This window comes from Camellia sinensis, chromosome 6 (assembly GCF_055761805.1).
Source record: "Camellia sinensis isolate YWXY chromosome 6, ASM5576180v1, whole genome shotgun sequence".
In the NCBI taxonomy this organism is placed as follows: Eukaryota; Viridiplantae; Streptophyta; class Magnoliopsida; order Ericales; family Theaceae; genus Camellia; species Camellia sinensis.
The window spans coordinates 126,656,136-126,728,224 of NC_138966.1; the positions used below are offsets into that span (position 1 = coordinate 126,656,136).

The 72,089-nt window shown below is 37.5% G+C and overlaps 1 protein-coding gene across 1 annotated transcript; it reads right to left on the minus strand.

Moving 5' to 3' along the window:
* Positions 1-30,141: 30,141 nt before the first annotated feature.
* Positions 30,142-34,570, minus strand: LOC114282558 (auxin transporter-like protein 3). The gene is made up of 8 exons (XM_028225269.2): positions 34,172-34,570; positions 33,863-34,048; positions 33,254-33,366; positions 32,963-33,146; positions 32,691-32,788; positions 32,044-32,251; positions 31,232-31,489; positions 30,142-30,515 (listed from the first exon to the last, which is right to left on the minus strand). The coding sequence occupies exons 1-8, from the start codon at positions 34,325-34,327 to the stop codon at positions 30,324-30,326; spliced, it is 1,395 nt and encodes a 464-aa protein (XP_028081070.2). The 5' UTR covers positions 34,328-34,570; the 3' UTR covers positions 30,142-30,323.
* Between the last annotated feature and the right edge of the window lie 37,519 nt (positions 34,571-72,089).

Genomic DNA, 72,089 nt, shown 5'->3' on the forward strand with positions numbered 1-72,089 from the left:
CTCAAACAAAACAAACAAAAAAAAAACCTAAACTCAAAAACACATTGCGCAGCTCTCATCTCACACTCTCTCTCATTTTTCAGTCTCTCACTCTCATCTGATCAGTCTCTCACACTCACTCTCTCACTCTCATCTCATCACTCATTTGGGCCGATCAACCTCGCAAGAGATCGACTCTCACTCAATGCAAGATCGACCGATCGACCTCATTCTCTCATCGCACCGATCGACCTCGCAGGTATGGATCTCTACGCCTCTTCTCTGTCTCTCTTTCCTCCCCGATCTCTGATTTTTTTGTGTTATTCAGATCTATGTCTCGCTGTGTGACTAAGATTGTTTGTCAATGGTGATTTTTTGTTCATTTCTGTGTCAATGGTGATTTTTTTTTTTAGATATGTGACTCTTAGTTTATTTGTTCATTTCTGATTGTGTGTTATGTGTCAATGGTGAGGACTTTGATAGTGGAGTCGATGATATTCATACTCCAAGACAGTACATAGTATGGAATATGAATAAGAATACTCATATTTACCCAGAATATGTTGTTAGCTTCAAGGTCTCTTCTGATGCTGAAGGTAATTTTACCCCTCAAGTTTTTTATTTGTTTTATAGCCATTGCATTTATTCGCCATTGCTACATTGCATAAGACCCAATATGTCGCATAACGTACATGCTATTCTGTTAGTTGATTTGTATTACTAACAAATTTGGATGGTTTTTGGGACCAGTCGATCTCTACTGGCCAATCTTTTTGAAACAATTCTTCAAATGCTGCTAGGATTTAAAGAAGTGTTTCTTCCATCTATGCTTACTCTAGTTGGTTTGGCTAATGGACTTAATTATATTCAAGAGATAGTGCCCTGTGTCTTTGTTGAGGGTGTATCATTTTCTTTTCTTTTTTCTTTTTTCCTGGTTTCATTTTCTCAAACAATTTTAGCACCTAGCACTTGTTCTACTATTTTTCTACAGGGTTTCTGGTTGGAAGTGAGAGCAAGCTTGATATTTCAGGAGTCACTACCTGTTCTCAGGGGCCTCAGGTCTCAACTTGAAATTAGGGTAATTTAATTAAGGTCCTTTTATAAACTAGGTTTTCATGATGGCTTTATGTAATTACCAGGTCAACTATTATGTAATTACCTTTTATGTAATTTCATGATGGCTTTTATGGTGGCTTTATGTAATTATTAATGTTGGAGTATTTTAAAAAATTGGAAGAAAATGACCCAAAATAAATATTTATAAAATGGGAAAAACAATTCAAAAATTAATTTCTAAAGAAAAAAATTCAAACCGTAAACCGCCCGCAACCGCCCGCACATCCGTAAACCCTATCCTCACAAACCGCAAACCGCACTGCGGGCAGTTGTGGTTTGACTTTTTCCCAAACCGCCTAGGTGTGGGCAGGTCAAAACCAAACCGCAAACTGCACAAATCCGATCCGCGAACACCCCTAGACAATATTACTTGTAGTCCCGTCACTGTCAGTCCCCTGACTAATAATTCCCTCAGTAACAATCCCACCCCTTATAGTTACCTGTACTAATATTGCCTTCTCGCTACAACATTTGTTGTCGGTTCAATGTTCTCTCGTTGCCTGCGTCATGACTAAAGTGGAGACTGGCCTCGTTTGGGAATAGGCTGATTTAGAAATTTTTTGGCTATTTGGCTAAAATATGAGCTAGAAAAAACTAGTATGTTTGGGATGACTTTTTGGTTTTTTACGAAAAGATGTGCAAAAAGTAGAGAGAAAAGAAAATCTTTGACTTTTTTGTATGAGTTGTTAGCTTTTAATTTTTTTAGTGAATTTTTGGCTTTTTGACTAAAAATTAAAATAAACAAATACAAATTTTCATTTCCCGCTCTGCTATACAGGTTACACAGAGTGTACACCTCAATCTCACTCTCACTCCCCCTCACTCTCACACTCACTCCTTCTCTACCAAACCCAGCCTGACCGGCGACCACTCCTGACGGCGACCCACTCGTAAACCCAACCTACCGCTGTAGCCCTTATTTTCTCTGCTTCGTGAACCATAGCTCCACCGCGACCACATCGGCTGTAGCAAAGGAATTTGTTGAGGAGAACATGGGCTTTCAGGCCATAGATGAACCAGGTTCGTCCTCCAAACACTGAAATCAAAAAGTTAGGGTTGTGATTGACAAAATAGATTTGAAATTTGGAAATTAGGGCTTCCAAAATTAGGGCTTTCAAAATTACTCATTCAAAATTAGGACTTTGAAAATTAGGGCTTTGAAAATTACTGTTATGCAGATAGATAAATGGTATGATTGACAAATGTGGAACATATTGTGAGGAACATATATGCATTTATCTTTTAGAGTTAAAGTATAAATTTTGCAAAACGTAGTATGATTATGCAGAAAGTGATCGAACATAAAATAAAAAGATCACATCTTTGCAGAACATAGTATGATTATGCAGAGTGATAATTAGTTGAACAAATGCATATAGTTGTGTAATTTTCAATGTGTGATTGATAATTGAATTTTGGTGTATTTGTTGTCAATCACACATGATTTGTTGTAATGAACTGCTATCAACTAATATGTTAGCTGCGTGAATTGAATTAACTATTATCAACATTGATAACTATTATCAAACTGAACTGAAATGTTCATAACTATTACTGATTTGTTGATAAGTATTTCAGTGTGCTTTGTTGAAAATCACATGTGTGATTTGTTGATAACTATTTCAGTTTGATAACTATTACTTGAATCACACTCTCCAACAATCTGCCCATAATCATTTCACTTCAGTATGATTTGTTGATAATAGTTGTGTAACATGTGTGATTGATAATTGAATTGACATTGAACTGATATGTTTGTAAAACTGCCATGTTTGTTCAGTTTGAAAATGCTATGTGTGTAACATGTGTATAATTAATCACAAATGCTATGTTTGAAACTGAAGAAAATGACTGACATTGAACTGCCATGTTTGTTCAAATGCTATTAACAGTTTAGTTTGTATAACCTCTGTTCAAATGCTATTAAATAATGGCAGTTTGAACAAATAGACGTTTTCAGTAAAAACCCACTCTGTCCCTCAAATTCAAATAGAACTATTGTTAACCCCATCAAACACAAGCATAGCAGAGCACTACAAATTTCTCATGTATGCAGATTTAAAAAATGGCTTCTTCTTCTAACAATAGCAACATAAGATTACTACCGAGGCTATGCAATTGTGGAAGAGCTGCTGCCATACATATTGTAAGAACCAATGAGAATGGAAATGAAGGGCGTTTGTTCTTTGTTTGCCTATAAAAATATGTAAGTATGTATTGGAAATTTTAATCCTTTAGTAGTCATATGAATATTTGTCGTATTCAACTAACTGATTGTCATGCACTGTAGAGTACCACTCTCACTCCCCATTACAATTACTTCAAGTTCGTGGATGAAGATGATGAAGACGTTACGTCTAGAACCCGTTTCAACACTAGAGCTTGTAATGCTATAACGGTAGAAGACTTTAACGATGTAAGGACGAGGCTTGATGACTTGGAAAATGACCATGGTCGAAGGCTTGAAAGGATAGAAAATAATATCAAAGCGATGGTGTATTTCATTATATTTTCTATCATTTTGTACTTGATCATGTAACTTTTGTACTTTATTGTATTTTGGGAAATTGAATGGAAATTTGTACCAGTTTTGGTTGTATTGTACTTCATGATGTAACTAATGTTTATGGAATGAATTTTATTATGATGTAACTTATGTAACTTACTTAGTAGCTTTGTGGAATGAATTTTATTATGGAATGAATGTACGGAATGAATTTTATAAGTTATTATGATGTAACTTATAATTTTATTATGGAATGAATTTTGGGAAACATTGGTCTCATTGTTAGAGCTTTGTGGATGCTATTTAGCAGATCTGTGGATAAATTTTGTGGATGCTATGTGGATTCATTTTTGTGGATGCTATGTGGATTCATTTTGTGGATGCTTTGTGGATGACTGAATTTTGTGGGTGCTTTGTCACTTATCTGTGGCCTGTTATCTGTTGCAGGTTCTGTTATCTAGGTGCATGAATTTTGGTTGTAATGAATAACTTCTATTATCTGTTGCAGGTTTGTTTGTAATGAACAGATTTGGCAGATCTGTTATCTGTCAACTAGTATCTGTTTGTCACTTATCTGTGGCCTCAACTATTATCTGTTAGCAAGTTTAAAGCAGATTTGGCAGATCTGGTTTTTGATGTTTTGGTTCTGTAGCTGCTCAAGCCCAAGCCATGCTCGCAGCTACTCAATCAGAATGGGGTCCTCTAGCTTCTAGCCATTCTCTTCCGCATATCTTAAACTAGTGTATTTTGTAATTTTTTTTGTATTGCACAGAATGCGTGGTACATTTCTTCACCATTGAGCTGACTTCTTCATTAATGAATATCAATACTCTGTTTCTGAATGGTCTATTGTATATTTTTTTGTTTGAAGGGGAGTTGATTAGTTCAAAACAATGCACAATGGGAGAAAAATTGCTAATGCACAGGTTGACCCCACGGGGTATGCTTCCATACAACCGTTGTGTTTGAAAAAATAAAACATTTGTGCCCATATTAATGTTAGAGTATATGAGACCATTGGCCGGTCGTGCACAATTTTTTTTTTGCAATTACAGCTTGTGATTCCATTCAATGATTTTGACACTTAAACCTTATTGTCCATATTCAACGATTCACAAAACATAGGTTAATGATAGCTTATGATGTCATTAACAAAAACATAGGTTAATGATAGCTTCTGATATCGGTCTATGACATTACAAAAAAATTATCTTGTCATCGTACCAATAAAAATCATAAGACAGCTTTCAGTCGATGACGGTGACCAAAAAAATACCTTCAACAAAACGAAAATGATGAAGTCATTAACGCATGCACCGTTGAAATGGTTAGCAGAGTTTGACGGTTTGTTAGTTTCTAAGTCGTATTTTTTCGCACCACGATGGCATCTTACAACACTACGCTTACTATGTCATATACATGTCGAGGTCTTCTAATCCTCGCTCAAATCAACAACCTCAGAGTCTGAGTAATCTGAAAGGTCAGGGTCCGACACCAGTGCAGGATCCTCCATTATAGCCTTGATCGCAGATGCCGGGTTCGATCCATGTATCTTCGACTCTGCCTTTGTGTCCTCTATGCGTGAGTGCCTAATGAGTCGACGAGTCATTTGATCAATCTCACTTTGCAAACGATGCCTAACTTGTGACTCGCTGACATGAGGGAATTGTCGTTGCATTTCAACTGATCGGGCTTTAGTAACCTTGACAAAAACACATCGACAGTGGTGTTCACACTAAACTCGTTTGGCAAATAGTGAAACTGGAATTCCAAAATACTTTCCCAGGCTAGCATCTTGTATTGGGGTGCAATTGTAATCCCGCAGAGGTTCAAAACTCCACAGTGGGAACCCTGTTTCAAATAAACGTCGATCACCGAAGTAATCGATATACCCACCTGCATAATCCAATTCTGGTGACTTCGGTCGGGAGCTGTCAGCCCTTGCAAGTGATTTTCCACAACCGCGTTTACCATGGTGTGCATCCATAGGTGTGACGGTTCTTGATTGAGTCCAACTTTGTTTTTGCAGGTTGACGAAGAATATATGGATGCAAAAACAAACCCAAATGAAAAGGAAACAACACCGGTTGCAAAATTTTTTGTGGTTGGTTGTAAATGTTAAATTACCTTAAACTCGTAGTCATTAATACGTTGGTGGTAGGTTTAAAGATGTGAACACAGTTATTGTTGTTTGGTGGCAACACCTACCCAAACTGAGTAAAAGCAAATTAATTATTTTCAATATTTCATTTAATAGGTTTGGTGTAGTTGGAAAGGCATATGTATCTGATAAGAGGAATTTTGCTAAGCTTTATGGATGAGTAGACATGTAATTGGGTTGGGGTAGACCAAAAATTAGGTTGGGGCACAAATACAAATGACGAATATGAATGTATGATAAACTGTGGGTGTGGAAATCAATGACAGTGGGATAGTACTGATGGAAGGTACAATGCATGTGTGTTGAAAATGCCAAATAATGGACGATCAGGGGTACTGAACGGATGACTTGGTGTATGCAAGAAGGAACGAATTTGTGCAAGATGAATTCGGCCAGTTTGAGAAATTAATAGAATGTATGTCACAATGCATGAGGTCTTCTGACAACATACAAGTCATGTACGATATCTTACAAATACTTACAGCATAGTGTTGTGTAATATTATGAATCTGTACATTTCTTTAAAAAAGTACTAAGTAAAATAAACCATACACATATTCCTACAAAATGTCTGATTCGAACAAGATTGAAGCTATTGTTAAAGCTCATGCTGCTCCTGTATTGTAGCAGTTGCAAGATATCTACGAAAGGCTGAATGAAGTGGACACACGATTGTCAAGTTTGGAGCTGCAAGTCGGCGCTATGAAGAAAAACGTTGATTGGCTGACCGATGAGAAATTGGCGGTAGACGAAGCAAAGTCTGATAAGACAATGGACGAGGACAGTCAATCAGATAGTACAGACAACTCTTCAGAAGGCGCTGCTGATGATGTAGCATATATGTAGATTTGTTTTTTTTTTTTTAACCTTTCCTGTAAGACGTTGCATTTTTTGTTTTGGCTGGAGTCATATGTGCTAATGGGCTGATATATAACTTACCTATAAAGAGTTGAGTTTTCATTCATAATGTGGTTGGTTTCATTTCTGAAAATTAATTTTTCCTTTTTTGTAATTAAATTATAAATTCATTTCGGTAACAAATAAAAAATACAACCAAGACAGCAGCCAGTAAAAAAATTTCATTATAAATTCATTTTGTAATTATGTTAGTTTTTATTTATTTTTAAAAATTTCAAATTGTTTTTTTATTACAGTTGCGACATCAAAGTTATGCTGACAAATTGGGCAGGAAGTACATTACTCCAAATATGAGTAAAAAAAATAGCCGTAAATTATATTTGTTTCAGTCACATTCATCCGAACAAGAAACATGCGTAAACAAAATAGTACTAAGACAGCAGCCACATCGACATGTTTGATCCATGTTTACATTTGACTTGCACTTTGCAGTTAGTCCATCTTTACATCGTCCAGCAAAAACAATACTGGGGAGCCATAATTAACATCCATATTGAAATCAAAGAATAAAAAATTAATGAAGTCCTGTTGCCACCCAAATTACTGGCAGCCCATTCCCATCACTGGCCTAGCTTGTGGCATTGCTCATATGAAGGCACTCCCGGTACTCTGCGATCTTTGCATTATTGACATCCATAACGATATCAACCAACAACTTATGGCACACAGAGGGATGGAACTTTGTACAGAAAGACCATAAGACAAATCAGTTAAAATTGCAGGACATACAATGAAGGATTTGATTGACAAATGGAAATGAAGCGGTAGAATGTACCTTGTGTGGACCGGGGCTTAAATCAGGTTGCTGCATGAATTTGATGATGAACATCCCACAGTCAAACGTGCTACAAAAATAATTTCACATTAAATTTGTCATCAATGTCAGTAGGTTCGTTAAGTCAGTCATGCAGCATACACATTAATGTGAGGAAGGGATTGTGGATTACTCGTCCAGTTGTTGTACTGGCCTCTCATCTAACATGCGGAGGTGGAAGCTACGCACGTCTGTAACATAATCATTTCCAAAGTGTAGTTGTAGCAAGTCGTGCATAGTTTGAACCTGTTCCACAGGGTTGAAGCTGGTTTATGTAAAGGATGTTCAAGTTTGTTGTAGTGTTGAGAAATGCACCAGGACATACCAAAATTTTTGTGGCATTTAGCTTCCTTTTGTTCAGTCGGTTGGATGGGAACGAGTCAAATAGGTAGGCTACATGGTCCACCATATCAATTTTAACGCACAACCAATGCACTCCTCTGTAATTGAAAGACATGTAAATCTACACGCAAACACAAGGGCAGACCTTGTTTAGAGGCCATGTAAATATGTAGTGGCTTTCATATTTTCGTTTTAATATAACGGGATGAACATTGATATTACCCTCTGGCATGCATCAATCGTACCAGTGTATCTGTCATGTCCGAAAAATGATGCGACGATATTTTCATGGTGCAGAGGTTGCGTATCTTTATTTAGAATCAAAGTCTACATGTGTAATGCATAAAGGTCATTGACGGAAACATTTGTCAAAATATGTCATACACAAAACACAACCTAGCTTTAAACACTTACTTACCGACAGATATACGGGAAAGAACCAATTAGTATGCCTCTCGTCATTGTATAAATCCCTCTGTCGATTAGTCAATTGCACCACCACCAAGTTGATTGGCTGGAACATTGTATGTAAGACACAAGGCAAGTTGATTAGAAAGGTTTCTGAGTTCAGGGGTACTGAAAAATGCAGATTTATATGTGCGCAGCCAACACTTACAGTGTCGAATAGCCACGACCCTAGTTTGAGCGTGCGTATGTCACGCCGGGTACCAACTTCACATGCCCGTCCATGAAGATTCATGGAAACAACAATGTCCCTACAAGCAATAATGATCCTTAGAACGATAGTTATTTCATAGTGGACTGTCATTTAAAATTTGCAAGTACTAAATGAAACAATACATTTCATTTTTGTTATCGTCAAATACATAGTTGAGAAGTTTTTGTTCCTCCGCCGATAACAACCCTTCACTGTCCAACATCCTCAACGAGTCCTACAAAAATAAACAGCCGACTAACACTACACATTTCATAAAAAAAATTGAAGCTTACGTTACAATGTTGATAGTCATAAAAAAGAACGTGAAATGATGTATAAACTGTGAACCTCAGAGGTTTCCTAACTTGTGATGTTTGGTACGGAGTTTGTTACAAATGTGTACAAACATATGCCAGCAGTCATAACTGCAAACATGCAATTGTTTGACAACTAGTACAATACAACACAAATGATTGTAAAATTAGTGATTCACATTATTGATGTGGGCATGAATTGGGTATTCAGAACTTGTGGGGCATTAAAGGCAGTATTTGTACCTTGTTCACCTTATTCACACCATCAACATCCACAGGTGAACTGATGTCATCAACTCCACTATTTGTTTTGCTATCGATGCACAATTGCATATCCCCGACCTCAGTGGCTTGAACTCCACTTCTGCGTATTTTTCCTTTTCCTTTTCCTTTCCTCTTCCTCTTCCCTTTGCACTTCCTCTAACGATTCCAATTGCTCCCAATGGTTGGCCAAGCTTAGTAGGAGAAATATGCACATCGCACGCCACGTTCTTGATGCCCACTGACTGAAGGTCGGGACTGTATTTATCTTCAATTTCGTATGTTACCCCCAACTAAAGGCCTCCTTTCTTCTGGTTGTCCCCACCTTCTTCGATGTTCAGCTTGTGCCCATCATGGAAATGACTTTTGTCCCTTGCCAAGGTTCCCTTCAAATTCTGTTGTTGATGATCCACCCCCTGTACATCTGAAATATTACACTCCATTGGGTTAACTTCGTCAGATGGTTTGACCACGCCATCATCATGCGCCTCGACTCCAATAGCAGGGTCCATACCCTGTGTCTACGCCTGCTGGTTGTGGTCTAGAGAATATACCTTCGATGAGGTGGTGTAGCATTTGCTTCAGTTCACCTAAATTGGTTTGTTTAGTGAACGATTCGTTGCAGCCCAAACTGAAATGTTAAAGCAGTTGCTTCAGCATTTCCTTCAGTTCAGCAACATTGGAGGAGAGGTTAATAATACACACATCATTGCCTTCCACCTAATCATACATACACATTCGTGAACTTAGTCTTATAAATCATCTTGAAATGATATGGCTCAACTGTGTCAAAATTGCATAATGATTGGATAGATTACCTTGTCATTGTCAACAACTTGCTTGCCTTGGAAATGTCGCAACATCTCCATTAAATCTGTTTGGTTGTGGGTAACTTGCTTCATCATTTCCTTCAGTTCACAAATGTCGGACTCTAAATTGCTCATACGGACGTCATCGTACTGTCCTTTTTGTTGGTTCTCAACATGGCATGCATCCATGTCAGCATCATCGGCGTCGCTTTCATCGTTACTGTAATCAAACTCCACCTAATCATAGAAACGCATAAATGAAGTCTGGCATTGTATGTTGAAGACAAGTGGGCTGATGGTGTGAAATGTGCACAGTGGTTGGAGTGCTTACCGTAATTGTTGGGAAATTTTGCTTCCTTCTGATACGTTGTAGCGTCTCCCGTATTTGGGTATCACCCCAATCATGATGCCGAGGCGTGGACCGCATTGTAGCCGATGTACTTGTCGAGCTCAGACAAACACAATCAAGGTACAATAGCTGTGGACATTAAGGGGCACACCATAATTAATTTATTCTTCGCACAAAAATCAACTATATTCAGTAATAATGACATTCATTCTTCTAAATTTTGCAGCGGAACGTACATAGAATACCGATTTTGTTTACGATGCCGTCAACTTTATAGGCACATATCATGCAATGTTTTTTGGGGAAAAAAATGTACAGCAAACCAAGGACTTTATTGATGAAACCAAGAAAAAAAAGTTATGTACATGTTTGTATATATGAATGGCTGCAACCCAAAAGACCTTTCCCAGAATCAATACGTTTGGTTTGGTAATGGTCTTATCAAGGTTTCTTCTGTATATTCTTCTTCAACTCTGCCTACAAATGTGTATAATATTTCCTGTGTCATTTTGTGTCTGATTGATTATTCCAAATCGATGAAGATCAATCAATTATGTTCCCCTCTTCGCAATGTAGGCAAATTGGTTCCTCCATTGAGGTCCGTCATACTTTTTGCCCCGTACTCTTAGTTCTTAAATTCATGACGGTAGTCGCAAAAAATATATTTCTGCCAGTACCATACTTGGTCAAGAAGAGTGTTATTTGTCGTACTCACAAAGCAGGTAACATTGTATGTCCTAATCAAGGCCAATTTTTTGAACCATGACAGAACAATGCATGAAACATATGAACGGGGGAATGGAAAAAACAATCGAGTTATTGGCGTACCATTAGCAGGAAAACACATCCAGTTGCACCGCGATGACCTTTATACTTGCGAACACCGTTGTGAAGGAATTGCAGTGTCAACTTTGCCCAGTTACAAGCTCGCATACCATTCACGTCCTTCACGGCATGAATGAATGATGGCTTCAAGGCGGTCATTGTGGTAGGACACAACATGGCCCCAAAGACGTACAGTGCAAATTTCCTCTGAAACTCGTCCTCCGCACCATCAGTCTCGGTTAGATAAAGTCTCAACTTGTTCAAAGGAATGACTCCGTTAACGACTCCAACCTCATCGTAGATATTGGTATATGCTTCTAATGACCCAGCCAACTGCACGTCATCGCCTTCACACCGTATTCCTAATAAAACATTAACTGCCTTACAGGTGAGCTTGAGTTGACGACCATGAACATTCAATGAACTACTGTCATGATCGAAGTTATGCACCAACTATACGCACAAGTCGTGATCTATACGTGTACACTTCATCCCCGGGAGGCCAGCAAACCCAATGTCAATGACTACCTGCTTTTGTGCTTCGTTGAACCAGTTAACTAGCTCAACAATTGACTTCAATGATATGCAGAGTTTCCTTTTACCCTGCACATTTTTTACCCTTAAATTAATACGAAAATACAACCAACAATGTCAGCAAAGCAGGACCTAGCCAAATGCATTTGCGAAAACATGAAGTACGTAATGACCTTTTCAGACTTAGGTGCACATGGCACTACTTTGGCGTGTTCCTCGGTACTCGCCTTAGCCATTTCCGTAAACCTCTTTTTCTCATCAGAGGAGAGTGCCTTCCATCTTTCCCCAATCTCTTTTCTACTCTTTAACCACGAAAGTGACAGACGTACAAGACAAGTAACAACTATGAGTCCAAAATAACTGTAACTACAACTTTATGCCAAACGCAATCCGCGTGCATTGTTGGTAATTAAATAAGATAGCAAATACAAATAACAGTTGCAGGAAAAAGTCAGCGACAAAGCGTAGCTGGACTTTTACAACGAATTGAAATTTAAGAAAACAATAGGAAGGTGACATTATTACATGCTACAATCCTACAAACGTGAAACAATCACAAGCCCACTACGACCATTCAATACAACGTGTGGATAGCAACCCAGCCATGTGTTTCCATCATAGTGTATTATAGAGAATACAGATTTCGACACTCACCATTTTTCGTCGAGTGTTATCTGGCCCTTGCATTTCCTTGAATTGTTGCCGGCTGCATGCAAGCATCAGGAAGCTTATCATCACTGAATCTTAAATATGAATACATATATATATATATATATATATATATGCAAGTATTTATGTCAAGCTGGCCCCGAAATCCGCATAAGACACCTTTCGTACATCCGGGACTGAATCGACACCAATTTAAACATTTTCAGGCAGGCGGAACGAAACCAATTTCAAACATCACAAACTGAACTTCGACAAGGCACGTAGTTTCACTACAAAAAATGTAATTCCAGATTGTCAAAATGAACAACTAGTACCTATAACAAATGAATGGTGCAACTGGCCGCTTTCGACAAGAGCCAGTGATAGTATCAGACATTTGGATATGTTGTTCAGCAATTGTCTTCAATCTTTTCCTTCCCCTTTATGAAAGAGAAAATCATACAAATTAGATTGAAGGGAAGATTACAGGGGTGGTGTACACATTTTGTCCGTTGTCTAATTTGAATCGATGCACTTTAAACTCCCTCAATTCTGACACTCCATTTTAAATTTCCTAGACAATTTTAGTCAAATTGGTAATGCCGTTTGTGATTTTTATAACAAATATTTTAATGTCAATTGATTGAGATTATATAAGTTCAATAAAGTTATAAGTTGACTACAACAAAAAGTACAGTTGCCACGTATATGCATATTTTCTGATAGAAAACAGTGAAGAGTTGTAATCAAATGGACGTAATTAAAACAAAAGTTCACAATTGATGATGCAAAGCTAGGCCATTCAAAATTTGTGCAAAACAAATAACACAAACACAAAATTACATGGGCTGCTGTAAGAATTGATCCCAAAAAAAATTCAGCGTATTCCTTGGTGATGGATATCGTTTGTTTACAGACATATGTACGAAACCAACTGGTAGCAAGTCTTGAAGGAGAAAACTAACATTGTTGGTGAGAGGTGACCAATATCCATCAGATGCAATGATGACAATTCCTGCAAAGTATTCCAATCAATATTTACAAGAACACAAACAAACGGCTGCAACATGTGGCTATTAACCTGAAAATTTTGCGTAAACACAGACAATAAAACGCAGAATTTCCCAACACATATACAGATTTTGAAACGGACAAAAGAAAGGACACACATCAAAATTTTGTATTTAGTTCACACAGCTTACAATTGAAATAATTATGTGTACAAGCGATAAATGCATAATTTCCCAAAAATTGAAGAGGAATAACTACATTTTGTTTTTCATTTAGGGTTGAAGGACTACACGCACATACTTTTATGAAGGCCCGACTACAAAGGACAAAGAAGCAACTGAACTATTTCATGATAGGGTTAAACAATCTAGACAGGATTCTACTGTCACTAAAATTGGTGTTCATCCCAGGCACAAAAACCAGATGAAACCCCATCAAGTTGAGGGCTTCAATTTCCTATTGAGCAACTTGGTTGCAGAGAATCGAGGTGGCTTCATCCTAGCCCACGCTCCATTACCTTCAAGTGCTCAGACAGTGGGCAGATCAGAGAAAAATACTTTTCCGGGCGTACCAGCAAGTTTCTTCAATTGTATGTGACAATGAAACAAGCAAGACTGCCGCTGCCTGCCAACAAATATTACTAACATACCCATCCATTCTCATTCTAGACGAAGGTCATACTCCCACAAATGAAAGTATGCATTTCATGAACTTGCTCAATAAAGTCCAGACAGCCCGCAACTCCTGAATGACAGCTACCTTTATCTTTAAATGTAACTGTTATTCAACAAAAAGATGATAATTTCAAGAGAAAGGTAACCGTCATTCAAGAGTTGCATGCAATGACAGGCAAGGCTGTCCATTTCTACGAATGAGATTTTCTTCATGAATTGCCTGGGCTTGTTGACTTTTCTGCATTTATTCACCTCAGCCCTACAACAGTTCGTGAAGTTGAAGAACTGAACAACTTAGTTAAGAAGTTCAACATCACCTAGGATGGGAGCACACTCTATGTGGACGCACAGTTGAGATCTCTCCTAAAGAGTTCACCTACAGACACGTCAACCACAGAAACAGAGGGCATTGACGATGCCCGAATGGACCACATCTTAGAAAAGTTGGATATTAGAGAAGGACTGAAGGCAAACTTCTTCCTTAATCTGTTAGGCTTGTCCGAATCAGGTGGGGAGAAGGTAATGGTTTTCAGCCATCGTCTCCAGTCGCTTAAGTTGTTGGTAAAGCTAGCCATGAAAGTGAAAGGTTCGACTCTGGGAAAAGAATTTGGTGTGGGAAACGAATAGCTCTCTACAAAATTTGAAAATCGTCATCCTCATTTCAACTCTTTTAATTGGCTTTCTTGTGTTTTAAGTTCAATACCATCAACTATGCATGAACTTCAGCACTGAAACAAATAGTTGTTTCCTGTGTTACACGGACTCGGGTACAAGCGCCGGGTGCAGGTATGTATGTACAGGTCTGACTCATTAAATCTTACATTCAACGGTACGCAGTCTAGGGAAAAAATATTATATTTTTAATCTAATATGTGGTGTAAAATGGTACTAGATGTAACTTACAGTGTCAAAATGACATTTATAGTAATTTGACAATAATTTGCACATATAATAATTGTGTTATATACAATTATATAAGAAGTGTCTGTTGAAAAGTATCCGACACATATTCCATACCCTTGTCCGACTCTCAGGTGTCCGACATGGGTATTTGATATATTTTGAAGAGTCCGTGTAACATAGATTGTTTCTAAACATAAGTTCCAGCAATAAAAAATCACCGAGTACTACAAAATTGAAAGCAGAATTCAACCGAGTGTGCTAGCCGTTGCGGAATCAAGATTAGTCATTGTTTGTTTATCGAGTTTCTTAGTTTTGCTTTTTTGGGTACTCTAAAAAAAATTTATTTTTCCCGTGCCAACATTACACAAATTTTTTTTTCTTTGGTTATATATAACCTAACCTAACAAGTTGGCCATGTAAATGCAGAACACCTTTTATGCTTGTTGCTAACTACTATGATACCTATGTTCAATTTGCAGCACTGATAGCAGAGGTAAGACTTCCTATTCGAAATGGAGAAAATACAAAAATCGAGTACAGAAAAGTTCCTATTGGGTCGATTTCGGGCAGCAGAGGGAAGAGTTCCTATTCGAATAGCACAAAATACCAAAATGGAGTACAGAACAGTTCCTATTGGGTCGATTTCGGGTTGGGTGTGAAGGTATATGCGAATGAAAGAAGACATACAAGGAGACAGAGACAGAGAAAGAGAGAGCACGAAATAAAGGAAATACTAACCGGAGCAGACAAACCGACGGTGGTGCTCGATTAACCCTTGCAGTTGTGCTCCAGCGACAAAAATCCACTTCAAAAAAGAATTTATGCATCCACTTCCATGGCTAGCCTTCCCAAGAACTTAAATGATTGATGTTCGCCAAACTCAAGTAAATAAGCTTTGTTCTTTCAATATGATTTTTGCCCTCAAATATTTTTCTTTGTAAAACCCTACAGCTATGGGGAAATTGAACAACGGAGAGACAGGGAGAGAGAAAGACAAACAGAAAGAGAGGGTCCGAGATGGAAGAGAGACGGACGAGCTGAGGGAACTTACACCTTTTCTAAACACTACGGCATTTTTGAAAATTTTATACTTCTTCTGACAACTTACATCTTTTTATGAAAAGTTACGTCATTTATAAATTAATTTTGTTCATAAAAGTTATACCTTGGAACTTAAACTTTTTGTAAAAACAAAACTTACACATTTTCTGATGTCCCTTAAAGCTTTTATGGAAAAACATACGCCTTTCGTGAAAACTTGAATTACACGTTTTGTGAAGTGACTTATACCTTTTGTGAAAAAACATACACCTTTTCAGAAAATTTACACCTTTTGTGAAAGAAATTTTTTCATACAATTTACACATTTTTAAAACATTCACCTTTTTTTGAAAACTTATATGTTGTAGTGAAATTACTTACACCATTCCGCAAAAGTTATACCTTCTGTAAAATATTTTTATTCCAAAAATTTACACCTTTTGTTCGAACTTACACATTTTCTGAAAACGAACTTTACAACTTTTGCCAATTTACTTACATCTTTTGTGGAAAAACTTACACCATTTCTCAAAAATTATATCTTCTGTGAAATACTTTCTTTCCAAAAATATACATCTTTTGTTCAAACTTACACCTTTTCTTTAATCTTACACCTTTTGTTGAAAATAGTTACACCTTCTCTGAAAAGTTACTTCTTTTGTGAAATAAACTTTGCATAAAATTTACACATTTTGTGAATCGAAGACTTAGACTATTTTTGAAATCATTTACACCTTTTGTGAAATAAATTTTTTCATAAAATTTACACCTTTTGCTAAAAGCATACACCTTTTCTAAAAATTTACAACTTTTCGTGCAAATACTTACACCTTTTTCTGAAAAGTTACTTCATTTGTGAGTTAATATTTTCCATAAAATTTACACCTTCTATTGGAAGTCACACATTTTTTGAAAACAAAATTTACACCTTCTGTGACATTACTTGCATATTTTGTGAAAACATTTTCACGTCATTTGAAAATTTGCACCTTTTATGGAAAATTTCGTTTCATAAAATTTGTACCTTTTGTGAATCCTTACACCTTGTCTGAAAGTTTAACCTTTGAGGGGAAGTACTTACACCATTTCTGAAAAGGTGCAAATATTTTCCCCAAAAGGTGTACACTTTCAGAAAAAAAATGTAAGTTTTTTACAAAAGGTGTAAACTTTATGAAAACATATTTTCATAAAAAAGTGTAAATATTCAAAAACCGTGTAACTGTTTTCACAAAAGATTTAAGATATATCACAAAATGTGTAACTTTTGTTTTAAGAAAAGGTATAAGTCATAATAAAAGGTATTTCACAACAGGAGTAACTTCTTAGAATGGGTGTAAGTTTTTAACAAAAGGTGAAAATTTTCAAAAAAGATGTAATTGTTTTCACAAAGGATGTAAGTTATGTCACAGAAGGTGTAACTTTTATTTTCAGAAAAGGTGTAAATTCTAAAAAGGGGAGTAAATTTTATGGAAAAAATTATTTCACAAATGGAGTAACTTTTCAGATAATGTGTAAGTATTTCCCTCAAAAGGTGTAAAATTTAAGAAAATGTGTAAGTTTTTTAACAAAATGTGTATATTTTATGAAATGTAGTTTTCCATAAAAGGTGTAAATTTTTGTACTGAAATTTTTTTACAAAAGAGGTAACTTTTCCGAAAAGGTGTAAGTATTTAAACGAAAATGTGTAAACTTCCAAAATAAATTATTCCACAAAAAACTGTAACGTTCCAGAAATACTGTAAGTGTTTTCACAAAAGATGAAATTAACTTCACATAACGTGTAAGTTCCGTTTTTTCGCAGAACGAGTAAGTTGCTAGAACCCAATCAAACTGTATTTGTGTTGTTCATGGTTCGATATCGAGATAGATAGACAGAGACGAAGGGAGGGAGAGAGACGGACCGATATCGACAGACAGAGACCGAGATAGACATGGTTCGACGGAGAGAGACGGACCCAGATCGATACAGACAAACCAAGATCGATACAGACAGAGAGAGAGAGACCGACATGGTTCGACAGAGAGAGACAGACCCAGATCGACACAGACAAACCAAGGTCGATACAAACAGAGATCGGCAGACAAAGAGAGAGAGACCGACATCGACAGAAAAGAGCCCGAGATGGACAAAGAGAGACAAGATCGATAGAGACAGAAAAATCCTTTGATTTGCACCAGCGGCGGTGGCGGTGGCGGTGGCAATGTAAGTCGGCGGTGGGCAACGGTGGCCCGCGACGGTTGCGTGGTCGGTGGTGATAAAATTTTCAACGTATAAGTCGTCGATAAAAGTTAAAGCTTCTTTGGGAACTTATATCTTTTGTAAAAACGAAATATTCAGCTTGATTGTCTTACAAAGTTTACACCTATTCCTAAATTTTACACATTTTCTAAAAATTTACACCTTTTCGTGGAAATATTTACAACTTCTTTGAAAAATTACACATTTTGTGGAAAAACCTTTTTTATAAAATTTAAACCTATTATTTGAAGTTACACCTTTAGTAAAAAACAAAACTTACATCTTTTCTAAGGTCATTTACGCCTTCTTCGGAAAAACATACACCATATTTGAAAAAATAATTTCTTTTAACAAACTTTATCAAAGCATATTTTCCATCAAACGTGTAAACTTTCAAAAAATGTATAATTGTTTTCACCAAAGATGTAACTCCTATTAAAAGGGGTAAATGGTTTAAAAAAATTTATTTCACAAAAGGAGTGAGTACCTTTTCAGAAGAGGTGTAAGTTTTTAAAATAAGGTATAAACTTGATGAAAACATATTTTCCATAGAACGTGTAAATTTTTAAAAAGGGTGTAAGTTTTGCTGGCAGAAAATGTGTAATATCCCATAAAAAGTGTAAATTTTATGGAAAAAGTTATTCACAAAAACAGTAACTATTCAGAAAATGTGTAAGTATTCCCACAAAAATGTGTAAGCATTCAGAAAAGGTTTATGTTTTTAACAAAAGATATAAATTTTATGCAAATATTTTTTTCATGAAAGGTGTAAATTTTTTTAATAATATTCTTTATAAAAGTAGTAACTTCTCACAAAGTGTGTAAGTATTTCAACGAAAAGGTGTAAATTTTACAAAATAAATTATCCAACAAATGTGTAACCTTCCACAAATAGTGTAAGTGTCTTCACAAAAAGGTGTAAGCATTCAGAAAAGGTTTATGTTTTTAACAAAATGTATAAATTTTATGCAAATATTTTTTCCATGAAAGGTGTAAATTTTTTTAATAACATTCTTTACAAAAGTAGTAACTTCTCACAAAGGGTGTAAGTATTTCAACGAAAATATGTAAATTTTACAAAATAAATTATTTCACAAATGTGTAACCTTCCACAAATAGTGTAAGTGTTTTCATAAGAGATGTAAGTAACTTCGCAAAACGTGTAAGTTCCGTTTTTTCACAAAACGTGTAAGTTCCTAAAATCCAATCAAACTGTATTTGTCTTGTTCAAATAATGGCAATGTGAGAGAGAAGGGCGTTTTGGAGGGCTTGGTCTTTCTCTCAATACAAGTCCGTTTCAGAGAAGACGAGTTTGGGAGGACATGGAATAGCGACTCCAAGTCCAAATCCAACCAAGTATGTCAATGTAAAAGAGAACCGTTTTTAATATAGAGTAAGGGACAGACAGAGAGAGAGAGAGAGATAGTTGAGATCGACAGACATAGAGACCTAGATGGACAGTGATCGACAGAGACAGCCAGACCGAGATCGACAGAGAGGGACCGAAATCGATAGAGATCGACAGAGAAGAGACCGACATGGACACAGACAGACCAAGATCGCTGGAGACTGACCGAGATAGACAGGGATCGACAAAGAGAGATCGACATCGACGGAGAATAGGCCGACATCGACAGAGAGAGACCAAGATCGATAGCGAGAGAGAAAAAAACCTTTGATTTGTAGTAGCGGCGGTGGCCGTGGCCGTAGCGGTCGCCGTGGAGGTGGCGATGTCAGACGGCAGTGAGCACCGGAGGCCACCGACGCTTGGGTGGTCAGCGGGGGTCAGGATTGGTGGTGACTATTATGTGTGTGTGTGAGAGAGAACAGAGAAAGTGTCGGTGGAAAACAGAGAAGAGGGGGGCGATGGTAATAAAATTTCAAACTTTTAGCGACTATACTGTTATTTGTCGATAAATTTTACACTAAACTAAATTTTACACTTTTTCTGAAACATTACACATTTTCTGAAAATTTTTCTAAACTTATACCTTTTCGTCAAAATTTTTACACCATTTTCTGAAAGTTTACACCAATTTCTGAAAGTTAAACCTTTTCATCAAAACCCTTGCACCATTTTCTGAAGGTTTACACATTTTCCTGACAGTTTATATCTTACACTATTTTGTGAAAATTTACACCCATTTCTGAAAGTTTATACATTATTGTCAAAACCCTTGCACCATTTTTTGAAGGTTTACACATTTTCTTGAAAGTTTACACCTTACACCATTTAGTGAAAGTTTACACCCATTTCTGAATGTTTATACCTTTTCGTCAAAACGCTTGCACCATTTTTGTGAAAGTTTACACCATTTTGTGAAACTATTAATATATTATATTATTTAATTAATTTACCTGCAAAGAACCCGTTTAGCAGGTCACTAATGTGTAAACTTTCAAAAAAATGACGTCTAACCCAATACATAAAAAGTGTAAATGCAAAATAGAAAAAGGGTAAATGCCTTGCATACCATATGCAAGGCACACCTAAGAAAAGTCCTAAAAAAATTCAAAAAATAAATAAAGTTAAAAAATTAACTTTTAACTATTTTTTCAAAACGTTCTTAATTAACTACTACCCATATTATCTAATAATCTCTTAGATGAAAGTGAAGTTTATTGATTACATGATTAGTGTCATTTCATAATGACCTGACCAATAATTAGAGATGAGAAACCCAATTTTATAATACCAAAATAGTTGAGTGTAAAATTAAAAATCCGTGCACAAAATTCTGAAAAATTCGACCGTGGTCATCCTAACCAATAATATTGTCATGCTTTTATAGCTATGCATGGGCAAATAATAGGCACTTTGAAATAAACCATTACACAATAAGTCAAAAAGTTATAAATATGTGAATTAAACTAGTATTTTTAGCATTATAGTTTTTATAAAATTATTTTTAATCAATAAATTAATTTTTTAGCTCTCTCCCAAAGAAACCCAGGTAATAAAACTTTTTTTGGGTGAATAACCCTTGTTAAAACTTTACCTCTAAAGGCCCAGTTTTCAACTTGGCTGGGTTGGTAAGTCCATTTAAACTCGTTTTGGAATCTCACTAGGCACTACCGCTAGTCCTTTTACTTTACCTTTAATGGCCCAATTTCAACTTCATTGGGTTGATAAATCTATCTAAATTGGTTTCAGGCAATCGCTGGGTTTGGCTGGCAGTAGCACACTGGACGGGATAATTTTTAGGGCTGAGCAAGGAATCCGTGAAATCTGTAATCCGATCCAGTCCAGTCCAATCCGATAGGTTTGGATTGGTTTTTTGAATCCGTGGTTCGGTTCCGGATTGAATAATTAAAAATCTGTAGTTCACGGATTGGTTCCTGATTGAATCCCACGGTTCCGGATTGGAACCGATCCGGACCGTATACAAATAGTCTATATTTTTATTATACATCCTCCCACATAGTATCTTTTCTTATTCTATGTAAAATCTAAACTCAAACTTAAAATCGTATAATATCTTCTTTTATTACTTTTGTTTGTTAGTTTTAAGTTTTAATTTGCAATGGTCTAAATACTTATAGTGAAACCAGTTTTCTTATGGTTGTTTAAATTCTAGAACAGTATGTCGTTATTATAGAAAAACATGTTGCTATTATGGAACTAATATAGCGCTATGTTTATATTTTTATGAAATTCAAGTGTTATATATATATTTTTGTTATTTAATTATGTGAATCCGTGGTCCTAAACCGATCCAATCCGTATTTAAATGGATTGGTTCGGATTGGTTCCATGATTTAAACGGATTGGATTGGTTCCAATTTTTTAGGAACCGTAAATAACGGATTGGTCCTGATTTTATCCCAATCCGATCCAATCCGGACCATGCTCACCCCTAATAATTTTATACGGGGTCATGCCATGTCACAATATACACCTTAAAAAATAATGTATTATAATATGTAAGTTATGATATTTTTCTTTGTGAGTAATGCTACCTTCCTTAAGTTTTTCTCCCTGAACTCCTCTTAATGATGTAGCAAATAATATTACTAACTAAAATAACAATCACAATACATCATAAATGAGGCAAAGCTAACACCTCAATATGTGTACCAATAATAACAATAATCAAATATTACTTTGGTCATAACTAATATAATAATCCCAAGATGTTATAATTGAATCACAACTAAGATTACAATAAATTATAATTTTTTATTTATTTATAAAAATCGAAAACGAACATACAACACTCACCTTTTTAAAATGTGTTTTATAATTTTTTTTCATATGTATGTGTGTACATATATTTATGGTACAAATTGAATTCGGGTTATTCGTGTCATCTGATGTCTATGTTTGGTCCAAACTTAAGCTCGATTTACTTGGATTAATCCACCAAAACTGCTATATATTAGGATTTTTATATTTTGAAATGAGACTGGCTTCACTCCAATAGAATATTGGAAAGGTATTGTTGGGTTCGGCGGGTTTATTTTTGGGCTCTGTTTTAATAATCTGAACCGTTCACATTTTAAAATTCATCCAGTACATTATTCCTGCAAAACTTCAAATCAATCGGATAATGAAAATCATATTTTCGGACCAATTTTCGTATGAAAAAAGTAGACGGTGAGAAAATAAACAACTCATACAAAATTGATCCGAACATGTAATTTCCATTATACGATCGACTTGATTGTTTGCAGGAATGAACTCGATAAATCTTAAAATGTGAATGATTTCAATTATCGAATAGAGACCCAAAAACTAGTCCACTGGACCAAACTAGATGGTCCAATCCAATCAAGGACCACACACAATCCAAACCCTATTGAAATGTTAACTACTCTTAAATCACCATTACAACATTATTGCACTAAAAATTATGGTATAAAATCTTAGCTTAATTTGGTTTTGAGTTTTCAAAATAATTTTTGATTTTTTGTATTTAGTTGTTTTAATGAATTTTTTTTATTATATTTTAGTTATTTTTTTTAGGTATACCTGATCTAAATGTATATAAAAATATAATACGTGTAAAAAAAATCTAAAAAGAATTTAATAAATAAAAAAATATGAAAATATATTGAATTTTTATATATCTTTTATTTAGTGCATTTAATTTTTCTTATTATAAATTTCATACATTTTAAATATATCTAAATTAAATAAATTAAAACATACAAATTAAAAATTTATTTTAATAAAATCTTAATTTGGAAACAACTTATTTTAGCTCAGATGTAAAAATTTCACTATTAAAAAGTTAATTCTCTTTATTTTTTTCATACTTTGTTATAAAAAAATTAAGAAAATGTTATAAACTCCAAATAAATTACTAAATTTTCTATCAAATTTTTCACATGTATATGAGTCTCACATCCATATGAAAAGTTTCATAAAAAATTTAATAATTTATTTAAAATTTTTAACATAACTCAAAAAATTAATTAAAATAATTAGTTCGAAAACAATAAAAAACCACATCCCTCCAAGCAATGCAATCTAAAGCCAAAAGTGTAATCCCCATTTGTTTTTTTGGTCGGATTTCTCCCTATTTCGTGATCACATTGGAGGATATTGTTAGGTTTATGGAGATTCATTATGAGTCTCGTTTTAATAATTCAAACTATTCAATGTGTAGAACTCGTCGAGTATTATATGCATGTAAAAAAATTACATTGATCGGATACTGATAGTTTGTGATCAAATCAGTTTTGTATAAAAAAAAATGAACGGTAAAAAAATAAACGGTTGACAAAAATCTGATCTGATGAGATAGTTATCGATATCCGATCAACTTAATTTCTTACAAGCATATAAATTTGATGAATTCTACACATTAAACAATTTAAATTATTAAAACGAAATTCATAATAGGCCTCTATAGACTCAATAGTACGTATCGGATTAGAGGGAAGCCAAAACTTTTCTATTTTTTATTTATTTATTTATTTATAATTCCATATAGATTGCCAAGATGTAGGAGAAAGAAGCCAACTACGTGACGACACATGTTGCTCCAATCACATGACGTGTGCCGGTCAGACTGTCCTGGCTTCATGATCAAGTGTAGGGTCCAAGCCCACGTGTCCCTTTTTATCGACATTGTTCAAGAAAGCTTTGCACCACTCTCTGTGATCAAAGATTTGATTCTTTCCTTCACAACCTTACAACATGAATGCCGACATAGGTTTTTTTTTTTTTTTTTTTTTTTGATGAAATATGATTACACAATTTACTTGTATATGTATAACACTGGAATCGTTTAGGAATTTAACTATTTTAATTTAATTTAAAAATTTATATTTATAATATTAATTAATTATTTTTGTAATTAATTTAATCTTTATTAGAAAAAAAAATTAATAATTATAATTTTAATATGATATTTTATTTTATGAATTATTTTAATTTATTTTACCCGATTTTGGCATTTAGATTAAAAATTAATTTTTTAAATTTTTTAAATCATATCACTTCTCTATTTTTTTTTACATATTTTTTTTAAAAAAATTAACTTATAATTTACTTTCTAAAACAAAAATTTATTTTTATTAACTATTTTAACCAAAAATCATCTTCCTTAACACCCGTACTATGTGATTGGAGTACCCTTCACTTGAAGCAATGAAAAACTAATATCACATGGTGATTAATGTGAGTGGGACCCACCTAAAACTAATCACCCCTAGGTGCATGCATGTGTCTGAGTGTCTCCATCCAAAAAAAATTTATATTTTGCATTTTTGTTTCCCGCTCGAAAGATTAATGGTGAAAATAAGAATAATGTTTGAGAGTTTGAAATTCTTCCTCTCTAATCTCTTTAATGTCTAAAATGACGTCATTTTAGGTATTTTTTTTTTTTCCTTTTTCCTTCGTCTTCTTCATGCAGCTCTGAGACCGGGAGAGGGAGAGAAAGAGAGAGAGGCAGGTCGTAGCTCGTCGCTATCGCAGGGAAGAGCTCGTCGCCGGGATGTCGCAGCTCGTCGTCCCCGTCGTCGTCTACCCCAGCCTGATCGCCGCCCAGACCAGCCCCGCCTCTGCCCAGTCCCGCCTCCGCCTCCTCCTCCCCTATGATTATGGCCCCTCCAGTTCCTCTCCTCCTCCTCCTCCTCCTCCTTCCTCCTTCCTTCTCTTCTCCTTCTTCCTTCTGATTTTCTACTTCTGAAACAAAAAAAAAAAAAAAAAAAAAAATTAAGGGGATTCGGGGAGCTCATTTTCGAGCTCCCTAGCACGATCGGTGAAAATAATTTTGTTGAATCAACCATTATCATGATAAAATATTATTCATTTTTTATTAGTTTATATTTTAAATGTTTTTATGAGGGTTCACTGTTTTAATTGGGTCTAAATTAGTTAACTCCAAAAATTTTTAAAAATTAAACTTCTTTTCACTTGAGAGAAAAGATTGAATTGTCTTGTTAAACTATTGTGAGCCATCATAAAGTTCATTTTGATAATTAATTTTATTCATTTTTTTTTAATTTCTTATATGTAGATCGCTTTTCTTTTCTTTTTTTCAATAGTTGTAGTACATTTGTCTCAAAATAATAATAATAATAACAATGTATATTTTAAATCATATTATTATCTATTTTTTAAAAATAAATGTGAAAAAATTGTATGACAACGATTATTAGACCAGTCTGATTTTTTTTATTTTATTTTTTTATAAACAATCTATATAGAGGGATTTAAAATATAAACATAAAAGATCATCAATATACGTCTATCGAGTGGTAAACTTACAAAGGCCCAACCAATGTTTTAAAAATCGGACTGGTGAGCGAACTGGAAAAGGAATCTGGTAGACGGGTCACCAGTTCAACCGTCAGGTTGAACCGGAATCGAACCGTGACGTAATAAATATATTAAAATTATATTTAAATAAAAATATAAGTAATAAAATTATAAATTAAAAATATTAAATTATCTTAAATATTGGCCCTAATATTTTTTTACTGAAAAATGTAATAATATATTTTAAAATATTATTAATTTCAATTTTGGAAGATGAAATCAAATATTTAATATTCCCTCCATATGATTTTAATTCAAATAATTTGATTGAAAAGAGAGCAAAAGTTTTGGAGGGATATCAAAATTTCAATATTCTCTCCAATGCATTTGATTGTATCCCATATGGATTTCTTGAGTTTTTTTGAAAGAATTTTTTTCTTATAAATAGGTGAAGATTTTCACAATAATTTCATCAAGCTCTTAATGAGATTCCTCACAAGAGACCCTTGAAAAAAAGTTTCAAATTAAAATTTTCTTATATTCTTATATTATATATATATATATATATATATATAAAATAAGAAAGAAAGAAAGAAAATAAAAAAAAATAAAACTAAAAAAAAAAATCCTGGTTTTCAATTTTGGCCGGTTTAGAGGGTATGTCCGGACCAGAACTCCGACCAGTTCACGATTCAACCAGTCAAATCGGCCGGTCCGATCCGATTTTCAAAACCTTGGGCCCAACAATAAGATACATCTTTCCCAACTAGAGAGATAAAGAAGAAGAGTAATGTTACCTCACCAGAAAAGTGGGAGATCAAAATCAAACCTTTCAATTTGATAAAAATAAAAGATAAAAGATCGAACTTTTCAATGACTGGTCAAAAGCAATTTCTTTTGATGGAGGTTGGGAGGCCCATTGATCATATGGAGAAAGCAAAGATTATATTGAAAACATGCCATCATGGTGACCACTAACCAAACAAGCCCTTATCTTGGAAAGTTCTATAGAGTGATATGGTGGTGCCCATTTGGGGGCACTCATAATGTGCGATGTCACACCACTACTTGGCTTGATATGTATATCTTGTCCATTCATGGTCAAAGTAGACACAGGAAGAAAAAGAACTTGTTATCACACTTTGTTTCTGTGCTACTGTTTCACACTCAATCCCTATCTCTTGAGCTGGCTTGTTATCTCCTTTTTTGTGTTAGGTTTGGAAAGTGGACATAGCTTTTGAGCTGCACAAGCTTGGGGACAGTCCTATAGCTAGGGCAACATGGCAATAGGTCATCCAAAACTTTTACATGTGGAGTGGGAATCAAAATTTGGTTATTTTTGTAAAGAAAAATCTTCCATCCCCCAATTTCTTTCCCATTCACACTCTCTTTTAATAATGGGACAAATAATATCAATCAATTAATTCTTTTTAAATTCTTCTTTCTTCTTTTGAAATTGTTTGTCATATTATTAGACGAGAGTGTGAGGAAAAATTAGTGGGATGTAACATATCCCTTCTGTAAATTTTCTCCTTTATATTTTAGTTTTGATTAGAGAGGAGATTTTGGGACTCGAACTTAAATGTTAAGCTTAGTTGGATGTCATTTAATAACATTTTCAGTTTTTTATTTTTTATTTACCCAAAACAAAAGCCAAGTTAAATTGAAAAAATAAAAAACTTATTTGGTATAAACAAAAGTTTTTTTTTTGATGACTGAGTGTTTGTATCAGTTTACGTGCACCTCGACTAATCCTGAGACCTACACAAAGCACCCCCTCCACATGGATCGCCAAATCTCAGACAGAGCCTATGGGTGTGATCCCAAGAAACGGATTGCCCCTCATGAGAGTTAAACCTAAAACCTAGAGGGAACACATCCACTAAGCCTTAGGTGTCCCAAGTTGTATAAACAAAAGTTCTGAAAACAAAAATAAAGAAACATATTTGGTGAATTCCTAGAGGTGGTGATTGACAGTGGAGGGTAGACGGATGTGGCCACCAAAGTTGGTTTCCAGAGTGTTGCCAGTGATCACAGGTGGTGATCATTCGATTGCCAAATTTCCTACAGAAGGTGACCAGTGGGTGATAGCCGGTGGTGATTGGTAGGGAAAGAGGGAGTGAACATACTTTCTTTTTTCTTTTGTTTTCGAAATTTTTGAAATTTTAAAAATCAAATTTATTTTTATCAAAACAAAAAATAAAAGTAATATACCTAACAAGTTTCTATTTTTTATTTTCAAAAAAAAAATGAAAATAAAAACAGAAAACTCAAACGGCAAACATTACCAACCAAGGAGTCAGTCTGATTTTTCTTTTTCTTTTTTTTCTCACCATGCCATTGACCTTTCTACTGCACCACTAACCCTTGTTTTTCCTCTCATCTTTTGACTATGTTTCTTTCAATAATGTTATACAAATCTTAAGGTGATACAAGCCCATGGAGCCCTGCTCTTGTTAACATAACCACACATGGGGTCCCCTAAACAACTGAACTTGATCCATCACTTGATTGCTTACTTCATAAGTTCAAGCCCTACATACTCAAAAGATTTTTTATTTCTTTTTTTTTTTAAAAAAAAAAGGGTTCTTGAAGCCTAGCTAATTATGTATAACTAATACCAGTTCTATGATCACGATAATATTAAACTGGTTGGTTGTTGAGAGATGTTCTTCATAATGACCCTCATGGCCCACTAAACCAAACTACCTTTCTCTCTATATACACATAATGATGATCAGTGATTAAAGATATGAAGCATTGGAAAGAGAGTAAATTATATTTTTACCCCTAAAGATCATTTCTCACTTGCCTTTGAATTGATGTGAAAAGTAAAAATAATAATAATAAAAATTCATGAGGTGATATATAGCAATTCTCAAAATATAATCATTTGTGCCAATCTCTCTCTCTCTCTCTCATGTGCATAGATAACACCAATAATTTATGATTTATTAATATATCAAATGAACTCTAATCATCAAATGAACTGCAAATAACTCGTGTTCTTCTCTTTAATAACAAATTCACTAACAAAATTGTCAAGTATTTACGGTTTAGGAAGTGCAAAAAAAAAAAAAAAAACAAAAAAAAAAAAAAACAGCAAATCAAATTTAGAGTTCCTATATACCACTTAAATATTTTACTAAAACTTTTAACTGCCTATGTCACTTCTCATATAGCATCATGCGTTTCACAATATTTAAAAATATAATGAATCTCAGATGTTCACATACATTTATTACATAAATACACATAAGAAAGGAAGTAATGAAATAACGAATAACATTTCTCAATCAGATTGGGCAAACACACAATTATGTGATAACAATCTAAAAATACCTCAAGAAGTGAATTAGGCACTTCAAAATCAATTGCCTCTTATCATACATTCACATTTACACACCTTACAAGCTCCACCATTTCTTCATTGTCAATTCCTTTAAGTAGTTCTTTTTCCACAAACAACTCTTTGGTACCCTCACAACATGGGATGTGGGGATAACCTTGGTGTGCCAAGTGATAAGGACTTCACCAGTGCATATGAAAAGTTGGTCCATTGAGACCATTTGGACCTATGTCACTTTTTGGCTTTGCCCATTTGGACCACCCTTAACTCCCTCAATCATGCTTAGACATCTTGTCTTGACAATGGTTTTGGATGGTCTAAGTTAGATACAAATCCATAAAGAACATCCAAAGATTTTCCATGACGTTTCAATGTAAATGACATAAATGTGACAGCAATTCAAAATCTGGACTCAATTTGCAGCTTCTTTCACTTCATAGGGTGGCCTAATTCCCACAGACTGTGTTTGTGATCTTCTTGTTGGCACAGACAAGGAAGGTGGTCCTCAAGTTTTTCTTGCTACTTGACAAAATAATAGAAAACAAAAAGAGTTGCATCCCTAGAAAAAGAAAAGTTGCGAAATTCATTTAACCTCTCTGTTTTTGTCCTGTAATAATTAATTTCTCTTTACGTGATTTTGAACTAATGTGTTAGTATTTCAAATTCCATCAAATTGTCTGGAATAGTCATACACACCTAATTAATGAGGTGACATAAAAATAAAAATATAAGGTTTAAGTCAAAGTTCAACCTCACTAGATAGGGTGGCCTAAATTTGCAGATTATGTTTGTGATCAGTTGATTGGCATAGATAATGGGTTATGGATTTTCCGTTCCCAAATTCTTCTGTCCCATGTCCCAAAACTATCTCGATGCATGAAAATCTTGAGACATAATCTAACTCTGGAAACAAAAAAACAGAAAACTTTGAGGACATAATAGAAATTAGTCAATTCCTTCCTCCTAATTGACAACATAATAGAAAACATTTCTCTTGCTTGATTAGAAATTAAAATCATATAGGGAAAAAAGAACATTGACACACAACTTTCAAGGGAAAAAAAGAAAAAGGTTACAAAAGGCAATCTCTTTACACACTTCCATACGTATTACAAATTCTTGAATTTGATGTTGGTAATGGTAGATAGGGAGGAAGACTTGTCAAGGCTTACGAGGGCACTGATAGCACTTAGTGAAGAGGCCAAAAGTGTCAATTTGACGAATGAAGTTGAGCATGCTTGCCCATCCTCCAAACCCAAATCCTACAATCAAAACCCAAACAACCACAAAGACGTTCACACAGTATGAGCCTGCCCAACCTCCTAGGAATGATGGTGGTCTCTCTACTGCATTCTGTGAAACACCAAATTTAAACAAATATATAAATAAATTATAGAATCAAATTGTAATAAATGAAATAAACAAATAAAATAATAAATAATTGATGGAGTTCTTTAGCAAACAAATCCATAAATATGCAATGCAACAGAGCTACTAATACAAAAAGAAACCACAAAATGAGATACAAATACTCACGTGCCTCTAGGTCTCATACTGTGCGAGACATATAGGCATGTGAGTGTCTGTGTTCTATTTTGTGATTTATTTGTTTGTTAGTAGCATTTTACATATAACTATTGGTTAATTATTTTTCAATAAGCTACTTTTTCACTAGTGTGAAAAACAACTCAAATAAGCCTCAAGATAATCACATGGGGTGATTCTTTTGAAGGCAAAATACTATTCCTTTTATACATAATTTGTTATCAGAATAATATAACAGTAATATTTTTGTAATTAAATATTATTTAGCGGGCACTTTATTTGTTTTCTAAATATGTATTCTTTAAAATAAAAATAAAAAAATCGAAAACTAGTTTGGTGAAAAAATGAAAAACACTTGTCAATTTCCATATGATTTCCTCTTTTCTGAAGCGAAATATTTTTTTTAAATTTGAAAAAAATATATTTTTGCTACTTATTTTCATCTAGTTTCTAAATTTTAAAAATAAATTATGAAAACGAATCAAAGAAACAGGGAGAATAAGATAGATTATGAAACTGAGTACCTCTCTAGCAGAAGGAGAAGCAAAGGTGATCATGTGAGCCAAAGCAGGAATGATGTAGACAGTGAAGCTGACGAGAAGAGATCCAACAGTGGAGTTGATAGGACCAAAGAAAGGGAAGATTATAGCAAGGAACCAAATAGGGATGACCACAGGAAGCCTAGAAAGAGCCCTCTTGCACATACTCTTGCACTCATGCATTCCTATGAACTTCTCCCACACAAAATACAGTGGTGTGCATGCAAATCCAAATGTTATGAACTGCACCAACCCAATACAAAATGTTTCATTTAATTAGTTCATTTAAATTGCAGTTAGAACCCTTGTACTTTGCATGCACAATAATGCTGGAGCAGTTTTACAAATTCAGAAAAACAAACCGAGAAAAATGTTCAAAATTTACAATAAAAGGTCAAGATTCATTTATACGGTGTGTTTGGTCCCACAATAATAAGATTAAATGTATACCATTGATTTGAATTGGACACATTTATTTATTTATTTTATTATTATTATTTTTTTGGTGGACAAACTTTCACATAATACCACGCGCCCACAAAAGAATATTTAAAAATTTATTCCAAAATTAAAATGATTAGATCAAATTTATTTTACATCACAAAAAATTTAAATTTATATCCTACACTATATTTTCAGGGTATACAATTTTGTTCCTCAAAAAAATTCAATTTGAACCTCTATTTTGATTGTAATAGTCAACATTTTAATTTGACCAAAAATGTTAAAGCAAACTCATGAATTGAATGTTATATAATGAAAATAATATATATAACTAAATTGGAAGGTAAATTGACCTGATGAATGAGCATGAGGATGACAGCAGTGTCTCTGAAACCAGTCCTTGGGAGCAAAGACAAAGCATTGGAATGGTTAAGCAATAAGTCCCCAAAAGCCCAGTAAACAGCACTTGCTGATGGTAGGGTTAGTGTGAGCACATAGAGTGTTGCTATCAAGTATATTAGCTTGAACTTCTGTGGCTTCCACATTGCATGCATTATCTCCCTAAAAAATTCAAACCATCCCCAAACAGAGTTAATTTGATATGCAAATCATGAGTTTTGCATCAACACAATCTGATTATATAACAAACCCAACTTTCTCACATAGGTGGAATTCACCTAATATAAATGAGTTGTGACTAATTCTGTGATCAATTTCTATGCACATAGAATTTTTTAAACATGCGATTTTGAAATTAAAAGAGATAAAGTAATATTTAGTGATGGTTAAGATAATGTTATCATAATTAAACCTATACAAAGTTTATAAAAAGAAGTGGGGCACCAGTTTTCAGGAAACATGTTCCCATCTCTGAGAAAGGGGTTTCCATCCAGTGATATATGTCTCCATCCAAACATGCAATAAAGCATCTAGATTGCATGAATATATACATATATATATAATATGAATCAACTTGACTAATTAATGATTAAATTCTCACACTGTCACAGCATGGCCCCCAAAGGTGTAAAGAATGTTTGTAGCCCCAGTGAAGTAGAGAACCATTGTGGTTGGTCCTGAGTGCTTCACTCCCTCAACCTTAGCATACCAAAACAAACAAAGTTATATAGTAATGCAATATTAAAACCTAATCAAACCAAAATTTTACTTTTATTGTGCAAGTTTATATTAATTAAATCATGCTTAAAGACCGGAAAAAAAAGGATTAATGATCCAGATTGAGAAATTATTAAAAAAAATAAATATCTATACCTGTCCATGGAGAAAGGAAGCAATGGTTAAGTACCATGCAGTGTAAGTTGTCATCAAAAGGCCAAGAAATGACCAAATTCTGTAGTTATGAAATGAAGGAATGAAAACAGTAGTCGCACAACACGCGCCAAAGATGTAAGTCCAAGTTCTCTTGTCAAGATTGTCATTGATGTAGTAGATGTTACTAAAACAACAATGGAAATTAATTAAATTTCGTATATATTAATTCAAGAATTAAAAGAAAAAGAAATTTTTGATGAATTGAAAAGAAAATAAAAAATAAAATTATACCTTGCACAAGCTATTAGCTGAATTACAGATCCAAATAGAAGAAAAGTGCAGTTGAAAAACAGCCCAATGTTCCTCCAGTGCTTCCCCAAGAGCCCATCAAGAACTTCAAACCACTGCATACAATTAAGTACTTTCTTAATACTGTTTGGTTGTCAAGAAAATGAAGGAAAGGGTTTCATATTTCCCTGGCATAAATATTAAAATAGCCCATAAAATGATCTTCAAGTATCCAATATCCAAAGTGTCAAGACATAGAGCCGAGCCGAGTAGTTAGTTCCTTAAATTTGACATAATAAAAATTTAATAAGTTTCAAAATATGCTTAAATTTGATTTTTCTAAGTAACGAGTCAATTTTAAGTGAGTTTTTAAAGAGCGAACACAAGTTAAACTTTAGTATTTTAATTTTTATAGTGAAAATAAATTTATTTTAACTTAAAACTTAATGAGATTTAAAATATGTATAAGTTTGGCTTGTTATTACATAATCTCCCAATCAAACACAAGTCCAAGTAGTTTGATTTGTTTTAGGGCTCTATCAAGATATTCCAAGTAATCATCAGATTGGAGACGAGTTAGAAAAGAAGGAGAAAAGAGAAGGGAAAAAGTACCTGAATCACATGATTCCTAAAATCAACCTTTTCTCTCTCCTTTCTAGTTCTGTACTCAACATACAGAATACTAATAAGGTAAGCAGTCCAGCTTCCCATCAACCCATAGAACAGTAGGAAAAGAATTCCAGACAACATCCCCAGTTGTGAAAATGAGTATGGCAGTGTGAGAAGCACTTGTGCAACCTACATTCAAAAACAAAAACAAAAATAAAAATAAAAATTATAAAAATGATTCTGAAAACGAAACCAAACAGAGGAACGACTTCTAAGAAAGATGATATGAGGTTATGATGAACAAGTGCGTGCCTGGTTAGAAGCACAGCTAAACCATGCATCATAGACTGAGCCACCATGCCAAAACAGCCTTGATAGCTTGCTCTTTGCAGACTTGGATTCTCCTTCTTCTCTCTCCATCTCGAGGTAGTTTCCGGCGACGACGGTCTCAACCTTCTCTGAAGCCATTGTTGATGGTGATGATGAGGCTGAGGAGGCAATGGATATGGAGGTGTGTTTAGTTTTTATAAATAGATATATAGCAAGTGATTGCTCCTTTTGCTTGTGATGGCATTGTTCTCCTACTTTCTTCTTTTACATTTTCTTTTTTTCTTTTTCTAATTTTTTGGGAGCAAAATGATTGAATAACTTGTGGGGGGACCTAGCTAGGTCACCACCTATACATATCATATTAGATCACCCCCTTGAATGTGATTGGACAATAGTACCATTTCCATGCATAGAGACATTCAAGGTTATGTTTCATTTGACTGGATGTTTTGAATAAGTGATAATAATGGACAATAAAATTTAAGAAAAATGATAATAAAAGAACCCTGATGAATTCTAATGGGAGTAGATCTCACTAAGATGTGATGTTTTGGCATTGATTTTATTTTATTTTATTTTGTGCCATATCATTAGAGTTCAATTAGAGTTCCAAAATTAAAAAGATGTATCATTGCTCAAAATTTAATTAATTATCAAAAAAAAAATTTGTTTGAGTCAAATATTATAAGCTGGATAAAATATTTTGAAATGTCAACATTTTACTAATTCATCCATTAAAGAGTTATTTTTGAATTAGATGTCACATTCTTATAACAGAATAATTACTTATGCATGACAGAAAAATGATTAATAAAATTAATTACTATATCAACTTAAATCATTTATTCCGATATCATCTAATTCCAATTTCTTCCTTCTTTTCAACAAATCAAATGAAGCCCAAGTTGAAGAAAGGAACATGGATTAACCAATGAGTCCCATTGTGTAGCAAAAATTTCTTAACTACTAAATTTCATGTTTTACAATTATCTCATTGACAATAACTATTTCATTAAGGTATTTTCTCTTAATTAGTGAAATTGTTTAACAATGTCCCTGTAACTTAGGGTTATTTTGAAAAGATGATTAAAAATTGACTTTTTTTTTAGTCTTTTGTAAAAAAAATAGAGAGATGATATAACTCAGACTAAAAACTAGAAGATGACTTTTAATCATTTTTTTCAAAATAACCCTTACACATTCAGCATCCACATTCTTAACAAGAGATCGTAAGTTTGACCCTTACCTCACTATGCTCTTCCTATCTCTAATAAATAAAAAAAAAAACCCAAATGATTTATATTAATTGTTCACTAAATAAAACTCACCGTATCATAAAAATTCAATATGTTGTTACTTTATTAAAATCTAACAAAACTTGTAATATGAAATGTATTTGCATATACACCCACATGTATTTTTGTACCTTGACATTGCATCTATCAAAAGAGAACACTTTAGTGATGGGATGAGAAATGTGGCAAAGCAACCGCCCAAACACTACACTCGACAAGCCATCCATATCTTTATTTTTTTATTAAAAAAAAAAAAAAATCTATTTTGTTGGGACCGCCAGTTTCTTGATGGGCCTGACCTCGCATGATCGCACGAGCGGGCTGGCCCACCATCATCAATTTTACATTTCTAACAAATATCCATACTTAATACACAATGATCTTCAATATTTGAATGTTGTATGTGATTATACATATATATTGTTATTGATATACTATTACCTAAAGTACTTAAAATTCTTATAAAGTTTTGTCACAGTTTTTCTTTTTTGCAAAATTATTCTCGTGTAATTATCCTTGTGTAATGGCTAATTTTAATTTTTATAACTTGTTCAGTTTTTAGCAAGATCCCATATGGTGTACATTTTTCTTTCCCCCTTCTAAAATGCCCATAAAATTGTAACTATTTTTCCTTTTTCTATATATATATTTTTAAACTATAATTCGGTTACATTCGATAAATACATTACAGGAAAATACCCCTTCGGCTATCAAAAGATTAGTCGCCAAAGCCTCATTTTTAGTTACCGAAAGTCAATGACAACTAAAATTTTTAATAGCTAGAGTGTGTATATTTGGCGACTGAATTTTTTTAGTCAGCATTTTTAATCGTCGAATATTTTTTTTCTCATAGTGATATAACTTCTAAATAATTTTCAAATTCAACTCTTTTTCCTTACTCATTAAATTATCCGAAAGTTTAGATGTAAAATTACAAATTCATCAACTTTACATATATGAAAATTTTTGTGGTGCACATCCTTTGTAGTATTTTTTTTTTTTTTTTTTTTTTTTTGAACTAACCTTTTATAGTTTTTGGTTATGACCTATTGAAGTATTAGTTATGACTTGGATATACATATTGTGGTATTAGTTATTACTCATTATGATATTATTTTGGTTATGATCTAAGAGTTCTTTAGTTATTATACCTTATGTGGTGTTTGGTTATAATTTTTTTTTTTTTTTAATTATGATTCTCATAAGATTGAATTATGAGATTTGTGATAATCAACCCCACAAATGACGTAATTTACATATGATGTATACAATAGCATTACCCTCTCTCTCTCTCTATATATATATAAGTGAAAATAAAAGAAAAGGTTGCTTTGTACCAATTTGATTAAAAAAAGATTGGTTTGCTAGGGGTGAGTGGGATGAAGGGTAGGGGAAGGAACAAAAGCTAAAGATGGAGAGGGAGGAGGAGATGGAGTGAATGATTGCTTTAGGGTTGGAGGAGGTGGGAGTGGGCTTGGTGCTTAACATGATTAGTGCCACACGTGTGACAACTGGCTTTGTAAGGAGAGATCCAAACTAAACCCCTTTACAAAAACTCAAAATTAATGCTAATATTATTAATATATGGGCCACCATTTGGCATCCCAAAATGAAGTTTTTCTAATCATCTTAAAAGGGGGCCAATCCCGGGTTATTTCCTATTCAGAAATGCAGAGAATCTATTGAACCATTAACACATATAATGGGTTGGGCCCGAAAAAATTGGGCTATGGCCTTTCATGAGTTCATTTTGATAATTTAATTCGTTGATTTTATAGGTCTCATATCATTTATAAATAAAAAATGAATTGATGATTATAATCATGTTATTTTTATTATAAACGTACTAAAAAAATAAATTGCAATATAATTTTAAAAATAGATTGTTTATCTTTTGAAATAAAAAATTATTTTGAAAACAAATGGAAACACATTTTCTATTCCTAAAATTTTGAAAATCTTGCCACATTTTTAAAAACCATAGAAATTTACCAAATATGTTTTTATTTTTATTTTGAACAATTAAAAAAAAAAAGAAATGAAAAACGTTACCAAACGGGAACATTAATATTAGGGTAAATTACACTAACCACTCTTAAAGTTTGGGGGAAACAAAGTTTGATATAATTACACTAATCTTTATTTTAGAAAGGTTAAAATAATAAAAAATAATAGTTTGTAAACATATATATATATATATATATTTCAGGAGAACATTTGCCTAAACGGTTGAGCAAATCTAAAGTAGCTACCACCTTCAATTATGCTAAGAAATTAATTATGGTTTGGTCTTCTTACTACTGGTCCATTGCTAAATTTATAAATGGTTTGATTGTTTATGCATTTATACTGTGCTTGAATCTTAAATTGTTGAATGACTTTGTGTAGAGAACAAAAAACTAAACGAATTTGTAAGAAAAGAAAAGAAAAAAAAGAAGGTTCCATTTCATTCACAAATTCATAAAAAGAAACCAAAGGATTGAATTGGGTCTAGAAAGGTTGGTTTCGTGAACATGGAAGTGTTGCTTTCTCTTGAATTTAAGACAGTTTCAATTCATTGATGAGCATTTTCAAGGGCAAAGGCAATCGATGGAAAATGATAGATGCATTGGATTTTAATTGTCGCAATGGTGCAAAAACCTACTTTTGATTTAGATGATAACCCAATTCTTACCTGTAAAAATAGTCAATATGTCCCACCTTGCATGTGCAAGTATGAGCACACTGACCATTCCTTGTAGCTAACATCAATGGGTGATCCGTGCCATGCCCACTCATATGGATCAAAAGTGTACTATTGAAACTCACCCCCACCCCCACTTTGACTTGGTGTATTTGATAGCAACAATCATTTTCCCAAGTTCCCATATGATCACTTTAGCTTTTTAGGTTGTTTGGATGCAAGAGTAAAGCTAGTTTGATAAGGGTATTCACAAGGTTGGAGTGAGGGACATATGAGCCAATATAGACCTCCTTAGTGATATTAGGTGAATGCAAAACAATGGGCAAGTTTCATAAATGAGTTATTCATATTTAATCGCATGAGATTATCAGTGTCTAAATAATTTTTTTTTTTTTTTTATTTCAAAACACTCATAGTTATTGAATATAGAATAATGCTTGGGACCCCTTTTGGGATTCACCCCCTCACCCCCCTTTGCCACGCGGCAGGTGGTGATTGGAGGAGCAAGAAAAAAAAGAAAAAGAAAAAGAAAATGTAACCAATGAGAGAGAGGGGGGGTCAAAGGGGGTGGGGGGAAAAAGGGGGATGAATCATTGTTGATATAGAATATATATATTGAGATTTTCAAATTTCAAAATTCCCACATAATTATAATTATGAATATTTTGGAACTGGGAATAAATAAATTTTAAGACAGACTTTTTAGTTAAGTACAATCTCATTTATGATGTCATGCCAAGTCAATAGTAGCATCCTATTACTTAGGCCAATCACTACATTATTTTTATGTACCTTGTTACTCAACCAAAATATACTGAGTTGGGTTTTAAAGTTTATGTTATTGTAAAGTACACCCAGTTCAGTCATCAGTTAATGGAGGACTTGCGAGGGTATATTAGGTACATAATTTTAACATTATTTGTCCAAAGTGATTACCTCAAATTTAAACTCACAACCTCAATGTTAATAGATTGAGTTTAACCAATAGCCTCCTATTAAGTTTCATTATTAAAAAAAATTAAAAATAATATAAATTTCTTCTTGAAAATAAACATAAACATCGATTCCATAAAACATATGTATATATATATATAAAATATATTTTGATATTATTCTTAAATGAATTTGGGACCATTAAGCAATTTCAGCCCAGACATAGGGCAGGTCAGCCAAGCCCAATTAAATATCTGGCTTCATGGCATCTCATTTGGACTTCTTTTAAAATAAAATTAAAAAAAAAAAAAAAAACTTGTGGCATGTGTTTGGTTCTAAATCTAATGATTTTTATTTATTAAGCTTACAATTTTATGCTATATATTATTTTCAATGCTGAAAATTTAGATTAGGGTAATACAATAAACCAACACTGTAACGTATTAAAACAAATCAAACCAAACTAATCCTTTGTCCCAATCACACATTGATTTTGCATATATGTTCTTCACTATATGTATTATACATTCATAAATTTGAGGTAATGATAGGGATAGTTGGAATTCTTTTTCTTCTTTATTTTTTTGTGAGGCAAGAGATGAATCTTCGGTCTCTTGAATATTCGAGTCTTGTGCAACTGGACTAACCCTAGATTGCTAGAATCCAAATTTTGACCATTAAAATGTTGGGCCAGACTTCATTCGGGCTAAAATACTTGGGCCAAGAGGGTGGGTTAAGCTTGTTAAACTAAGTTGTCATACCCATTTACAAAGCCAATATAATTTTAATGTGGCCAAGATTGCAACCAGAAAATTGTTTGAAAAATAGGGGTTGAGTGGAAATTTAGACTCTATGTTTTTACGTATTTTTTCATAAAAATATAAAAAGTCCATTAAAATAGTAAATTCTCAAAATAATCTTCAATATTTATTAGGATTCTTATAATTTAGTATTTTTCTTTTTTTTATTTTTATTTATAACAATGCTATATCTCACCAATATAACACTCTTAATTTACCCCTAACAACGTGGCCGCGAGAGAATAGAGAGATAGAGAACCTAAGTTAAAAAAGCTATATGTGACAACAGTTAAGAAGGTCATTTTTTTTATACGTTTTAAAAAATATGATTTTATGTAACAACCTGAGTTTTATAAATTAAACTTAAAATAAAATTTTTATTTAGAACAACCTATATTTGTTTTAAAAAAAAAGGATAAATTACAATTTTTTGAAATTCTTTAAAATGAGAGTCCAAGATAAGTATTGGGTCAGAGTCCATTGAAGTTAGGCTTCTACAGCGATAAGCTGAGTGCTAGCTATAAAAGTAAGGCATCCTCATGGGTCTAAAGTACTCTTTTTGTATTCTGGCTTAGTGAGCTAATCACTGTTTGCTATCTTTACAAATTATAAATACTTCTTTCTAAGAACTTTTTATTTAATAGAATTAACAGATGAAAAAAAATTCGTAACTACTCTATATAATAATAAAATTATCAGAATTATTAATTAAAATATATTTATGATGTCATTAAAAACTTTTAATTGACTTAATAATTTATTAATAAAAAAATCATTTATTATGCAATTAGAAATTTAAAGAGACAATATGCAATTTTTAAAATTATAAAAAATAATTTATATTTTAAATAAATCTCAAATGATATATTTATAATAAGTTATGCTAAGGACTCCAAATAATCCACTAAATTTTCTACCAAACCTTTTATATGGGTGTAGAACCACACGTGAGTTTGTGTAGAACCCATATCCACATAAGAAATTTGATAAAAAAATTTAATAAATTATTTGAAATTCATAACATTTTCCATTTATAATTGCCTCTTCAAAAACAGACAAGGGATCCTGCTGTGTCTAAAGGCACAACACGCTGTTGTGCTTTCATGTGGAGTATCGTATCGAACCTCTTTCGATAATTTGAACCGTTCATATTGTAGGGTTCGTTCAGTAGATCATCCATAAAAAAAAAAAAAATCAAGTTGATTAGATATCTGCAACCCTATAACTAAAGAACATTTATTTTTATAAAAAATTAACGGTTAACATAAATTTCATAAAATTTAAAAACAATTAATATCTAATCATGGGATTATGAATATCCGATTAACTTGATTTTTTTATAGAAAATATTCTTAATAAATTCTATAATATTAACGGTTCAAATTATAAAAAATAAATTTTAAAAAAAAAAAAATGTTCGGACAAACTCCCCTAAAGAGGCACGAAAGAGCTGGCTGTGGCATAGCAGCAATCCCAAGTCCTGGTAGGTACTTGGTCGTAGAATCCTGGTTTTCAGGCACGAAACCAGCAAGGGGAGCTTGGGGACAGTGTTGAATCGCAAAGTCAATTTTTGGGGTTAGATGCGAACCTAAAATGCAGCTTTGTCATTTTATCTTTCCTGTAGCCCTACCCTACACCCCAACAAACATGTTTGCAATGGAGTTATGGTGGTTGTACATGGTGGACCTCCTCCTCATTACACTGGCTACCTATCTGACCAAAAATAAAAAAGCATATCTTATAATTCCATTTGGGCCCTTGCAGGTTAATTCCATTATCTTCGCCATGGTTAAAATATAACAGATTTTTTTTTTTCTTGAGAGGAGGTTAAAATATAACAGATGAAGGGCGGTTAGTTGAAAGTCAATTTCACTTTTAAATTAGGGGTTATTTGGGGTGTCTTAAATAAATATAATTTTTGTCTTTCTAGACTAAAAAATTGAGGAAAAAAATATAGATGTTTGGGTTAATTTTTTGACTTTTTATAAAAAAATATGTATTAAAAAATTGTATAAATTAGTGTGTAGAGGAAAATTAGGATTAGGAGTTGTGCAGCCGTAATTTTTGACTTTTGGTAAATAGTGATAACTTTTTAACTTTTTGAGTAATTTTTTTATTTTTTGACTTTTTTCTAACTTGCCAAACTTGACCTTATTTTAAAGCACATTATCTTTTTTTTAATATATATATTGTTTTTTAAAAAATTAAAAAAAATTAAAAAATTAATTTTTAATCAATTTTTCAAGACAATCCAAGAACGCTTTTGGGGACACAAAAAATAAATTGCTTATTGGCTTATTGTCACATCTTTTAAAAAAAAAACATTTTTTGTAATAAATAAAAAATAAATTTATAAGTTATATCTAAAATAATTCTAAGACCGAGTCAATTCGTGAATTATTTTTTTTTTCTCATAATTTTCTTAAAATCTTTAATTCAAGAACGGCTTAATGTACTCTATGATAATTGATCTACTATTTTTCAGTTGGCATTTTGTTTGTGGGTCATGCTAATGGACGGTCATTAAGGCCTCGTTTGGCAAGAGGCTATTTTAGTCAATTAGTCAAAAAGTTACTAAATTAGTCAAAAAGTCAACAACTCATACCAAAAAGTCAAAGATTCTCTTTTCTCTCTACATTTTGCACATCTTTTCGTAATTAGCCAAAAAGTTATCCCAAACATATAAGTTTTTTTTACCTACCTTTTAGCCAAATAGCCAAAAAATTACTAAATTAGCCTGTTCCCAAACGAGGCCTAAGTGAAAAAAAAAATATTGATAATTATGCGCTTGCTTGGCATGTGGGTTGGAATTTTTTTTTTAAATAGTCACAAAAAGATAAAATAAATTAAAATTAATAACATTCAAATCATAATCATTTCATTTTTTTCTCACAGAAATTTAAAAAAAAAAAAAAAAAAACCCCAACACAAGCAAGTTTTTTAGCCTCAGACTAATAGTCGAAAAGTTAACAAACCAGCCCACTTCCCAAATGAACCTATATTTCAGTGGAATTTTAAAAAGCAATTACATATTAATGAAAAAAAATATAATTATAATTATAGTTATTTATAAATTTTATCATTAATTTATAATTACTTTTGATTTGATATTATCTCAAAAAAAATGCCAAAAATTAATTTAATTAAAAATTAATGGGTAAATTACAATGATCACCCTTATGGTATAGGGAAAATATAATAAATTTGATAAGTCTAACATAGCCTCCGTTTGGGAAGTGGGTTGGTTTTTTGATTTTTTGACTTTTTTTACTATTTGAGCCTGGGCTCAAAAACTTGATTTGGGAAGGGTTTTTTGACTTTTTGGTTTTTTTGATTTTTTTTGTGAGAGAAGAGTGTATTGATTATGTGTTGGATGTGATATTTTGTCTATTGTTGCTCAAATAGCCTATTCTGTCTTTTGTGGCTCAAAGAGCCAAAAGAGTCCAAATGTGCTCTTTCCAAACGACACCATAATTATATCAATCTTCTTTTTAGTAAGGCTAAAAGGGTTGGATGTAATGCAGATATTATGTACACACAAGCATAAATAATAGTAAAATATGTATTGTAATGTAATTATTAATGAAAATGTTATTAAGGCCAAGTTTGGCTACAAAGGAAAAAGTGCACTTATTTCATCTTTTTATCTTTTTTGGGTCACATCAATCAACATCTCCTCTCTACTTTTTCTACACATAATACAAAAAAAGTCAAAAAATTCACTTATTTAGTCTTTCCAAACTAGACCTAAGTGTTACGTAAATTAAACTAGTATAGTGTAATTATGTTAAACTTGTGAGTTTGATGTATTATTGCCAAATCTCAATAAAGTCATCGTAATTAGGAAAATTCTATGGTACACACTCCTCATATTGTGGTGTTAGTTATGACTTGTTTATACACATTGTGATATTAGTTATGACTTATTATAATATTAATTATAATATTATTTTTATTATAATTCATATTGTGTTTAGTTATACCTCATATTATATTTAGTTATAACTTACAATTTTTTGTAGTTATGAAATAACATCTAATTATAACATTTGCCATAAATAACACTATAAATATCATAATTTATTTATAATTTATATAACATAACCCTTGTAATTTATCCAAAATCAATTAAATCAAACCAATAGTGTCAGTGGTGACGAGAAGTACATTAGGGCAGTTTGGGAAGTTAGTTTTTGACTTTTAACTTATTTTAAGTCATATTATTTCTCATATATTTTTACTTATAAAAAGACAAAAAAGACAAAACAAGTTAAAAAATCAACTTTTAACCAACTTCTTAAAACACCCCTTTATGTTTTCAAAAATTGTATAAACTGATTTTTGTTTATTTTTAAAAAATATGAACTCTAAAAAACATGTTTGTTAATGTCTAAAATATTTATATTTATTTTTTATTATTTATGACAAAAGAAGAAAGCAGAAAGCAGACTCAGATTTATATTTTATTTATATTTTTTTTGTTAAGGATTCAAGTCTTTCATCAACCCCTCTCTCTCTCTCTCTCTCTCTCTCTCTCTCTTTCTCATACTCTTCTTCCTCTCTCTTTTCTTCCCTCAATCCAAGCCCCTCAAATCCATCATCTTCTGGTTCGCCTTCTCTCTCTTGCTCGGCTCTCTCGCCCCCTCCTCCATTACCAGCGGTGACATTCGCGTCGACTTTGGAAAACTCCTCGATCCACCCTCTCCTCAAACCGACCACCTAGATCCGATGACGACGACAACGATGAAGAGGTATCCGGCGTCAATCAATTTTCCTCCAGCGTCAATCCTCCTTCTCCGGCCTTGATCTGGCGTCGATACTTCTCATCCAACATCGATTCTTCTCCTCCAGCCTCGATCGCAGATTCTTTGAACAACAAAGTAAAAGAAGAAGATGAGTAGAGTTAGAAATAACGTATATATTATTGTTGTAGTTGGGAAATTGAAAAATGCTCATCCGCAGATTCGAACCATGGTCTGTGTTACTGTAGCTCTGCGTTAACTGTAGTTCTGCATTTTTGGGTTTTTGTTTTCTGTTTAAAAACCAACGTAAACTCATTTTTTGGGTTTACAATTTTTTCTCAAATTTACAAATTGAGACAATCATTTATATATTAAAATATATATATCAAACAAGTTTTTATAATAATTTTTAAAAATATTGTAAATATAAATGAAAAATTAAAAATAAAAACGTTACCAAACAGCCCTTGAGTAACTTGTTTTTTGATTCACAAATAGTGAGTAACGGAATACTCAGAATAATGAGAAATATATAATCTTGAAGTCAATAAGGTTGAGAAAACAATTAATATTATTAATAAAATTTGTTCTCACCTACAAATTAAGAGCAAGCAATCAAAAATTAAAAAAACAATTTAAATGTCACTAATCAAAAACGACAAATAAAGAATGTCATATTAAGAATTTTACCCAAATCTTATTACCAAATTTCGACCATATATCAGAATTTCATGTTGCTAAATTTTGAAACCATGTCTTCAGCCTAAAGTATAATTTTTTTTTTTGCCCTTTTGCGGTTGTTTGTTTTGGAAGGATTGGGCATGAGATTGGACTATTAGTCCGGATGGGTTAATACTCTATTATTTGTTTCAAAAGTTTTATTCCGGACTATTGGTCCCATATTTGTCGGACTATGGTATTCCATGGAGGGGTAGGATAGAAACCATAGGATAACTCATCCCATGGGATTAACTAATAAAATTACATTTTTGCCCTCTGATATTTAATTATGTATTATATTTAGTAAAATTCAATAAAATTTAAATGTCTTAATTTAAAAATAAAATAATTTTATTTAATTTTTATTTTTGTTTTATTTATTTAATTTTTTTAAATTTTTTTATAGATACTTTATTGATGTTTTATTTTAAAATTTTGTTCATATTTTATTTAATTTCATTATTTAAATTTTAATAGATGTTTTATTTTATTTCATTATTTAATTATTATTATTATTTAAAATTTTAATTAAAAAAATAACATATATTTTTATTGATATTTAATTTATTTAATTTTTTAAAAATAAATTTATTTAATTGTGTAAAAAAATAAAATAAAATAAATTTTTATTTAATCTAGCTAAAAATAATTAAAATATTAAAGCTATGTTTAATATTGTTATTACTTAGTGAGAGGGTGATTTATGCTCCGGTGTTGGGCCGAGGTATAGACCGAGCAAGTTGAGGGCCCAGCAGAGCATTGGGCCGAGATGATCGACTGTTCACCCGGAGATGGGCTACCCGAACTTGGGCCGGGCAGAGTTTGGACTGTGTGCTGCCCCGGACCGTGCAGAAGCTGCTCGGCCAGGAAGTGACCGGTCAGACCAGGATGCTCGGTCCGAGGATTGTCGAGACCAGACAGACCGAGAGACCGGCGCTCGGAAAGGCGCGGTCAGCCGAGGTAGTTGACAGACCGGCGAGAAGGCCGACCAAAGGAGGAGCCCGGGCTAAGCTTTGCCGAGATGCCGCCTAGCCCGGTCCTTCATTTGGTTATCCGGTTAGGCGCTTAAGGTATGAAGCATGGTATGACCGAGGTAGGGCAGCTCGGCTGCCGAGCTCCAGCTATGCTGACAGGCAGTTGAGAGCAGGTGATGAACGGCATGGTTTATGCTGACAGATGGGATAGCAGAGCCACGTGTCAGGAGATGACAGGGAGTGGATATGGGGCTCAGAAGGTATATAAGCATGTCTGCGCCCCCCATACGCGATATACGAACATCTCTGTAAGAAAATCCTTACACTCAAACACTCTCTCCCTTCTCTCTATTCCCTCTAAGATGTGTGCTAATTTGACCGTCGGAGGGTGTTTCCGGCCACACACCGCCGGGTAGCTCACCGTTATTTGCTCGCAGGTGATCAGATATCGACGGAACTCGGAAGAAAGGAATACGGGCACGCCGGAATATTTGCTCCCCGTACAATTGGCGCCGTCTGTGGGAACTTGACAGACAAAACCTTGTCTTCCAGGTTCATCTGATCGCCGTCCATGGCGAACAACGACGAGTTCCCGTCGTCCGCCATCGACGGAGCCACCCCGGAGTATACCCGAAGGAGAGAGGGACCTCCTGCCGTCCATCCAATGGCTGACTTGGGGACGCCCACTGGAGGACAGTCAAGAGACGCGCGGGATAAGCGCGGAAGGAGTCATGGGCGTTCACGCAGTCCAGACAGTCGCCGGCGGAGAGACTCACACGCCCGGCGACTGGAAAGCAAGTTAAAGGACCAAGACGCTGTCATCAGGCGGATGGCGGCGGAGATGGAGGATCTTAAGCGGCATGTCAAAGGGAAAGGTGTAGCTGGAGTGGGAGATCACAGTGAGCGCACCCCGTCCCGCCGGTCAGGCGATCAGAGTCAGCGACGTACTCAGTCCATTTCCATCACCAGGAGTTACCAGGTTGGTGATTCCGACATGCGTGCAGAAAAGTCTAGCGCGCAAGACAGCACCTACAAACCCTCACGTCCGGCGACGACGTCGAGGTACTCTTTTTCTGCTCAGTCAGAGGACCTACGGGCAGTGTTAAGGGAGCGGGCCCGCCGGCGCGAAGCTCAGAGAATACCTGCTTTCCAGCGGCTCTCCTACGGGGTTCACGGCAGCGAGGAGGTCGGAATGCCTCCACCCCGCCAAGCAATGCCAATATTCGAAGATACAGACTTGGCAAGGCTGAGTGCCACTCCTTTTTCCCTGGAAATAGAAACAACGCCGCTTCCAGCAGGCTTCCATCAGCCTAAGTTTACACTTTACGACGGAAAAACCGATCCGTACATGCATGTGAGCCACTTCCGACAGGTTATGGCCGGACATCGGCGCAATGACGGACTTATGTGCCTAATCTTCCCGTCAAGTTTAGGCGAGCTGGGCCTAAAGTGGTTCGAGAGGTTGCCGGAAGGGAGCATACAAAGGTGGCATCAGTTGGCCGAGGCGTTTGTTACGCGCTTCAAAACCAACACAAAAACACCAAAGGAAGTCGATCACTTGCTAAGTGTCAAGATGGAACCGTGTGACACACTGAAGGCGTACAATTCAAGGTATTGGGAAACCTTCAACGAGATCTTAGACTGCCCGGTCAACCTTGCTATCACACAATATAAGCGCGGTCTCCCGGTCGGACATAGGCTGCGGGACTCGCTTACCATGCACCAACCGACCTCCATGGGCCAGCTCATGCAGCGCATCAATGAGCACATCCGAGTAGAGGATGATGCGTCGGCTTCCACCGTGAAGACCACTCAGGTCGGAACAGACAAGAAGACAGCAGGCAAGGTGCACGCAGTTGGGCAAGAGTCCAACCGCTCAAATGACCGAGCAGAGGAATCAGACCGAGGTTCAAATCGAAAAAACCGGGGTAGAGGACGTCGGAATGACCGGGATGATTACCCCCGAGATGACGTCAAGGACGCAAACAGAAGAATAAAGGCAAGGACTGGCATAACCATGGTCTTCAAGATTCCAATCTATCGCATACTTAGCGAAATCCGAGACGAGGAGTATGTCCGGTTTCCTGCTAAGTTGGGCGATGGACAAAAGGGGTACAATCCGCGGTATCGTTGTACGTTTCACCGGGAGAGGGGCCACCGGACTGAGGATTGTTTGCCTTTGCGACAACATTTGGAAGAATTGGTTGCGGCCGGGCATCTGGACCTTTACATTGATGGCGGCGTGAAACCAAATCAGGCTCCGGTCGATCCCAGGGGACAGGATGACCGAGATGCACCACCACAAGGAGTTATTAATGTCATCCACGGCATCGTGGAACCGGAGCGCGTTTGCGAACTCCGGGGCATGATCAAGAAGGCAGAGCATATGAGGGAGGTTTTGTCAGTACAGCCTGCCATCAAAAGGGGGAAGACAGAGGAGAAAGATGTGATTAGTTTCACCTCAAGGGATTTAGAGCGTATTCAGACGCCGCACAACGATGCTCTTGTAGTAACATTACGCGTCAAAGAATTTGATGTTAGACGGATCTTGATCGATCAGGGAAGCTCGGTCGAGATCATGTATTATGATGCGTTCAAACAGCTCAAACTCCGTGAGACAGACTTGGCTCCGGCCACTTCGCCACTGGTTGGATTTAACTCGCAGCCGGAGTGGCCATTGGGAAAGATTATCCTGCCGGTCAAAGCGGGATCCGTGGTCAAGCAAGTGGGGTTTTGGGTGCTACAAGTGCCTTCAACGTACAACCTTATCCTTGGAAGAGGATGGCTTCACGCCATGCAAGCCGTAGCATCGACCTACCACCAGGTGATGAGATTCCCCTCGGCTATGGGGGCAATCGAGGAGATTTGGGGTGATCGGGTCATGTCCAAGCAGTGCTTCGTGGCGGTCAACGGGAGCCGGGCAGCCAAAGGATTCGTTCAAATGATCGAGGGACCGGAGGACCGGAGTGTCTTGGATGATGTTGGCACCAAAGCAGAAGACAAGGCTGTTGAAGAATTGGTTGAGGTGCGGATTGATGCCGAGCAGCCGGACAGATTCTTCTTGCTCGGCTCAAGTCTCTCGGCCATGGAGAGAACCGAGATGATTGAGTTTTTGATGGCGAACATCGAAGTCTTTGCATGGTCGCCCTACGACATGCCTGGTCTTGACCCAAGCTTTATCTGCCATCACCTCAATGTCTTCCCTGGAGCAAAGCCAGTCATCCAGCGAACAAGGAGATCGGCGCTGCATCACGCCGAGGTAGTAGCAGAGGAGGTAAAGAACTTGCTTGAGGCACGAGCAATACAGGAAGTGCACTACCCTCGGTGGATTTCCAACACGGTAGTGGTGCCCAAGAAAAATGGAAAGTGGCGAGTTTGTGTCGATTACAAGACAGTCAACCGAGCTTGTCCGAAAGACAGCTTCCCTTTGCCGCGCATTGACCAGCTAGTGGATTTGACGGCTGGACACAATCGGCTCAGTTTCTTGGATGCGTACCGCGGCTATCACCAGATTGCCATGCATGGGCCTGACCAAGAGATCACCTCTTTCACGACTCCAAGGGGACTCTTCTGCTATCGAGTTATGCCCTTTGGTTTGAAAAACGCCGGGGCAACCTTTCAGAGGATGGTGACCAAAATGTTCGCTCCTTTGCTCGGCCGGACAATGGAGGCTTACATCGATGATATGGTGGTAAAGAGCCGACATGAGGCACACCATTTGTCCGACTTAGCCGAGATGTTCGCCATTCTGAAGAAGCACAAGCTGCGCTTGAACGCCTCGAAGTGTGCCTTTGGCATGGGATCCGGGAAATTTTTGGGATTCTTAGTCACGAACCGAGGCATCGAAGCAGACCCTACTCAGGTCAGAGCCGTGCAAGAATTGAAACAACCCAGCTCGGCTAAGGACGTGCAGCATCTGGCCGGGATGGCCGCCGCGCTTAATCGATTTATAAGCCGGTCATCAGATCGCTGCCGCCCTTTCTTTCAAGCATTGAAGTCAAAGTTCTCATGGGATGACGAGTGTGACCAAGCTTTGGCTGAGCTCAAAGATTATTTGTCTTCTCCGCCGATGTTGGTTACACCAGCGCCCGGTGAGGAACTCTACCTTTACCTTGCCGTCTCCCAGCACGCAGTAAGTGCGGTGTTAGTCCGGGCTGAAGGAATCAAGCACCTCCCAATTTTTTACGTAAGTAAGACCTTGCTGCCGGCTGAGACGAGGTACTTGCCGCTGGAAAAGCTTGCGTTGGCACTGATGATGGCTTCGAGGAAATTGGCACATTATTTTCACGCCCATACCATCGTCGTACTGACCGAGTTTCCCCTCAAGGCCTTGTTTGAGCGCGCAGACTTTTCAGGTCGAATTTTAAAATGGGCGGTCGAATTGGGACAGTTCGATGTGAAGTTCCAGCCGCGCACCGCAATCAAAGCCCAAACCCTTGCCGATTTTGTTGCCGAGTTCTCACCTGGCACTCATCCGGTATGCCCGGTCAACATTGCCGAGGCAGATGATGAGACGCACACAATGCCAACCGAGGAACAACCAGCTGCAGAAGGTCGCGCCGCGGAGTTAGCGCGCACTATCGAAGTTCCCTCAGTTTGCACGGTAATACCTCCCGGTGCTGCGATGACGGAGTTGTGTATCACCAACCCATCCACTCTGTCCGGTACCGCATCACCAAGGGGGGAAGGAATGGTTCCACACAGCTCAGAACTTGATGATTCGCCTACGGACTTGGGCATTCTGAACCAACTTGCTGAGTCCGGTGTCGAATCATCAAGGGGGGGCGGAATGGTTCCAGACAGCTCAGAACCTGCGGCCGGCTTCACACCGCAACCTGGTGATTCGCCTACGGACTTGAGCATTACGGACCAACTTGCTGAGTCCGGTGTCGAATCACCAAGGGGCACTGAATTTGAACCGGTCAACACCAAACTTGGCACCGCACAGCCGAGCAGTTGTGATCCCATTGCCCTTCGCAACTCTCAGGACCCATCTGACTGCTGGAAGCTTTTTGTAGGGGACATGTGGAAGCTTTTTGTTGATGGAGCGTCCAACCGTCATGGTGCCGGCCTAGGTATTGTTCTTATATCCCCGGACGGCCTAACCATTGAGCATTCTATCACACTCGGCTTCCCGGCGTCTAATAACGAGGCTGAGTACGAGGCGCTTCTTGCTGGGCTCAAGAGCGCCATTCAAATGAAGGCTGCCGAGCTTCTGGTATATAGTGATTCCCAGCTTGTAGTTAACCAAGTTTCAGGGATTTATGAAGCGAAGGACGACAGGATGGCGAAGTACCAAGCTCTGGTCAGGGACCATATCAAGCAGTTTGAGGCAATCAGAGTCCAACGGATTGGCCGGGAAGAAAACAGCCGGGCTGATGAACTCGCCGGCCTCGCTTCCATGGTAGATGGTACGTCTCCAAACCCCCTGTTGATTGACTTTCTTCCGCGGCCAAGCATTGAAAACGCCGGGCAGACGGATGTACTCTGCGCCGAGCTAGGTCCTTCATGGATGGACCCCTTGATCTTGTTCCTCAGAGACCGGACTCTTCCAGCGGACAAGAAAGAAGCACACAAAATCCGGGTGAAGTCAGAGCGGTTTTGGCTCTCTCCATCAGGCGCGTTGTATAAGAAGTCCTTCACCGGTCCGTATCTCAAGTGCGTGCACCCAAACAGTGTGGAGGCCTTCTTGTTTGAAATTCATGAAGGCATTTGCGGCAGCCACATCGGGGGCAGGTCCTTGGCCTACCGAGCTATTTCGCAGGGGTACTGGTGGCTGTGCATGCAGGCCGACGCACAAAAATATGTCCGCAGGTGCGAGAAATGCCAGAAATTCGCCCATCAGATCCATCAGCCTGCCAGGGAACTTCTTCCCCTCACCAGTCCTTGGCCTTTCGCCATGTGGGGGCTAGATATAGTGGGACCATTGCCAACAGCACCGGGCAACCGGAAATTCTTCATCGCGGCCACAGATTACTTCACAAAGTGGGTTGAAGCTGAGCCCTTGGCAACCATCAAAGAGAAAGACGTGAAGCGATTTGTCTGGCAGAACGTTGTCACACGGTTTGGTGTCCCCAAGATTTTGATCTCTGACAACGGCACCCAGTTTGACGGTCGCCTATTCAGAGGATTTTGTGAAGATCTGAAGATAGAATTCTACAACTCCACCCCGGCCTACCCGCAGTCCAATGGTCAAGCCGAAGCATCAAACAAGACTATACTGGATGGGTTGAAGAAACGGTTGGAAAAGGCTAAGGGCAAGTGGGCTGAAGAATTACCGAGCGTCCTTTGGGCATACCGAACAACCCCGCGACGTTCGACCGGGGAAACTCCTTTTGCTTTGGCTTATGGCATGGAGGCGGTCATACCCTTGGAAGTTGAAATGCCCACCCTCAGAACTGAGAGTTTTGAGCCCGAACTAAATGCCGAGGCTATTGCCTTGGAGTTGGACCTAGCGGAAGAGCGCCGGGAGAAAGCCCTCATCCATGTGGCCGCCTACCAACAAGAGCTCTCCAAGAAGTATAACAAGACAGTGCACCCCAGACCGTTCAAAGTTGGGGATTGGGTTTTGAGGAAGGTTATGGGTAACACCCTGGTGCCAGGAGAAGGCAAACTAGGGGCAAATTGGGAAGGACCCTACAAGATCACTGGTCTGGCTGGCAAGGGGGCTTACCACTTGGAGGATCTAGAGGGAAGAGCCATACCCCGGCCATGGAATGCGGCCAACTTGAAATTGTATTATTTTTAAGCTTTTTACTTTCCTCTTTTTGTAAAGCAATTTTTTGGCTTGCAAAGCAGAATGTAATTCTTTTTGTCAAAATTATAGAAGTCATTTTGCATTAGCACTTGGATTATTGTTTTAATGTTACGAACCGAGATGGTGTACTCCGATTGGAAGAGTTGGTGTCTTGTCCAACTTTGGATTCCCAACCGAGATGGTGTATTCCGGTTGGAAGAGTTGGTGTCTTGTCCAACTTAGGACTCCCAACCGAGATGGTGTACTCCGGCTGGAAGAGTTGGTGTTTTGTCCAACTTTGGATTCCCAACCGAGATGGTGTATTCTGATTGGAAGAGTTGGTGTCTTGTCCAACTTTGGATTCCCAACCGAGATGGTGTATTCCGGTTGGAAGAGTTGGTGTTTTGTCCAACTTTGGATTCCCAACCGAGATGGTGTATTCCGGTTGGAAGAGTTGGTGTTTTGTCCAACTTAGGATTCCCAACCGAGATGGTGTACTCCGGTTGGAAGAGTTGGTGTCTTGTCCAACTTTGGATTCCCAACCGAGATGATCTACTCCGGTTGGAAGTGTTGATTTGTTCAACTTAGTTACAGCCGAAGTGGCTACTTCGGTTCATGAATTTGTCTTGTTCTGTTGAAGTGCTTAGACCGTGTTATGTATTTCGGTTCGATGAGTTATACTGAGATGTTTTGCTGAAGACAGAACTGATTACAACCGTGCATACACTTGCAAAAATTTGAATTTTCATTGATAAGAAATTCATTACAAAACGGAGGGGACAGAGCCCGGTTACATCAAAAGAGTTGATAGCAAAAATACAAAAACAAGGTAAAAGCAACCTAAACTAAGGGGGAAAGATTGGTGAACGCATCCTCGGCAGCATCAGCATCAAGGTCAATAGCTTGGCTTGCTTCTTGGGCGCCGGGCTCATCGTTGCCGGGCTGCTCGGGCACCTCGGCCTCTTCTTCCTCAGAATCTGTCTCCCCGTCCCCGTCCTCAAGTCCCTCCTCGGCCTCAGCCTGTAAAGCGCTGAAAACATCATTTGCATATGGCACAAGGTAGACCGGTAGAGAAGTTGGAGGAGGGTTGGCAAATACGTCGGTGTCAGAACTTTGGCCGAGCTGTTCGCAAGCGGATTTCCAGCCAGCCTTGAAGTATATGTCTTGTGTTGCAAAGACTTGCTTCTGGTAATTCTTCTCGGCCTCGTTGAAACCCGCGTTGTTGGCAGCCCGGCAGGCCTTCCTCTTCTCCTTCTTCAGAGTGTCAACCTCGGCCTGGAGCTCGCTATGTTTTTTCTCGGCTGCATTCAGTTGACCGAGCAGCCTGTTATTATCATTGTTGGCCATCTCGAGAGAAGCTTTAGCCCGGCCGAGCTCGGCTTGAAGGCTTTCAACCTGGCTGGCAGTGTCATTGGCTTTCTGCCTAAGCCGATGGATGCGCTCCAAGACCAAATGTTGTTTCTGAATGGCCTGCATAAAGAAGCAAAGTACATCAGAAAGGGGACCGAGCAAGAAGGACCGAGCAAACACTTGTGAAATATTAAAAAGAACGCCGACTTACCCTGGCCATGGACTTGACTGAGGATTTCACCAGCCGGGTGTCAGGGACGTGGTCGCTGCCGACCACGTCGCCCGGTAGGAGAAATGCTTTGGAGATATCGAAGGCGAGCAAATGTTCTTTGTCAGCCTTGATTGAAGCCGTCGCCGGGATGTCCTGTCCCCGGTGCTTCAGCTGAGGACGCCAAGCGGGCACGGGAGCAGGAGTTTCAGCTGGATGTTCGGTTGTCAGCTCGGCGACGAGCTCGGCGGAGGGATCTGCCCTTGGTCTCTTTCCAACCCGGCGCGCTTCTCTGGCAGATTGCCCGGCAGCTGGAGCCGGGGACGCAAGGGCGACCACAGCGCTGCTGGATTGGCCGGCGGCTGGCGACCGGGTTATAACGCTCGGTATCTCGGCTGAGGTCGCGGTTAGAAGGTTTTTGATCCGAGATCTTTTGGCCATCTCTTGCTCGTCGGTTAACCGGATTAATGGGACATCTGGTAGGGTTGGATCTGGAGGTGGCGAAGGAGCTCTGAGGAAGTCAGTTACTCTACTCCGGCGCGGAGCAGAATATCTGTAAGTCGGTGTGTAGCCGAGCAATTCGTTGCAGTCTCGGTGACGGTACCTAAGCACGGCCCGAATTGCCTCGACGTTGGGGAATTGGTAGTTGGCTTGCAAGGCTTGGATAGCTGCAAAAGAAACAGGGAAACCGGTTAGTTAAACTAAAGAATAAAGTTCACCGAGCAAGTTTGAGTGGCTTACATGAAGAACCGAAGTCCTTGCTTATGAACCAGCCCGGCACCTCGGCTGTTTCGTAATTGCCGGACACCCAGAAGAAATCATCGTCGTGCATATCTTTATCCGGGGTGCCGGTTACGATTTTTTCCTTGCCCGGTCTTATTTTCAAGTAGTAAGCTAGGCCGTCACCGGTGTGGCCCATTGTGTATTGTCTCAATATCTCGGCTAGGCCTAAGTTGGTGCCTAGCCGTTGGTTCAATTCGTGCACGCCGTTGATTATTCTATAAGTGTTGGTGGACACCTGTGTGGGTGCTAGCCCGGTGCGGCGGAGGAACTCGGTTATAAGAGGGTTGAGCGGGAAACGAAGACCCCCTTCCACGATGGATAGCACGGTGAAGGGGCACTCCTCCCTACCCCAAGGTGTGGTCTCCTCTTCTGCGAGCTGCAGGTGGACATCGGCCGGGATGCCGTAGTCCTCCCTGAACGTAGCCAGCGCAGCCGGAGTATCCACTAGGAAGCGGAACTTCCCCATTTTTGGCCGGCTTAGTATATCCCGGCTGAGGGGTTTGGCTCTGGGTATTGGATGTTGCCCGGTCCTGAGAGCCTCAGGAATGACAGTGGTCCCCTTGGACTCTGCAGGAAAAGGATGGCAAGTGTTAAGTGTTAGCGCGGTCGCGCGAAAGGTGCTGAATTTTAGCTCGGTCATTAAGGGTGCCAAACCACCTCGGTTGTCTACTCTATCTAAGGAGCCCGGTCGCCCAAGCGGACCAGATGTTAGCCCGGTTGAACGGCCAAGCCCTTTTGTTAACTCGGTTTTCGCTGGGGTTGAAACAAACATGTTGTTTGCCCGGTTTGGTTGGTTTTTTGGATCAAAAGAAGGCCCAGAGCCCGGTTCACCCCAGTTCATCAGTGTTCTTTAGAAATATGAAGAACACCAAGAACAGAGAAAGGTTTTAATACAGATTCTACGACCTATGCCCTAATATCTATGTTTTTGTACCCTAATGTGTGTAATATGAAGGAACATAGCAACAAAATGAGGATGGATTGACTTACCAGTGAGGAGTAGGACCTAATCCTTCGAGCACGAAGAATGGCAGCGAGTCTGGATGAGGATGCAAGAGCTCTGGGATAGAATGTCGAAATGGCAGTAGGAGGATTTGGAGTTCGAGCAGGGCATGTATGTATAAGCAAAGAAAACCGCCCAAATTCAAATTCTGGCAAAAACGGCGGGTTGGCTGCCCGATGACCAATGGCAGACCGCCACGTGTCCCCATTTATGGCTTTGACAGGACTGAAGCAACGGGTTGAAAAGACGAAGAGCCAACCGAGCTACTTTCAACGAGAATAGGTCAGCCGAGGAATATAACCGGTCAAATCTGCGGACAATTACGTCAACTAGCTCGGTCGAGGCTTGGCATCTTGACGACCGGAGAAACGTTATCTCGGTCGAGGTGAGTAATCCCAGTCACGCTTTCGCGGACGGAATTAAGGGGCAATTGAGAGGGTGATTTATGCTCCGGTGTTGGGCCGAGGTATAGACCGAGCAAGTTGAGGGCCCAGCAGAGCATTGGGCCGAGATGATCGACTGTTCACCCGGAGATGGGCTACCCAAACTTGGGCCGGGCAGAGTTTGGACTGTGTGCTGCCCCGGACCGTGCAGAAGCTGCTCGGCCAGGAAGTGACCGGTCAGACCAGGATGCTCGGTCCGAGGATTGTCGAGACCAGACAGACCGAGAGACCGACGCTCGGAAAGGCGCGGTCAGCCGAGGTAGTTGACAGACCGGCGAGAAGGCCGACCAAAGGAGGAGCCCGGGCTAAGCTTTGCCGAGATGCCGCCTAGCCCGGTCCTTCATTTGGTTATCCGGTTAGGCGCTTAAGGTATGAAGCATGGTATGACCGAGGTAGGGCAGCTCGGCTGCCGAGCTCCAGCTATGCTGACAGGCAGTTGAGAGCAGGTGATGAACGGCATGGTTTATGCTGACAGATGGGATAGCAGAGCCACGTGTCAGGAGATGACAGGGAGTGGATATGGGGCTCAGAAGGTATATAAGCATGTCTGCGCCCCCCATACGCGATATACGAACATCTCTGTAAGAAAATCCTTACACTCAAACACTCTCTCCCTTCTCTCTATTCCCTCTAAGGTGTGTGCTAATTTGACCGTCGGAGGGTGTTTCCGGCCACACACCGCCGGGTAGCTCACCGTTATTTGCTCGCAGGTGATCAGATATCGACGGAACTCGGAAGAAAGGAATACGTGCACGCCGGAATATTTGCTCCCCGTACACTTAGTAAATAATTGAAAATGATAAAATAGTTATTTGAGTATTTATTCTTCTCCATAATATCCCAAACAAACATTGGATTCACTAAAACTAGTACAATCCAGACATCTAATCTCATGACTAAACAAACATAGGATACAAATCCAATCCAACCAAATAGTCCAGGGATGATGTATCCCAGGGCTAATAGTTTGATAGATTATAATCTCCTCTTATCCAGTCTGTCCAAACAAACACACCCTTTGAGTTTAAAAATAGTATTCTAGTGGCACACGAAAAATATTTTTTTTAAAAAAACACTATACGTTTTTTTATTAAATTCAATTCACTATGTTTGGTTTGAGTTTTCTGGATTAAGTTTTTTGAAAATTGAGTTTTTTGATTTTCGTATTTTTGTGTTTTTAGTGAATATTTTTAAAATTTTAAACATTTTTTTTACTTTTTTAGATGCACCTTACTTAGATGTGTCTAAAAAGTAAAAAAATTATGAAAAAATATTTTAAAAAATTAAGAAATACATAAAAATATAAAAAATGTACTAAATTCTTGTATTTTTTTTGTATTTTTGGTATTTAGTGAATTTTTAAAAGATTTTTTTTACAATTTTTTTACTTTTTAGGTGTATTTATGTTAAGTGTGTCTAAAAAATAAAAAATTTGCATAAAATATTAAAAAAATTCAGTAAAAACAAAAAAACACAGAAAATAAGAGTGTAAAATTTTCTGAAAACTGTTTTTAAAAAATGAGAACCAAGCAAAGTGATTGTTTTTATTGAAATGAATACAGTTTTTAACTTTTTTTTACTTATTTTTAAGATATTGTAAATATATTTTGCTTCGGAACATATTTTGAAAAAGTAAATATATTAAAAATATATTTTGTTTCGAAAAAGTAAAAATATTGATCCACAATTTTTAAAGGTTATAAAATTACAATCCGCCAAAAGCCAGGGGTAACGTCGTAATTTAATGGTCTCAGATGATTGCCGGACATTCCGTGGAGATGGACAAACGCATGTTACGGTGCGGGAAATTTTCCATGTGCTGACATCATCTTGTCTCTTCTCAACGCACTTTTTTGACGATTTTGCCCTTTTGTCCACTTTGAAGATCTTCCAAAACTAAAACGGTGCATAGAAAAAAGTGTAATATTAGAAATTTTAAATATTTTATCAAATGTTAGAAATTTTAAGATTTAATTAAAATATAAATTATTTTTTGTGATTTTTGAAATTATATTTTACTCTTTGAATTTTTTAATTTCATAACAAATCGTTCATTTTGTTAATAAATTATTAAGTCAATTAATAATTTTTAATAATGTTAGAAATATGTTTCAATTGATAATTTAAGTAATTTTATTATTGTATAGGGAAGTAATTATAAATTTAATTTTTTTAGTTAATTCTGTTAAATAAAAAATACTAACATAATTTTTTAAACCATAGGGAACAATCTGTAATTTAAACAAATTTTAGGAAATATATTTATAATTTACCCTTATATAAAATATTTTATAGATTATTTAATAAAATATTTAAAATCCCCAACATTTTTCTATAAAAATCCTCACTTTGTGTCATCTCCAAATAAAAATTACTTCAAATGGTAACCGGGACATATCATAGATAAGTAATGATTTAGAGCTTTAAATATTGAGTTTTAAATCCATCGCTAGTGAGGTAGAAATAAAAAAAAAATAAAACAAAACAAAACACAAGACACACTGTAGCAATGGGTCCCACTGCCACAACACTAGTGATACCTCTAATTAGAGGTCTCAAGTTTTATTCATCATAAATACATGTAATCCTTATAAATACGGCTTTGTTTGAGAGACTTTTGAGGCTGTTTATTATAAGCTTAGTTCAAACTATTTAATGTAATTATGATGGTGTATAAGATAGAAATAATTTAAATAAATTAAAAAATTAATTGTTTAGAGCTCCCATAAAAAAAATTCATAAAAAATGGACATTTGTTTTTTCAGAATTAGATTCTTTCAAGTTGGTAATTTAACTAGAGAGAGCACTAAGGCTTGGTGAGCTATTTTGGGATCAATTTCGATAATTTAAATTGTTCACATTTTAAAATTTGTTAAATAGAACATTCATAAAAAATTAAGATGATTAAATATTGATAGTTATATGTTTGAATCATATTTATTTTTTTTTAAAAAGACGAGAATTATAATTTCAAAAGTAATTATTCAGTTTTTTTATAATAAAAATCAGTGTATTTGATTTCAATTTTCTAGATTTAATTTTCTGAAAATTGAATTTTTTATTTTTCGTATTTTTTATTTTTAGTGAATATTTTTAAAATTTTAAGTATACGAGTACGAAATAATTCTTCTCGTATAATCCTGTTGACCAAGTATGCGCTCCTCCACATGTTGTCGCTTTACTCCCTGAAAACACAAACGTGAGTAGAGATGGCAATCTGAAACCGGCCCGACGGTGACCCGACCCCCGTCCCCGAATTTAATGGTTATTCACCGAAAAATATCCCCTACGGGCCGGGGACGGTATTTAAAATTTCATCCCCGATGATATCCGGGCCGGGGACGGGGATATATGTTTCATACCCGGCCCCGGCCCGGCCCCGGCCCCGCTCCCCGGCCCCGGCCCCGCCCCGCTAATTCCCCGAGACGAAATTACCATTTTGTCCTTGCATATATATATATATATATCATATATGCTTGTATTAGGGTTCCTTTCATTCAGACACCACCACACCAAACTCCCTCTCACAGTCACACACGGCGCTCCTCTCCCTCTCTTCGCAGCTCGCCACTGGGCTCTCCCTCCTCACCGGCGACCCTCCTCACCGGCGATCCTCCATCACCACCGAGCCTCTCACTCACCCACGGCGCTCCTCTCTCTCTCTCTCGCTCACCGCTGGTCTCTCCCTCTCGCTCGCCACTGGTCTCTCCCTCTCTCTTTCATCTGTCACCGCCGAGCCTCCCTCCTCACCGGCGATCCTCCGATCGTCCCTTACCGCCGCTCCTCCGGCTCTCTCTGTTTCGGTATCTCTCTCTCTCTCTCTCTCTCTCTCTCTCTCTCTTTCTAGGGTTTACATATATATATATATATATCTGAGTGTTTAGTATTTAGATCTGTAAATATTTTGTATGTTTGAGTTTAGATCTGTAAATATTTTGTGCCAACAGCCTCTACAGATCTGTAAATATTTAGATCTGTAAATATAGCTCCGTCTCCAGATCTGTAAATATTTTCATTTATTTTCATTATTTTTATTTTTATATTCATTTCTTTCGGGGAAGTTATTTTGTATATTTGATTTGGTTGTTTGAATTGCCAGATCTGTGTATTGGATTTGATTTTGTCTGTGAATTGAAACTCTTGTTGTGGCTGATTTGAAAATTTATGTGATTGAGAATGTTTATTAATGTTTATAGAGTTTTACATTAAATAAAAAAAAAAAAATCGGGGATTATCCGGGGTCGGGGATCCCCGATCCCCGATCGGGGGCGGGGATGGGGCCGGGATAGGGGTCCCCGTCGGGGATCGGGGACGGGGACGGGGGGAGTATTACTTTCGGGGATCGGGGACGGGGGGGTAGTCCCCGGCCCCGCCCCGCCCCGTTGCCATTCCTAAACGTGAGTTAGCCGGTGGGGGTGTGCCGAATACCTCTTCGATACCTAAGTCAGCAAAATAGATAAATGGACAAAAGCTCTGTGTATTCGAGAATCAAAGTTGTGTTACCTCTCCATAGGTGATGTTGTGAGCTTTTATAAGTTCCGCGTGACTTAATCCTAGTAGGACTCTTATTCCTCCATGTAGAGTCCTCTTAGGAATCACACCCTTGAAAGATAATGCTTATCCTTCAACATCCCCCTCACTGCTTAAACCAAGTGAGATGGTTTTACCTTGGTAGTATGACAACACGACCGAGCTAACATAGCCATGCTAAAGTGGCAGAAATGACCGAGCTCCAACTAGCTCGGTTCTTCTGTTCATTGTTTGTACCTCAGTTTCACCTGTTGAGATCGAGCTAACCATAGCAAGCTTGGACCGAGCTAATCAAGAGCAAGGTCCGGAGGAAGGCTCAAATCATCTCGGCTTTGAATGGTATGACCGAGCTAATTACACCGTACCGACCGTGGTAACCATAACCACAAATGGACTGAGCTAACCGCACGGTTCTTTTACTGGGCCCTTTTGACCACGGCCCACAGAACGGCCCATTACCATGCCTTGGCCTAGCTAGGCCCTAGTGCACATAAAAACTTCCCTCTTAATTGCCCCTTAATTATATCTTCTCAGCATGATTGGGATTACCTATTTCCAGCCGTGCTAAAACTTCTAGCCTTTCAACCGAAATAAAATGCCGCCGAGCTACCGATTGGTTCGGTCAAAAAATGTCTTTTCAGTCATGCTGTCATCTGAACCGCTTGCTATTCCATAGACACGTGGCAGGCCTCTACTGGTCAAGCACAACTGTCCAGCCGTCTTCGTACCTCGCATATTTTGAACAGTCCCACCCAAAACTCGCGCTTTTCACAAAAACCTTACTCTTTGAACCAAACGCACCACTATTCATCTTCTTCTCTTTACTTTTTGAACTTGCATTTTTCCTTAATACTGCGTCTGAAAAAGCTCGTATTCTCTACTGGTACTGTTGTCACCTTCGATTCCTTTGTTTCGAACTGGTAAGTGGCTCAAATCTCTTGTTTTTCCATTCATTTTTGTGAGTATGCATAATATAGATACATATATACTCATGTATAACACGAAACATTCTCTGAGTAAACATGTTATGAATAAGAACAAAGAGCACCAAAAACCAAACGCCCAAACCATAGGTTTATGTTTAAGGGCACACCTTTTGGATTCAAAAAATTATGAGGTTTGAATCTAGAATTGTGGTGTGACCGAGCCAAAACCCTGTTTGGGCAACTCAAGGCTTAGGTACAACCGAACTAAAACTTACAAGCCAAACCTATAGTTGCAATCAGTTCAAGAACCTTCTGTATCATTTAGCCGGGCTAACGAGCTGTACTAGGTTTGCACACTTCTGCGCTAGGAAGCCTTTACCAATGACCGTACTATAAAGGGGCCAAATCAGCTCTCTGGCTTGGTCAAAACTGAACTAAGAATGCTGCACCCTAAGCTTCAACCGGTGATACGAACCCCTTATAGCCTAACAAGGCTAAAGTCCATCGCTTTAACCGAGCTAAGGACGGATAGTATCCCACACAACCGAGCTAGGACTCCATTTATTTTGCCTTTATTTCTTTTAGCATTGTCCAACGATCTGTGCTTAACCCCTTTCTTTTTCACTTTGCAGACTTAGGTTGGCTAGGCACTCCTTTGAATGATTAACCGAGATACTCAACATCATCTCACCACTGAGCCAATACTCAGTTAAATTATACATAATTTAAGACCACATGGGTAAATATAGGTTTCTAGTAAACTCACTAGGGGCTATGGCCGAGTTTCGAAGGGACTACCATATCCCTGATGACGTCCATCTTAGTTTAGTCGAACTAGACACTATACCCTGGGGAAAAATAGGCTTCGTTCCCTTCACCATTCTTTTTATTGTAGAAACCGGACTCCGATTCCCTGTACAGCCTCTTATTTGTGAATTCCTCAGACAAACAAATCTCTGCCCCACCCAGCTTTCCACAAACTCATACCGAATAATAAATGGCATCGCCGAGCTAAACCGCCAGCTTGGCCTTAACCTCGGTTTAGCCGAGATATTTCACCAATACTCTCTAGGCCAAAATGAAGACGGTTGGGTTTATTATTTAAGAATAAGGCGCCGCCGTGAAAAGATAATAAAGAACACCCCAGATAAGGACGTTAATGACGATGATTTTTTATAGGTTTCTGGGAATTTTGAAGACCATGAGGCCCAGATCCCAGGCGACTGAATTAACTGGAATAAAGGAGTAGTCAGTATACATACCTCGGCTCACTTTTTGCATTCCTTATTCTGTTTGTAAGTTTTAAACTGCACTAACCGTTGTAATTTTTCTTTATGCAGATTTAGACTTTCTAAAGTCACAGTACAGCTACCCCAACCTAGACGCCCTCCGTACTGCACTTTGACATCCTGACCGAGGTTGGGCCGAGCTGCTTAATTTCGAGCCAATATATAGATACAGCAGCAGGCGAAAGACCAGGGTGACAAACTTCCTCTTGGAGCCCTCTCCTGAACCTGATCCAACCTTGCCTGAAATCAACCTGATCCCACTAACTGCTGAACAAGAAATGGCAAAGAAGAGAGCGGTAAGGGCCCTCATCACCGAGACAAACCAACCCGAGGTACCACAAGCCGGACAAACACAGTCGGCCGTGGTAGCCTTTCCAACCGCTCAACCCTCTTCATCTCGGCCAAGCAAACATGCCCGGACTTCCACAATCGAGCCGCGCCTCATCGATGAAGAAGACACCATTCTCTCCCAAACCATACAACCGAGCCCAGAGCCTGCGGCTTTTGACCGAGCTAGCCCTTCTGGATGGACCCTAAAACTGACATTTTGGAACCGCGCCATCCGAGACACTGATTCAGTGGTGGCAAACAAAGACCACATGCTCGCCTTCAATCTGGCTAAGAGCGTGTGCCTGCCCCCTGATATGGAACATCATGACCATTTGACCGAGCTAAAGGCCATCTGGTCGGCAACGAAGTCAATGGTGCTGGTAAGTACTACTGATCGTTTTTTATTTTATACCATCTGTTTGCTCGGTTTTGACTCATATCTGCTACCCCTCCTTTCGCAGGCCATGCAAAAAAACCATATTGCGCATAAGCAAGTGTTGGAACTACACAAAACCACAAGGCAGGCCATGGCTAAGGCTGATAGCAAGACGTCCGAGCTAAATGACGCTAAGAAAAAAATGGCCGAGCTGCAATCAGAAGTCGCCCGTCTCACTGGGCTAATAAATTCGGCGGAGGCCGACAAACAAAAGTCCTTGACTGAGCTGAAAGATCGTTATCTGCGTGAGCTAGTCAAAGTTGAGCAGAAAAAGAACGCCGAGATAACTACGCTTGAGAAGGAAATAGAGGACGCGGAAGACCGTGGTTATAAAGAAGGTGAAGCAACCTACATCCTGCAGTGCGAAGCTGCTAAGGATATATTTTTCAAGTGTGGGTGGAAAGCGGCCGTGGCACAGCTCGGTCACGGTCCAGAGACCGAGGTTTTCCTAAACCCTCCTCCGCACTTCATACCGAGCTATATGGCGGAGTATGCCCACGCCATTCAACAAAAATTTCTTGAAGTTGAGGATGACGAAGAAGAATCTAGGCCCAACAATGCCCCGATCGTCAGTGATCCCGCTGTTCAGTCAGCTCGGGTGGAGCCACCGGTGGAAGACTTGGTTGACAATATGACCGAGATACCTGCTGAAACCAGGCTCCGAGTTGTTCTGGATGCGGATCTTGATGACCTTTTTGCTTGATCTTGTAATTTCTTCTTTTTATTTTTGGAAAGAAACTGTAACCGGGCTGAAGTCCCGCCCCTTTGTAACTCTGATTTGAACTTTGAATGAAGCTTCTTTTATTTCAACTGGTTTTTCGGTTTACCTCCATGTTTGCATTTACTTTGCAATTGTAATCTGAATGTAGTATAACATTTTCTGGCCGAGATACTTATCTCGATCTTAGCTTTGAAATCTATCTGGTCATACCTGCCAACCTTTACAGCCTAGGTTTTTACCTCGGCTGAAGATTACAAAACGTTGTTTATTCCAGCCAACCACTGTTCAGCCTGGATACTTATCTCGGTTGAAGAGTACTAAGTATTGGTTTTTCCAGCCAACCACTCTTCAACTTGGATCCTTATCTCGGTTGAAGAGTACTGAGTGTTGGTTTTTCCGGCCAACCTCTTTAGCCCAGATCCTGATCTTTAGCTGAAAAGGACTCAAAGTTGGTTATTCCTGCCAACCTAGAGCGAAATGTTTGGTTATTCCTGCCAAACGTCCTGCAGCCTCGATCCTTATCTTGGCTTAGGAGAAGTGTTGGTTTTTTCAGCCAACCTCTTCAGCCCAGATCCTAATCCTAGCCGAAGAGAGCTCAAAGCTGGTTATTCCTGCCAACCTAGAGCGAAGTGTTTGGTTATTCCTGCCAAACGTCCTGCAGCCTCGATCCTTATCTTGGCTTAGGAGAAGTGTTGGTTTTTCCAGCCAACCTCTTCAGCCTAGATCCTAATCCTAGCTGAAGAGAGCTCAAAGTTGGTTATTCCTGCCAACCTAGAGCAAAGTGTTTGGTTATTCCTGCCAAACATCCTGCACCCTAGATCCTTATCCTTGGCTTAGGAGAAGTGTTGGTTTTTCCAGCCAACCTCTTCAGCCTAGATCCTTATCTCTGCTGAAGAGAGATCAAAATTGGTTATTCCGGCCAACTCTGATTTTATTGCCCCTAGTACACTAAAACTATTTTTACAGAAGAAAACAATTTATGCTAAAAAAGGAACTACTTGTTTTATTGAAAAAAGAAAACTACAAGTATGTTTAAAGAAAAGCTAAAAATAAAATAGTCTGAGATTGGCAGTGTTCCATGGCTTGGCAATGGCCTTGCTGTCTCCATCTTCCAAGTGGTATGCCCCTTTTCCTGCTAATCCAACCACTTTGTATGGTCTTTTCTAATTAGCCCTAACTTGCCGTCTCTGAGTACTAGAGTATTCTCTATTACTTTGCGCAACACCCAATCTCCAATCTTGAATTGCCGTGGATGTACTGTCTTGTTATATTTTCTGGATAACTCTTGCTAATATGATGCGATGTGAACCAGTGCTCTTTCTCTTCTCTCTTCCGCAAGGTCGAGCTCCAATGCTATGGCCTCTCCGTTTAAGTTTGGATCAAAATTTTCACTTCTAATTGTAGGGAGGCCGACTTCCAGTGGGATTACTGCTTCCATGCCATAGGCCAAGGAAAAAGGCGTTTCTCTAGTAGACCGCCGGGGTGTGGTACGATAAGCCCATAAAACATGAGGGAGCTCCTCCGCCCACTTGTCTTTTGCTTTCTCTAGCCTTTTCTTCAATCCATCCAAGATGACTTTGATGCTTCCGCTTGGCCATTTGCTTGGGGGTATGCCGGTGTACAGTTATAGAATTCTATCTTGTATTCTTCACAAAAGCTTCTAAAAATTTTGCCATCGAACTGAGTGCTATTGTCAGATATTAGAGCTTTTGGTATGCCGAACTAGGTGATGATATTCTGCCAGACGAACTTCTTTACATCTTTCTCCTTTATTAATGCGAGTGCTTCTGCCTCCACCCACTTTGTGAAGTAGTCTGTTGCTGCAAGAAAGAACTTTCTGTTGCCGGGTGCCATTAGAAGTGGTCCTACTATGTCCAAGCCCCACATTGCGAAGGGCCATGGGCTAGTTAATGGTAGAAGCTCTCTGGCTGGTTGATGTATTTGGTGTGCGAACTTCTGACATTTCTCGCACTTCTTGACATACTTTTCTGAATCTGCTTGCATGTAAGGCCACCAATATCCCTGCGAAATTGCTCTGTAGGCCAATGATCTTCCTCCTTGGTGGCTTCTGCATACGCCTTCATGTATCTCGAACAGGAATGCTTCGACCTTGCTAGGATGAACACATTTCAAGTAGGGTCCTGTGAAGGATTTCTTGTACAAGGCCATTGATGGAGAAAGCCAAAATCGCTGTGACTTTGCTCTTATTTTGTTGGCCTCTTTCTTTTCTTCGAGTAAAATGCCGTCCTTTAAGAACACTATAATGAGATCCATCCACGAAGGGCCTAGTTCGGCACAACATACCTCTGCTACTTCGGGTTCTTTAATGCTTGGTCTTGGTAGGAAGTCGATCAATAATGGATGTGGGATGGAATAATGGATGTGGGATGGATGTATTTGCCATCGAAGCGAAGCCTGCTAGTTCATGCACTCTGCTATTTTTTTCTCGGCCAATCTGCTCTATCCGCACTGCTTCGAACTTTATGATCTCTTTTTTGACTAACTCTTAGTATTTAGCCATCCTTTTGTCCTTTGCCTCGTAGTCGCCTGAAATTTGATTTACCACATGTGATAACCCTGTTCCGTACTATGCTAATTGGTCCTTATTATGAATATGATTATGTGTTTGATATGTTTATGTGTGCCATTTATGTGAAAATATATGGTTTTGAATTTTTATCTGTTCACCGTAGGAATATCTATTTGATCATCTGCTTTGAAATTTAAATTGAAGGCCTTATCGGCCACAGAAACAGAAATTGATTACGCCATTGTGATTGGCGTAATTTTTAGAGCCTACGGTGAAATTTAATTGGAAATGAATTCAGATCAGAATTAATTGATTTAATTGATGAATTAGTGCCCAATTATTTATTATTATTAAATTGGAATTAGTAGGATTTGTTGTAATAAGGCACTACACCCTCAAATTCCCTCTTTAGCTTCATTTTGGCTGATTCTAACCTTAAGAGAGAAGAGAGGGCCGGCTAGAGAGGGAGAGGGTTGAAGTTGATCATTGAAGCTTGGATATTTGAAGGCCAACTCTAGATTTGACCATAGATTGGAAGAATTGAGCCTCTAGGTAAGTGAATTCAAGAGTTTAATGTTGTAAATTGTGAATTCAAGTTTGATTAATGGTCAAGAACATGAATTAGTTTGATTATAAGGAAATTGAGTTGTATTTGTTGAATTTAAAGTCAATAGATGCATGCATGTAGGAAATTACTATGAATTTCCATATTTGAGCACAATGTGTATGATCCATGTTGAATTTTTGGTTTAAGTCCATATATTTGATCACCTCTTCACCAATTAAGTTGAGGATATTGTGTATATTCCACATGCAAGTGCAAATCATGGAAGTATGAACCTTAAATGTTTGAATTTAGTGTGTTGGTGATGAATTTGAGTCAATTTGGGTCATGCATGTGTTTGATTCATGAAATTGAGCTTCATTGGATTGGAATTTGGGGTTTATACCATGTTAGTACAAGTGTATTTGAAATTTGAGCTATTGCATGTAAGAAATGTTGGATGGAATGTCAAGTTGAAGCTCAAGAACATAGCTGGAAAACCCAGAAATTTTTGTGTCCGCTCGAGCGGGGAAATCGCCGCTCGAGCATGAAATACGGGCTCTTAGCATTTTTTGGTAGACATGACTCCCGCTCGAGTAGGGAATTTCATGCTCGAGCGGGGAGCCATGTAGAGAGGCCTTCCGCTCGAGCGCCAGAATGCACGCTCGAGCGTAAATTTGACATAGCCAGTACTTTTGCAGGCCTCTTGGGTCCGCTCGAGCGGGGACCCTGTTTTTTGAAATTTTGTTTATGCGTTCTGTACTTTGTTTTCCGTTCTCTTTCACTTCTGAGTACTCTTAGACATGCATTGAGCATTGTAAATGAGTTAAAGAGATAAGAATGAACCCTAAAAAGGAATATGTGAATTAAGGAACGGATTGAATCGTTTATGATCCATTGTGTTCATGAAATGTGTAGGGTCGAGCTCTAGGGCAAATCATTCAGCCGATCACTGTGAGTAATATCTTAACAAAGATATCTGAAATATGTTGTTGTCCAAATTAGTTACTTCTATGTAAGTTTTATAAGTTCATCGATTCAATTGGTGGACAATGTTGCTATGCCAAATGAATGGGCCAGAGGCCAGTTTGATCTGAATGATAGAGTGAATGGGCCAGAGGCCGTTTTGACATGAATGAATGAATGGGCCAGAGGCCGTTTTGACAGGAATGAATGGGTGAGAGGCCGTTTTGACATGAATGAATGGGCCAGAGGGCCGTTTTGACATGAATGAATGGGTCAGAGACCGTTTTGACACGAATGAATGAATGGGCCAGAGGCCGTTTCGACATGAATAAATGAATGGGCCAGAGGCCAGTTTGATACGAATAAATGAATGGGCCAAAGGCCAGTTTGATACGAATAAATGAATGGGTCGAAGGCCAGTCTGATACGAATGAACGAATGGGCCAAAGGCCAGTTTGACATGAATGAATGTATATAATTACTGAGTAAATGTTCAGCATGCGATATCTGAGAATTATGCAATCATCTGTTACGTATGCGATTAATTATGCCTTGATGATGCGTAAAATGAGAATATAATGACGTGCCTATGTGCGAATGCACCTATGTGTATCTAGGTTTACTTCTGTATTGGGCATTCCTTATTGGGCATGGCTTAATAAGAATTTGTGTAGATCATGGATAGGGTAAGGGCATACGAGTTGGCAGACTCTTCCACAGCCAACTTGATAGTTTGGAAAGAACAGTACAAGAAATGGCAAGGATCTTAAGACAACAGTATCAGTTGCCACTACGGAAAGAACCTTTGCCACCTCTAGTGCAAGAGCGCCAAGTGAACGTGTTGGAAGTCACAAGATATGTTGAGGTGCTAGACTGAACACTAATGACCAAAGCTAACATGAACCGATCTTCTGAATGGAAAAGCAAGAAACAAGGTTTTTTCTCAAAGAAGAGGTCATTTAAAAAGCGAAATATGGGATCATCGCACACTTCAAACTCTACAAGGAATACAACACCGACATGTAATGAATGTGGTAAGAAACACTGAGGAGTTTGTTATCGAATTTCTGGGGCTTGTTATAGGTGTGGTAAAATGGACCATATGGTAAGGAACTGTCCCCGAACTGAACAAAATGTGAATGAATCTTCTGCCTCAGCTAGATTCGTACCAATGGTAGGAATTGCTAGTCAAGATAGAGTAATCACACTCATCCCAGAAAGCACTCAGAATATTGCGACCGTTATTCCAGGTATTTATACTGTTTATAAACGAATGCTTATGTGTTGATTAATTCTGAATTAGTAAATGTGTACATCCTTGCTTGGGATATCATTTGATTCGGGTCGGCATCTTCTTTTGTATCTGCTGCATGTGTATCTAGATTGGTTAGACCCACAAGATCGAGACTGTATTCATTGAATGTATATGTTCCATTTGGGAAATTTGTGAAATATATGTGGGGATATCGATTAACTCTGCACATGCACATGTACATCTAAACCTATGCTCGGAGTGATTTGTTATATAACTGCCTTCATTGACTAAACCACTGGAATTATGACTCTGTGATTGTGTGACTAAGTTTAGCACCCCAAGTAACGAACTCTATAAATTGCGAGATCATGTATTCTGATTAGTAGACAATTGGGCTTGACTCGTAAACCTATGATTTGTGACTAATTTGGAACTTTTGCGTAACAGACCCCATCTTATGTGCAACCGAGGAACTTTGTTTAATGTATTACGGTGCACCATGTGCTTGCATATAAGACTTATTTGGGAACTCCTGTATTGGTTATGATACATACTTTGATATGAATAGTTGTGATGAATGACTCTGATATGACTTTGAGAAAACTTTTATCTGATTCGATTCGATAAAACCTTTGTCTGATTTGGCCTGGTAGAACCCTCATTGAATATGATTTGATGAGACCTTTGCTTGGATTGATTTGATAAGACCCTCTATCTAATTTGATTTTGTTAAAGAGGATTAAGAATTGTTTATAAATAAATAGCCAGATTATTCTTGGCAGAAAAACTGATAGACCCAACACCTGAATCCGTTTGGAGTACTTGACTTATTTGAAAGACCTTTTGTGGGCTATCAACAGATTGATTTGATTGTAAACAGTTCTAAATATTTATCCTCGACTAATCAGAATAGGCTTCATACGTCTGCATCAGTGTTGTCGGATTTTGGGAAATCAGGTTTTGGTAAGTGGTATTGTGTTTGTTTTGATGACATTCTTGAGACGTCCCTTCGTGCTAGGGGACGTTAAGCCTATGTAGTACCTTTGTTGAAATATCTCTTTTGCCACCAACGATTTTGTATGGGTGGGTTTGTCTAATCGATCTCGGGTTGGCCACCGACGGTCGTGAACGGGTGTGCTTTGATTCCGAGACGATTATTCCCTTGTTTGTCCGGAATGTCATCCTTTGGTATTATGTAGATGTTATTGACATCCAAGGAGCTTTGAAAAACCTTGATTATCCATAAGTATGTGAATTTGGTGCGCCTTGTAAATAACTGCTCAGTGCTATTATATTCTGTAATTGGGACTCTAGGGATGTGTAAATTGTGCTTAACATGTGATTGACTCCTTTGATATTGTCTTTGACGACATGGGGATTTATATACGAATTGCCTTATGTTTTTGACGACTATCAGATAATGTGGAAAGACTCGATGGAACAGGGGATTGAATATTGAATCGAATTGTAAACCGTAAACTGTTGAATGAATTGAGGACACGTGTATTGTGTTAGAAATTGACTGCTTCGATGTTATTGAACTTTACAACCAGTATTATGGGAATATGTGGACTATGTGCATTGTATGGGTAATTGCTTCGATGCTACCTTTGTTGATTCGGGAATCAGTATCTGGATCCACTTTATATTCCTGAAGACTTTTGATTAACCTTTGATAACTGTGATGAGTCACTAAATTAAGT

What these genes read in the sequence shown, in the direction of transcription:
- LOC114282558 (XM_028225269.2), bottom strand. Translation starts at nt 34,327, where the DNA reads ATGGCTTCAGAGAAGGTTGAGACCGTCGTCGCCGGAAACTACCTCGAG. An exon ending in CTTCCTTTCTCCATGGACAG is followed by an intron (nt 32,789 to 32,962) that starts GTATAGATATTT and finishes TGGTATGCTAAG; the next exon opens with GTTGAGGGAGTGAAGCACTC. An exon ending in TCCTCATGCTCATTCATCAG is followed by an intron (nt 31,490 to 32,043) that starts GTCAATTTACCT and finishes GGGTTGGTGCAG; the next exon opens with TTCATAACATTTGGATTTGC.